A 72089-nucleotide genomic window follows, 5' to 3' on the forward strand; every position below is an offset into this window, starting at 1 on the left:
CTAAGTTACGGTTCTACAGAACAAAGCCACACACACACACACACATCATCATAACAACAGCTACGGTAAGGACGCGGAGTATCACTACTCGACTTGATCCTGCTTTCAGAGTGATCTGTTTTAAAGCTGGCTCGATTTATGCAGCAATGATTCGGTCAAGAAAGGAAATAGAAGGCATGGACTTCCTGTAGAGCAAAAAACTCCATGAGGTCACAAAGTCAACATAAAGCCTTGAAATTAACTCGCCATTGTTTTAGCTGGAGATAAACAATTCACAGAAAACTGTAATATTGCTGGATATTATTATTATTTTCTTTGGACATTTTATTGTTTGTAGTCCATCTTTAATAATGAAGAAAAAACAACAACAACAACAAACAAGGCAAAGGGTAAACACTCACATCGGCATCTGTACAGCTTCCTCTACCCATCCTACATCTGCTGCGGTTAGAGCCGTCTCAGCAGTGGCCCTCGACTCCATGTTTGAAGCCTAGAAATCCAACAGCTCATGCATAGAAGACGAAGAAGAAGACGACGATGCAACGAGAAAGGAACGAAGAGAGAATGATAGTGGACGAACCGACAGATGAGCTCCAGATGCATTTGCAGACCTTCTAATTTTAAATCAAATCAAGAGGAATTGATATCAAGAGGACCGGGCGGGGGAAATCGGTTTAGCGTAGCCCCAGATGTGCGGCCGGTCTGAAATTTCTCCGCTATCTGATACCACAGGGCTGAGAAGAGCAGCTCCAATTTCCTTTGTAAGTGCTTCGTTTTGCCCCCGTGATGGCATTCCGATCGAGTTAGCACTTAGCACTCTGTCCATTTGGCTTATTATAATGGAGAGAGACGTTCTGTATGAACTGAGAGCAGCCATTACGGGACTGGGGGCCATCTTGGTGCAGAGTGATGGGAAATGGTAATTTGGAATGTATTTTAGCTTACATCATCGATCAGAGGCATGTTGAACATATCCAGCGTCAGGGGTTACAGTTATGTCATTGTTTAACAAGAACAATACATACGACCATGTTGGGCAAGGCTTAAATTAGCAAGGACTCGAGAGAGCTGAGTTTATAAGAACAGCAAAGAGAGCTGAACTCCGGCGTTATAATCTGATGGAAATGAAAGACAACATGGCATCATAATAAAAAGACGACGACGAAGAACGACGCAAGAAAACAATTACACTAAGCAATATTTATCAAAGTTGCGTAGAAACAAAGTAGAATGGAGCATGAAGAATGATGTGCAAATGAATGAATCTGACATACAATATAACTTAACTGACAGATTCATGAGCTGACAAGACCTATATCTATGCATACCCCTCTCATTCATATATATATATATATATATATATATATATAAGCATATACACATACAGATATACGGTTGTGCCCAAAAGTTTGTATACCCCTTGCAGAATCTGCTAAACCTTAATACTGTTAACAAAATAAGAGGGATGATAAAAATCCCATGTTGTTGTTTATTTAGTTCTGTCCTGAATAAACTATTTCACATAACGGATGTTCACATATAGTCCACAAGACACAATAATAACTGAATTTATAAAAACATTATACCGTTCAAAAGTTTACACACCCTTGATTATTAATACTGCGTGTCGTTACCTGGATGATCAATGACTGTGTTTATGTTTTGTGAGAGTTGTTCATGAGTCCCTTGTTTGTCCTGAGCAGTTAAACTGCCCCACTGTTCTTCAGAAAAATCCTCCAGGTCCTGCACATTCTTTACCTTTCCAGCATCTTCTGCATATTTGAGCCCTTTTCCAACAGCGACTATATGATGTTCAGATCCATCTTTTCACACTGAGGACGACTGAGGGACTCGTACACGACTATTACAAAAGGTGTAAACATTCACTGATGCTCAAGAAGGCAACACGATACATTAAGAGCCGGGGGGTGTAAACTTTTAAACAGGGTGATCGGTGTAAATTGTTAGTTACATGTCTTCCAGAAGACAAAATACTATCTTATTTAGCTTCCAATTTTTAATTCGAGTTCTAAATAAAATAAAAAAATTAAAAAAAGAAGATATTTAAACAAAATAATATTTAGGATTACCTTCATTTTTGTCTGGAATCATAAAAAATATATTTAAATGAAACGACTCATTTTCTCTAATTAAATTGGTCATTTTTGTATGACTGTCCCTCGTAAATGACCTCTCAGGAGAATTCTCAAGCACAAACATTTCCTATTTCCATAAATATTGTTTTATTTAAATATTGTTTTATTTTGGTGTTTTTTTTTTTTACATTATTATTATTATTATTATTATTATTTGCTACCGAATCAAAAGAAAAGACCTGGATAGTTAGGACATCCATTGCTAAGTAGTAAACAGAACATGGTCAAATCTCAAACCAGTTCATCTTAGTTCGGTGTTTTTGTGTGCCAGGCTTCACACTAGCATCTTGGGCAGATTAGAAGAGCAATCTAACTGTAATAGCCGTGTATACTCGCCAGAGCCGAACGATCTCTTCTAGCTTTATTTTTCTTCACAATGTCATCCTAGGTTTTGATTCCTTTTTTGTGTATTAAACAGTAAATGGGAACTAATCAGTGGAGAACTGTATCAGTGGCAGAACACAAAAAATCGATTTCTTGATTTACATTTTGCATGCTAGGCTTCGTACTAGCTTCTTTGGCAGATTAGCAAAGCAATTTAAAATAAGAAGAAAAAGTAACAGAAACTCAGCGGCGACAGTGACGATCTCTGCTAGCTTTATTCCTCCTCGTAGGGTCATTCAAGCTCAAGTGGTCCAATAATTGCAAAGTTGGTTGTGTAACTGTCTAATTTCTATCTTTGAGTGATTACCTCTATGTATTGGCATTGCAAAACCCCAATTAAAAATGTGCTGATTTTTATTTTACTTGATTTAACAATAACGTCTCTATACACATTTAATGAGAGGTCGTATGTATGTAACAGGATAAGATGAAACCTGGTTACAGGGTTTTCTTCTAGAGCATTACATAGTAACTGGGAAATAATTGGGTTAGCACGTGCGTCTCGCACCATTGGGGTTGGGGGTTTGAATACCAACGCCGCCCTGTGTGAACCGAGTTTGTTCGTTCTCCCTGTGGTTCGGCGGTTTCCTCCTGGTACTCCAGTCTCCTCCTCCAGTCCAAAGACAGAAGCTGTAGGCTGATTGGCGCTTCCAAATTGTCCATGGTGCGTGAATGGAATGCGAAGGTCTATGGAAAAGTGATGGATGGGAACTAATTGCAGACAGGAACTAAAGTTGAGTGGGGAACTCAATTAACGTCAGATCAACATCCATGCGCCATTAAATCGGTCCAAGGAATTGCTTGAGCAAGTTGTTTTGGATTTGTTATCTTGTTATAATGGATTTAGAATTGAGAAAATACCAGTTCAAAGGTCACTTGAAAGTCGCACAGAAATGGCGGCTCCCTGCCACACATATACACTTGTTGCTTTGTCGCTTACTAGTATGAACAAGGGGAGCACTATCCACCACACGCCTCGGCATTGCACCTGACCCCCACCCCTCACCGCACAGGTCGCGAGTACACAAGATGGCTCTGCATCATCATTTCAGGCCGAGCCTTACTACTGAGCGGTGACATGGCAGGATCATCAGGGTTTGACCTGTGGTCTCTACAAGCTAGGCCTACTGTAGGTGAATCCCAATAATCCTATAATCCAGGTGTGTTATACTTCACCTTCATGGGGGTCATTAGGATCACTCTTTGTCTGACCTCTCTCTCTCCTCAGATCCTATTGAGCTCCCCGATGTTCACTGAAACACACAACCTGCTTCACCACAAGGTCTTAATCCACAAAGAGGTTTCAGGATTCTCTTTAAACGGTCTGTTCTGCATATGTTCTATACATACGCTCTACTTCCTCTTGATTTTAAAGCAAGATCTTGAGACGTTCCTCTCGAGAAAAAAAAGCGCAAACAGAACCATGGCTATTCTGCAGTGGTTTATTATACAACGAGGCAAGATACGCACAAACAGAGTGACAAAAAAAAATAATGTCCATTGGACAAATTGTAAAATATACAACCTTTAAAAATAAAACAAAACGAAAAAAAAAAAAAAATTACATTCACTTCAAGTAATGGATTTATTTTAACACCTAGGAACTTAACTGGCATGTGGACTTCCTCTTTGAGAATAACATAACACACAAGACAATATCACATCATATCATGTTATTTATAAAAGGCTCTAATGGGGGCGGTGGGGGGAGAAAAAAAAAAAAAAAAAAAAAAAGAAGTGCTGATCCGGGATCATCTTCCGTCCATGATCATACAACGTAGAGGAGCTGATCCTCGATCGGTGCTCTTACTCTGAGAAGCTTCAGAAAAATAAAGGTAGCGACTTCAGAAAGAACGCAGACCAAAGATTAGATTTTGTGCTTAGGTCTTTAAGAAACGATATACATGGAGTATATGTGCCTAGTTTTCAGGGTAAGATCATATTCCTTCAAAGCATAGCGCAGAATGCCCTAAAGCCAGCCACAGAGGCGCCTGAGCTCTTTCTCTCTGGTCCGTAGATGTAGATCAGATTTTAAATAGACCTACTATTTCGAGGTAACCTAGGCGAAAAAAAAAAAAAAAAAAATCGTAAACATGTCTTTAACAGAATTAATTTTTAGTGATTAAAGTAATTGATAATAACATTACGCAATACAGGCCAATTTAATTTAATTAGACAACCACGAGTCTGTAAAAATGTGATCATGGTGAGCTTATCATTACATTTTGGTTATCGATGTATTTAAACCTACCATCCAAAAATCAGGAGAGTAGCAAATACATTGTTCGTATTGTTAAATAAAAAGCCTAAACCATAAATCTCCGGCTCAAATTGTAACTTTGGGATCTTCTACGCTATAGGAAGTGCTACAGCGTAGAGAGCAATAAAAAAAAAAAAAACGAAAACACCACTTGCCTTTGTGTTCATTAATAACAATCCCAGCTTACAGGAAGGTTTCATAGTTCACACGAGTCCTAATGAAGTCGTTCTTGTTGCTTTAGCGGCAAAGAGAAGGAAAAGCCAGAAGCTGGGAAAGCGACTGCAGTGCAGAGGTCTGGAGAAAGGAAAGTCAAAAAAAGCTTTTTGTTTGAGCGAAAGGAAAAACAGGTCGCGACTCGCATCTACCTATGGAAGCAAGCTGAACTGCGGGATGAAGACGGCCTTTCTGAAGACTCCATGTCCAAAAGAAGAAGGAAAAAAAAATGATAAAAAAAAAAAAAAAAAAAGGTAGAGAGACATACAACGAGGTCCTTTAGAGAGAGGAAGTTAGACAAAGCAAGCACCAAAAAAAAAAGTGAAAGGATCTTGGAAGTCATGAAGGACAAAGGGGAAATGACGCTTTAGTCTCAGCAGATGGGCCTCGGCTGCTTCATACAGTAATGCGCTTCGGTGGCAGATACGTACGCGGACTCGGGAAAGAAGTCCTCGTGGAACTCAGCCAAAAACCTACCGGAGGAAAAAACAAAACAAAAACATCAGTTACTGAACAATTTCTAAAAATGGTCATCAGTAATAACAATGCACAGTAATATACACCAGGATGTGCAAAGACATGACTGTAGAAAGATTCTATTTTAGAAACAAAACAAAACAAAAAAAACCCCTCCTTTAATGTTCACCGCCGGGTGGTGTGTTTTTTAGGTCAGTTGTTATTCTGATTTTTTGGGGACTAAGTTATCATACCATGAAAGACCAATTGATCGATTAATCTGCACCGATAACCGACCGCTGGAACAGTCAGTCATCTGTAAAAATCCACACCGATAGTTTTTCCCGGTTGCGTCCGTTGCGGGAGCGGCAGAGAAAGATCATCCGTCGTTATACAGTACGAGAGACAAATTTTGCTGTGCTATTTGAAGTGCTTTTTAAATTCATATTGACAGCTCTATTTTTATTTGTTATTTTGGAGTGTTACTTTTTTGGCTCAGTTTGGATGTACATCTTTTACTTAATTTAATATTTATTAATAGTTCAAATATATTAATATTTATTTCATTTCTTTGAAACATGAATGGTACGGTCAGTACTGTTTATTTTATTTAATAAAGTTCAGCTAGATTTTACTTTGAGTGTTACGTTTGCATTTGATATCAACTTGAAAAACTATCGCTGATTGATCGGTTATCGGAGGTACCGCCCAACTTACATACGGGTAAATCTGTAAAATCCACAATCATTCGACCTCTAGTAGCCATCTTCATAGTTGAATTTGCCATGAAGAGCAGCCTGTGACAGAATTCTTATTGGGATCGTGTTGTACAATGTGGCAAGTAATAATCGCAAACGAATGCGATGTGTAACACTGGCTTTACACTGATACTTACAGCTCAGGAAATAAAGCTTGAGGGACAATGTTCAATAACATGAGGTGCTACGCAACGCGTTTAAACAATCCTTCGTAAACCGCCTGCTAGTTTGTTTATGATTTGCGACACAAGACCAGTTAAATTTGCCAGAAGATAATTCGGGCAGGTGCAAACAAAAATAACGCCGTGTAGCTGAGGTTGAAGAACCGTCAGATCCAGTGCCATCTTTTCTACATCGTCTCCTGTTTTTAAGCCACACCCACTTCGGCTTTAAATCCAAATACAGATCCAGAAATGGATACTATTCATTTCAATTCATTTGATTTGTACAGCGCTTTTAACAACAGACGTCGTCACAAAGCAGCTTTCTAGAACTATCTAAATTCCAGGTATAATTTTTTTTAAAAATGTATAAATTTAACCTTAATGAGTGAACCAGAGGTGACTGTGGTGAGGAAAAACTCTCGGAGACGACACGAGGAAGAAACCTTGAGAGGAACCAGACTCAAAAGGGAACCCGTCTTCATCCGGGGTGACGATATGCGATTATAAGTGATTTCTCTTCTATAACTGTATACTATATAGTCAAAAAGTGCGACTGTGTAAATATGATCTTAGGAGCAGTTAATGAGTATGAGCAGCATACGATTCATTATAGTTTGAACTTAAAGTCTATTGGATGGAACTGACTTTGAGTTGAGACTTGCGTGCAAACTGCTCGTAGCAATTCCAGTCCTATGGCGATCCAACGAAGAACATCCACAGCCATCTTTACGGTTTCTATGTAATACCATGTACAGTAAACTGACGCTGAGCATTAGGATGTCCTCCTCGGCAGTATACTAAATGAATACGTGCACTAAATACTACGGCTGCAACTAATGATTATTTTCATAATCGATTAGTTGGCCGATTATTTTTCCGATTAATCGGATGGGGGGCAAACTGTCAGTGCCATTTTTTCCCCCCCGCATTTATTTAAAATAAAACCCACAAACTGAGTGTTACAAATATAAACTAAAACCTTACACAACTGTTTGTCCGATTATATAAGAGTGAAAAGAACACAACACACGCACACCAGAATAGATATTATTCATTTAGGACTGTAGTTTAATTCCGTGCTTTTTGTGCATCCATTAAAAAAAAAAAGCATAATTATTAGTTTATAGTAGTTTATATTATATAATAGTATTTATTCATTATTTTTTTTTGCACAAAAAGCACTGAATTAAACTACAATCCAAAATTAATAATAAAACTGACTTTCACAGCACCTTGTGGTTTCTGCTACTCGCTGCCTTTAGACATATTATTTTACTTGTGTTTACTTCTGATCACAATGTTTTAATTAGACATCACAGAGCTTACTCGCGCTACACTCTCTCTGTATCAGCGCGTGTACACCGCGTGTGAGGAGCAACGCGGCCTCGTTACTAACTCGCCACTTCCGTTACAATCAACGACAGAAGTTACACTGCACGCGCGCAGATACAGCATATAATGACGATAAACTTAAATTAAACTAAACCTTTTAAGCAGCTTGGACCAGTTTCCCCTGCCCCTTACACACTGTGGAGCATTTTGGATATGAACATAACTTTGTGCATAAGTACGTGTGTGCTCGTGCATCACTGTCGTGCTTCCCCGCTACACAAACTCTGCTTTATAAAGTTTACAGGTTAAAGTCTTCTCCGTGGTGTTTAATATAAAATGATTCCCCGCCCTAGAGGTCGCACACGTTCTTCCTCGGTCACGTGACGATTTCGGCTCCGTCTGATGGTGACCGAGGTCATGTTGGGAATAAAACGTAACGCTGACAGAAAGTAAACTGAAGAAAGTCATCGTCGGTGACTCTGGGTGTCTACTAAAGCTAGCGGCGTCGCTTTACGTGCGCATGACGTCATGCGCCGTCGACTAGGAAGTGGCTTATACTTCCAGTTAGTAAAAAACCCGCTAGTGTTATATTTCAGATGATATAACCTTTCTAAAATCCACACACTAGACGGTAGAGTACAGAGTGCATAGTGTAAGTGTATAGTACTTCATTTGGGACACAACTTTAGTATTTACTCTCCGAAGCGTGTTTTCGGAACAGAAGTAAAGCGATGAGTAAACGTGTCCTGGGCCACGCGCAGACCGACTAATCTAGAATGAGATTCGTTGACAACGATTTTCACAATCGATTATTATCGACTAGTTGTTGCAGCTCTACCGGACAGACACAGGAAGTGGCATCACGCCATGCCTCTAATACGGATTGTTACATGTACAACAACTTACAAACTTCCACACTCAGCTGTACAACATCCTGATCTAAAACTCTGGCTGCACCACCCACCCCTACGTTAGAAGTGTTCGGTCACTAGCACCAGCTGTCCCGACAGATCCTCGCTTTCAAAAGATGAGAAGGAAATCACAGCAGCTCACATTATGATAATTACCAATTATCTGACAGACACCGCGGCGCGTTTTGTCTCTTTGTGCTGGGGAGAGAGCGGAGACACTTCAGAGCTTAATTAACCACACTGAACATGAGAAGCAGAAACCGCCACAGATCCTGAGAAACCTGTCCAGGCTACAGACATGACCGGAACATCAAACTCTCAATTAAACAACCTAATCCGACAAAGTCTGCGGGCGAAAAGCTCTCGGTTTAATCCGGCGTGTCCGTGGTACCGTCAGCTCAGCCGAACGTATATAAAGAAACGGCAAACGATATAAGAATTATACACTCATGTCCAATCGCGTTTTATTGCTGAAATTTAACTCCCTACTATCTAAAACACGACAACGATAATATGTCGAAACAGTAAGATAATTCGTGAAGATGAAATAGTGAAAAATAACAGCATCTAGGTGTAAATGTAAATCTGTAAATGTAGCTAAATATCATTGACTAGCATTAATAAACAGAACTAAATGGAAATACTAATAGTTGTGGTAAACTGTAAAACGGCATTGGCACCTTGTAATTTAACCTTCACTTTTTCTTTCTTTCTTTTTTCTTTTTTAAAAGCACACAATAAAACACTGCTGAAATGTTTTGCTTCTGCAGCATCAAATCATGGACTCAATAATATTCAAATGTATTACAATACTAAGACACTACATCTTTTCAGCAATTACAGTTTAAATGCAAATTCGACAGTCCTAACTGATATACAAAACAACTTGCACACAGTTTCTCACACACACACACACACACACACACACACACACACACACACAATCAGCCTCACACGTAACAGATGGGATTAAGTTCAATCACTCTTGCTGAGATCTATTTAACTGCATCCCATCATGCACAGCTTCCCACTGTTACAGCACGGTTTAAAACAATGACCTAATTCGTGGTTTTTCATTACAAGACAAATGTATTAGAACACTGATGGGGCGGGGAGGGGGGTGGGGGGGTGGGGTGGGGATAAACGCAGAGAGATAAGCTAACTTGTTAGAATACAGAAATTAAAATCAAAAACAAAACGCTCTCATCTACTGTGGTTTCCCCACACGGTGCTCCACAGCGCCGCGTACTGGCGGGAGGCGACGCTGCAGCGCTTTTAATTAGAGCAGGGAATAATAAATCCTGTGGATTTGAGGCCAGATACAGATCGCTGCACCGGATTTAGAGATTAGTTCAGAGGCTTGTGTAATGCCCAGTGATATCTCTCTAACTTTTAATGTGAAGTCTAACACACTCAGGCGCAGACACACACAGACACACACAGACACACACACGCGCACAGAGACACAAACAGACAGACACACACACAGACAGACAGACAGACACAGACAGACACACACACACACACAGACAGACACACAAACAGACACACACACACACAAACAGACACACACACACACAAACAGACACACACACACACACACACACACAGACACACACACACACACACAAACAGACACACACACACACAGACACACACACACACACACAAACAGACACACACACACACACACAAACAGACACACACACACACACACACAAACAGACACACACACACACACACAGACACACACACACACACACAGACACACACACACACACACACACAGACACACACACACACACAAACAGACACACACACACACACACACACACACACACAAACAGACACACACACACACACACAAACAGACACACACACACACACAAACAGACACACACACACACACAAACAGACACACACACACACACAAACAGACACACACACACACACAAACAGACACACACACACACAAACAGACACACACACAAACAGACACACACACAAACAGACACACACACAAACAGACACACACACAAACAGACACACACACACACACAAACAGACACACACACACACACAAACAGACACACACACACAGTTCTCCCGACAGGAAATGAGCACTGACTCCACATAACACCTCACAAATGTACCACCTGATCATTTCACTTTAAAAATAAAACAGCAGCAGCTCTCCATCGCTATTTCCGAATCGATAAAACCGTCGAGACGCAAATCAGACAGTTTAACATGCTGTGTGCACCGAGACATACCCACCGACTGAGAAACCGATCGAGATATCGTGATCATCGTGATCATAGCAGCAACTGATTAATCAGCTGAAGCTTCGGATGAAATAGAACGGATGAAAATTATTATTTGACCTTGTTCTCTAGTGCTTTTCCAAGACTAGAAAGTAAAACGAAACTGTGGGGAAAAGCTTTTCCCATCGCGTTACTCTACTGACTTCCTTCTTTAGGGCGAGTCTAATGATCACTCCCCCGGTACAATAAATTACAAACAAAGGAATTTATGATGCTGACAACGGTGGACTCGAATGCATGCTTTCTTTCTAGCTCTTGATCTATAAACCGTACTTCTCTCAGATACACCTTTAATCAACATTCAATTTTACCGGACAAAAAGTAAACAGGATAAACTGAACCAGCTTCTTGAAGCTACGAGATCGCTACACATCTTGTACTATATGATAAAAAATAAAAAAAGAAAGTAATATGACGCTATAACATCAACCATTCTTTCGGCAGATTTTGTTTTGAACGCTCGTACATCATTATCAGTGTGAAAGGAACCTCCGCGTTGCACAGAAGTGCATTGTAACATGCTTTTACTTGTTTTCTGACTGAATTTACCAGCGTTTCTGCTTTTGTTTTGCTTCCGTTGCTGCCATAAATCAAAGTTCGCTGTCTGAGTGTACAAGAGAGAGAGAGAGTGAGAGCGAGAGCACACGAGAGCAGCTCTCACATGCTTGGTATGGTCACGTTCACATCAACACGTTTGTTCTTTTCGCTCTGACCGCTCTGTTCGGCTTCTTAAACGTACACGTTACACGTATATATTTTCACGTCTTCATCCTTTGGTTACTTTCACAATTGCCGCTCTATATCGAATCTTATTAATAGTAACTATATGTGTAAGGGAAGATCCACGGCTAGGTGTGCATTACACGACTGTAATGCACGCCGTGGAGGAAAAGATCCACCAGACACGAAGTGGAGCGCATTAAAATGGTGTAACGCACACCTGTCGGGATTATCCCGATTATACCGTGGACACTTACCAGCATTGACGAGTTCAAGCCGTCGTTCAGTACGTATACATGGACGACAATAATCCGATATTAACCCCATTAAGACGATACTCGGATTAAGAAACTAGCATGCAAACAGCGATTACTGAGGACCTTAATCCGGCTAAATGGAATTAAGACGTGTGGAGTATTCCTGTTTTAGTCGCATTATAGACGTGTATTACATACATGTACACACCTTAATCACACTATTAACATCGTGTGAGAGTTTTCACTGCATTTTGCGACAGGACACGTACACACACGGCAGCGCTCAACCGTTTGACGGGAAACAAGAGAGCACGGCTGCGTCCCAAACCGCATACTTACCTACTATATAGTAGGATAAATACATGTATCTCGGCTGCTATATAGTAGGTAAGTGCGCGGTTTGGGACGCAGCCCACGGCTTCAAGCAGTCGCCTATTAGCACTTGAAGCTTTAGTAAAATTAAAAATGAAACACCCAAACCTGTATACGGTCCCATAACGAAGACCAACTGCATGTCGAGACGTGAAATCCTGGAGGGACGTCGGACGGCGCGGCGCGGTGACGTAATGACGTGTGCCGTTAATCGATCTACGTTCTAGAACATGTAAAACGGGAGCATGAAAGGAATATTCTAAAAGCGACTCATGTAAACACCTCAATCACAATATTGTGTCATTCAGATGATAATTAGATTACTGCAGTCCATGAAAATGCGGTCACCGATGTTTGTAGTGAAAATTTAACTGAAAGGATAAAAATAGCGGTTCATTTTTCGATCTGGATTTCTGCCTGCTCGAAATCACACACGGAGATAAAGTAAAGCGATAAAGATTCCATTTATTTGAATGACTTCGAAAAAATAGAGTTATTAGAGCGATAGAGAAGGAGAGAGCGAGAGAGAGATTGTACGTGTGTGACTTAGCTGCGTCTGTGCTGCGTCTCTACTAATAATGAAGCTGAGAGTTTAACTGATGTATGCGATGGTAACTATGTTACTATGGTTACAAATGTTTATAGGCGACGCATCCAACGAACGATTAGAAAATAATACACATAATGCTGTGATAATGCCCTTGCACCTCGGGCGTGCGTTTATTTTCTAATAATTCAATAGACCGGAGTCAATTATTCCGCTTATACCACAGTTACCACGCCTCAAGACTGCGTTCAAGATGTTTTACATCAAGACATTTGTCAGGTTCTTGTCCTTAAACCCTCTCTCGTGTGTGGAATTAATTTATTACTCATCCCATCTCAAGCCACCGGTGCTTGATACAGGCTTGAGCACTGATGTGCAGTTATCAAGGGGAGAGGGAGGGAGGGAGGGAGGGAGAGAGAGGGAGAGAGAGAGAGAGAGAGAGAGAGAGAGAGAGAGAGAACGAACAGGTTTTTTTTCCTAGTTTCATGCTGATAATATAACAGACGAAATAAACAAACCAACCTCAATAGTCCTACTTGTTCACAGGGTTTTCATTTTTTTTTATTACTGAAGAAAATACAACAAATAAACTTCGCCGGCTTTTCTGTCTCATTACTGCAATCACACATGCGCTCTCATGCTCTTTCTTTCTTTTTTCTTGCTCTCTCTCTCTCTCTCTCTCTCTCTCTAGTAACTGCATATCAATGGCTCAAGCCTCCGCTTCGCCTCGTGGCCGCATTACCACCTCAGACGTGCGTTATTTATCTGATAATTCAACGACCTGTCGCCAATTATTACTTACGTATTTTCTGGAAAATCTAAATTGTTTGTCGTTTTGTTTGTTGTTCGATCTGTGTGCTGTGGCGGATTGTAAACTAACTTTTACTGTTATTCCGGATAACTTGGCGAAATGATATGGAACTGTAATGCGGTCACGACCTGACTGGAACTACTTTAGCCGATCATTTACGGAAAAATAACTGCACATCTCCGAACTTCTGTCAGCCAATCAGAATCGAGAATTATCATAAACAATATCAACTATTTTTATCTAAAATTTCCCCTAGTTAAACGACTACTTCTTTGAATGTTGTTAGTCTGTGCACTTGTCTGGTCTGTTTAGTAGGTCATACATGTGTCTGTACACTACGAGAAATTCCTCGTATGTGAAACATACTTGGCCAAATAAAGAGCTCCTGCTTCTGATTGTTCTCTCAGCACGAAGCCTGCATGTTGCACATGAAATCCATCAGACTGTTTTTGTGTTCTTTAAAACTGCCCTAGTGTTGGGCCTGAAAACAGTTTTGCGCACAGTGCTGTGTGCTGCAGGAGTGTCAGCACTGCTGCCCCCAGTGGCCACACTATCGTATTACATTCCACACAGGAATAGACGATTTACTGTTAGGGCTGGGTAAAAAATAAATAAATAAAGTAACAAGTAAATAAATAATCGATTCTTGATTTTAATCGATCTTCAATTTAATGAAAAGATATCGATTCGGGGGTTTCCCTATTATGGTTTTTCAAATACTACCTTTCGTGTAGTGTGTTATACGGCTGTTTGTGAATGCAAAACCGTCTGCGAAGTTTCAAAAATCAAAGCGCATGACAAGTTATCGACTCCCAAAAGAATGAAGCGATTCTGAACAGCTGAAACAGGTCGTTAGTAATTCCAGACGTACTAACCTACTGTACTAACCTACGTAATTCCAGACTTGCTTCCTGTACTAACCTACGTAATTCCAGACTTACTTCCTGCACTAACCTACGTAATTCCAGACTTACTTCCTGTTCTAACCTACATAATTCCAGACTTACTTCCTGTACTAACCTACGTAATTCCAGACTTACTTCCTGTACTAACCTACGTAATTCCAGACTTACTTCCTGTACTAACCTACATAATTCCAGACTTACTTCCTGTACTAACCTACATAATTCCAGACTTACTTCCTGTACTAACCTACGTAATTCCAGACTTACTTCCTGTACTAACCTACATAGGTTTATAACAAAAAGCCCCGCCTCTGGTCTTCGTCGGCTGCTCGCGAACAGACGGAGCAGAAACTCGTTATGGTAGTGGGCGTTTCCTTTTTGAAACACGCTGACAGCGGTAGACCAATCACAACAGACTGGGACATCTGACCAATGAGAGCAGAGTATGCTCTCTGAAAGGAGGAGTTTAGAATGAATCCTTTAGAACGAATCATTTAACGAGTCGCTTGTGACACTGGGCGGAAAGTAATGCTGCAATTTAAATTATGAGCACATTAAAGTGTTTTTTGACCTTGGATGCACGTAAATCGATCATTTGAAACCTTTAAAACAAAATTAGGCACGCTTCAAAACCACTCGAGAGGACGTGAATATGAACTGTTGTTCGCCTCTCGTCCTGAACATGTCGCCACCTTTCACGTTTTGAATTTCGAAAACGGTTTTATTTCTTAAACATGTTTTAAGTTGTTAATTTATTTCACTGTTGCACGTTTTTATTTTTACAGTAACCTGCATTGTGCCGTTTGTGCTTACCTTGTGTGCATTTTATGCACATATTTATGATTTCTTGCTACAGCGTTTGTTACTCAAAGTAAAAGTAATTAAACATAACTGTATGGGCCCTATTATTAACGTAAATGTGTATTTCAGTAATATAGCTAAGTAGGAGGGTTTCAGTTACCAGCATTTCTATTAAAATATGGATTCCATGTGTGCAAATCTAACATTTGAAATGAAATACTGATCACTAAAATCGATATTGAACTGAAATCGAATCAAACCCATATAAATAAGAATCGACTCGCCAAATTGGTCGCATTAGCCAGCCGTAATTTCTGTTACTGGTTAAGTAAATGACTAGTCAAATATACAAATCACCGGAGATAGCTCTTCCTAATTGGTTTTATAGAACACGTATAATAGGTTTCGAGAATTGATCAACAGTGTTACGGTGCAGGTTCTCTCTCCTCTCTCGTCGTTCGCGAGACAAAAAACTAAAGATTTAAAACGATTAAAGGCCCTGAAGACTTTCCCGAAGTGGAAAACTTAAACAGCTGTACCTCGGACTGTTCCAAAGCGCCGACACGGCAGACTCCTTTCGTAAACACTTCTTTCATTCGTTAACCTACCATTAGTCTTAAATCATGTCGAGCATTTGCCATTCAAGTCCCGGTGAAAGAGCGCTTACTATCGAAATGATAACATATTAAAACGAGCACAAAACGATAGGAACTCCTTGAAGCCGAATTACTGTCTGCTGTTCTGACCAATCAGAATGGAGAATTCAGCATCATTGAGGTAAGGGACTTAACAGCCAGAACCTCTTAAATGGGATTCGAAATATATCTATTAAAGTCATGTGCACATGGTTGATAAACTGATCAACCCTGTGAACAAGACTCATAGGTAGTGCTAGTATTAAACAAATACTCATCGTGCTATGTTCGCTTAATTAGAAAGACCTCCGCCTTTTCCAGAGCTAAATGAATTTAGGTGATTTCCAATGAAACATCAAGTCAAAACCATTCGTTTAAACTTTCTAACACCGTCCAAGTAATTATGAGTTACATAAACAGAGCCCATTGTTTGAAAAAAAAAAAAAAAAAAAGGGTGCATCGCTCTGAAAAGCTCCGAGTGACAAGTTTTCCGAGAGTCTCGGCAGATCGATAGTCGCTCTGAACACTCCAGGAAACGCAGGATTGTAAGATCAACGCTGTATATGTTCTGGTTCCTCATACGCTTGCGACGTTTCTGCGCCATTCTGCAGCTCAATTAGAAACAGCGTAGCACGGTTTCTTTTTAGCAACACTTACTTTTCCAGCCTTCTGTTACCCCCGTCCCAACTTATTTGAGACGTGTTGTGGCCATCAAATTCATAATCACCTTATATTTTTTTCTTAAAATGGTACATTTACTCAGTTTAAACATTTGATGTTTTCCATGTTCTATTGTGAATAGCATGTGGGTTTATGAGATTTGCAAATCACTGCATTCTGTTTTTATTTATATTCACATTTTACACAGCGTCCCAACCTTTCTGGAACACGGCCCTTAAATGGAATTTGACGTGCATGAAAACGTAAACTACGGCAAAGACACCAGAGCCGTTATATTTTTGGTAAACGCTTCAAGCTTGTAGTAGCAGCATATGCATCATGAGTACGAGTGAACATGTGGTACCAAAACCCCTCCCCCAACTTCCTTCTGGTAGTCACCAAATCGCTTCAAGTCTAGTGCACCAGATGACCACTGGTCCAGAATTTTAACCTGTTGTGTTTTGAGACCGGATTCAACCTTTCGGTACCTGAGAAAAAGCTCCAGGTGCTTCACCAAGGCCCTCAGGTTCTTCTCAGGCATATGCATCTTCCCAAGGATCTCCGGAAGCTTCACTGCAGAACAACGCAAATGTTTCAACGTTAAGAACGGCAAGGAAATCGCTTTCTAATAACGAGCGACACTTGATTTGAAATGTACGGCATTTTACGCTTTAATTCTTCACTTCAAATGACGATGCTGGTCTTGTTCTCGTCTAGACGATGAAATTCGAGTGCGTGACACCGGACGCGCTAGCTTTAACACTTTAGAACTTCTAATGCACGCTATATATCCCGAGTGTTGCACTTATAAAGGCTTGGACTCTTATCTTACGGATACGCCAGACACAAGGTGAAGTACATTAAGCAAAGTGCACGGAAGAGTCCAAGTTGACGGAAGAGCTGATGCTAATTTTATATACATACAGGTATATTTCCTATAGTGCTGATAACGATGGTAACCAAGTCCGACCAGCTGCTTCCCTCTGGGAATAAAAACGCTCCGGCATTACATTTCGATAACAGACGGCAGCCTCTTAAGAGTGATTTCATATATACTTTTGGACTGAGGAGCAAACGGACAAAGATAAAACTAGCGATTTATAGAAATGATCGAATCATTTATTCCATAGAGCAAGCCGACTAAAAGAATCCTCTGTGCTCCGATTCGAAATACTCACCGAACAGGCGGAGGAGATGCTGTGAGCCGTACAGGTAGGACGGAGGTGGAGGCTGGTCGCTCAGGGGGTAGTTATCGGGCGTCAGACGCCAACTCAGCACCTGCAGTGGGAACAGGACGACGTTCGGTCTCTCAGATAACGGACAGATTAAGACGCGTCGTACAAATACGCGCCGGCTGATCACGTACCCTAAATACAGCCCTGTTTTAAAAATAAATAATCATCATCATCGTAATCATCAACCGGACAAAATACACATGATTCACATGCTTCTCAGTGAGTACGTTTACATGGACAGCAGTAATCTAATTACTGACCTTATTCTGAATAAGACAATATTGTGATTAAGGTGTTTACATGAGTCGCTTTTAGAATGTTCCTGTTTTACATGTTAGAGAACATAGTTCGATTAACAGCACACGTCATTACGTCACCGCGCCACGCCGTCCCCTCCAGAATTTCACGTATCAACATACAGTTGGTCCTCGTTATGGTACCGTATAAAGTTTTGGGTGTTTTTATTTTTAATTTTTATGAAAGCTTCAAGTGCAGTTAATTATTAGTCACGCTGTACGTGCAAATAGACGACTGCTTGAAGCCGTGGGCTGCGTCCCAAACCACATACTTAACGAAATTCAGGTATTTCACCTACTATACAGCAGGTAAGTATGCGGTTCGGGACGCAGCCGTGCTCTCTTGTTTGCCGTCAAATGGTTGAGCGCTGCCGTGTGTGTATACGTGTCCTGTCGTACAATGCGGTGAAAACTCTCACACGACGTTGATAGTGTGATTACGGTGTGTACCTGTCTATAATACCCGTCGATAATGCGTCTAAAACAGGAATACGCCACAGGCCTTAATTCCATTTAGCCGGATTAAGGTCATCAATAATCGCCGTTTACATGCTAGTTTCTTAATCCGAGTATCGTTTTAATATCGGATTATTGTTATCCATGTAAACGTACTGACTGAGGCATACTGCAACTGCTTGTTTTCTGTGAGGAGACGGTTCTTCAGCATGCTTCAGAGTCTCCAGTGTCTGGAACGGTCAGACGTTCCTTTAATTTCCTTTCCGTTTGTGTTTTCAGACACTGGGAAAGTCTGCAGGACGGAAAGGGCTGAGATTTCTCGAGAACAAATATATTGTGCTGTATTGTTTTGCTGGTGAGGGAAGATATTTTTACTAATTATAATGTAAATAATAACTTGTTTTGCAGATATTCACAACGTGACCATACAATTAAATTCGACTATAAAAAAAAAAAAAAAAGTTACACAACTTTTAAAAAATTGCTGCAAATTTATGCGGTATCTCAGTCCATACAGGATTTCACTCAGGTTTGTGTTTTTTTTTTTTTTTTTGCGATTGTTGCTGATAAAAACGCTTGCTTGATCTTGCTGCGGCTTTGTTCTATATTTTCGCGACGCATCTTGGAGGTTTTTTTTTTGCCAGAAAACTTGAAAATCGGCAAAACTGCAGTTGAAGGAAATCGTATCGCAGCAGTGTTTGTCGGTAAACGAGACCTTTTAGCCGTACTCATGTGTGAAGCACAGGAATCGACGAGGGCTTTAGCAGTGTGCGCGTTGAGATGACGTCACGTCCTGGTCCAAATCTGCGGAAAGTTGGAAAATTCTACGCTCCTCTGAAGTTTGCGGCCTTTCCTTGAAATCATGTTCTTATTAAAATTATTATTATGTTAATCCCTACATAATAAATTAGATATCAAACAATGGCACTTTTTTCCCCTCAGTGCATGTATTAATTACCTTCATGCTCTCAGTACCCATTATTCAACCCCACGGTTCTTTTCAAAACTTAACTTTTTTTTTGTTTGTTCCAGTCACGATCAACGCGTATCCTGATTAAAATGTTTACACGTTTGCAAATATCGGTGTCGAATTGATTTATATTGTACTACAAAAAACAACATAAGTCGACCAAAGTGCTTTACAACAAATACCAAACCTAAACTAATAAATAGACATAACAAATCAATCTAACCAATATAAAACTACCCATAGGGCATCAGTGCTTGATCACATGACCTGAGAGTTCTACAGGGATTGCAGTGTAGAGTTGCAATAATCCAGACGAGAAGAGATAAAAGCGCGACTCACTTTCTGAACATCATTAAAAGTTAGAAAAGGACTTGACCTTGGTTAAAAGCCCAAGATGAGAAAGAAAGCTTGATCTTGAACAAACGCATTAATCTGCTGCCATGTTTGAGATCTCCATCCAGTAAAAAGCCCCGATTTTCAAATGCACAGTTTAATACTGAACCAGGTTAAGTACTGAATTTGGTGCAGTGGATGCAGGTCTTATTACAGTAATCTCAATCATCCTCTCATTTAAACGTAGGACATTTGAAGACAACCATGATCCGAAGTCCAAAGTGGTCCAATAGCTTTCGAGTCTCCAAGTTTCCGTGGCATGAAGCTTCAAATTTATATGCATGTGAACTATTTTAAAATTCCGTTTATACTCTGAGTGTGTGACTGCATGTCTGTAAAGGGAGTGCTGTTGAAATGAGTCCTACAACCTGCACACGGGATTTTAGTGCTTCTGGTTGCATCATCCTGAAGTTAATGGGTTTTTGCTGAAACGCCTGGAATAAGGTCTGATTGTGTTTCAGGGGTGTGGGGGCGGTGATGGTGGTTCTTCAGGGGTGTGGGGGCAGTGGTGGTGGTTCAGGGGTGTGGGGGCGGTGGTGGTGTTTCATGGGTGTGGTGGTGGTAGTTCAGGGGTGTGGGGGCAGTGGTGGTGGTTCATGGGTGTGGTGGTGGTAGTTCAGGGGTGTGGGGGCGGTGGTGGTGGTTCATGGGTGTGGTGGTGGTAGTTCAGGGGTGTGGGGGCGGTGGTGGTGGTTCAGGGGTGTGGGGGGGGGGCGGTGCTGGTGGTGGTTCAGGGGTGTGGGGGCGGTGGTGCTGGTTCATGGGTGTGGTGGTGGTAGTTCAGGGGTGTGGGGGCAGTGGTGGTGGTAGTTCAGGGGTGTGGGGGCGGTGGTGGTGGTTCATGGGTGTGATGGTGGTAGTTCAGGGGTGTGGGGGCAGTGGTGGTGGTGGTTCATGGGTGTGGTGGTGGTAGTTCAGGGGTGTGGGGGCGGTGGTTCGGGGGTGTGGGGGCGGTGATGGTGGTGGTTCGGGGGTGTGGTGGTTGTAGTTCAGGGGTGTGGGGGCAGTGGTGGTGGTTCATGGGTGTGGTGGTGGTAGTTCAGGGGTGTGGGGGCGGTGGTGGTGGTTCAGGGGTGTGGTGGTGGTAGTTCGGGGGTGTGGGGGCGGTGGTGGTGGTGGTTCGGGGGTGTGGGGGCGGTGGTGGTGGTGGTTCGGGGGTGTGGGGGCGGTGGTGGTGTTTCATGGGTGTGGTGGTGGTAGTTCAGGGGTGTGGGGGCAGTGGTGGTGGTTCATGGGTGTGGTGGTGGTAGTTCAGGGGTGTGGGGGCGGTGGTGGTGGTTCAGGGGTGTGGGGGGGGCGGTGCTGGTGGTGGTTCAGGGGTGTGGGGGCAGTGGTGGTGGTTCATGGGTGTGGTGGTGGTAGTTCAGGGGTGTGGGGGCGGTGGTGGTGGTTCATGGGTGTGGTGGTGGTAGTTCAGGGGTGTGGGGGCAGTGGTGGTGGTTCATGGGTGTAGTGGTGGTAGTTCAGGGGTGTGGGGGCGGTGGTGGTGGTTCATGGGTGTGGTGGTGGTAGTTCAGGGGTGTGGGGGCGGTGGTGGTGGTTCAGGGGTGTGGTGGTGGTAGTGGTTCATGGGTGTGGTGGTGGTAGTTCAGGGGTGTGGGGGCAGTGGTGGTTGTGGTTCATGGGTGTGGTGGTGGTAGTTCAGGGGTGTGGGGGCGGTGGTGGTGGTTCAGGGGTGTGGTGGTGGTAGTTCAGGGGTGTGGGGGCAGTGGTGGTGGTTCAGGGGTGTGGTGGTGGTAGTTCAGGGGTGTGGGGGCGGTTCAGTGGTTAAAGGCTCTGGATTACTGATCAAAAGGTCAGGAGTTCAAGCCCCAGCACTGCCAAGCTGCCACTGTTGGGCCCTTGAGCAAGGCCCTTAACCCAATGAGATAATCATAAGTCGCTCTGGATAAGGGCATCTGCCAAATGCTGTAATGCAATATAATGTAATGTCTTGAAAAAGACGGTTGTTAAAAGTGGCTAAATGGGACTGCAGAGGTTAAACATCATCACGCCGAACAGGAAACCTCATCTACTACAGCCTTGTTGTGTTTACACTCGCACGCTTGCAAACTATTCTAACTCAAACTTTACAACAATTTATAGTATTTTCCTAATGATAGTGCTATAAAGCGTAGCGGCAGTGATGTTCGACCGTGGCGTAGTTCGTTTATACCCTAACTTTAGCTCTTCACTTCTGGCGAATGTCTTCAGGCTTCAAAATCCATCAAATGTGTTCATGTGTGAAGATCATCTTGATGAACAAAACGTGTAAGAATAATAAAGTTTTCTTGGTCACAGAGCCTGTTGGCTTTTTGTCGAGGGAACTGGGGTGACACTAACTTCCTGGTTGGCCTACATCAAAAAATACGTCAATTCTGCAGCGCTCTATAGAGCATCTGATACTTATGGGACACTTTGCTGGCCACAAGCTTCAGAACCTTCAAGGTTGCAATTTGATTTGCTCGCCACGCGTATACGTGCTTCGGCTCACGACGAGTACTTTTAAAACATCATGACTCAGCGTTTTTTTGGAGCCAGAACAAGTCACTGGATTGAAAAATATCCACAATATCCTGTCTAGTGAGCAGTGAGTAAGCATGACATCACGTGTTTGACGTCAGGGCTTGGATGGTGGGGGTGGGGTTGTTGGCAGGCACTCTCTTCCTGTTGAAGTGGGAGGATCTTAGCCATGTTTAGTGATGAACCGGTCTCTGTAATGAAAGCTAGACGTCTGGACTGCCGTACGTAAACACGGCTCTAATCATCCGTAAACTTAAACGGACGCGCTGTTCCGCGGAACGCCTACTCGATGCAGATGTTTTCCGCAGATTTCCCCACAGCTTGCAGGATACAGGATATCTGGCACGCCATAGTGAGTGATCACATAGCAGATGTGATTCATCTCAGAACATTCTCTGATTCATCTCTACAGGCCCATACCTTTAGAGGTGACGGACTTTTGAGTGCAAAAGTTTACACCCCCCAACCCATGGTTGCCAAGTATAATGGTTTCCCACGTGCGAGTGATTTCAAGAAATTGAGGACCAGTGCCATCTAGTGGCTGCGTGATGCCAGTTTGCTTGGAATTCTTCAACATCAGAACATCTTTAACATGAAATCATAATCTAATGTTAAAACGTAATACCAGCAGGCGCCTAGTGTTTGCAGCAGATATATATATATATATATATATATATATATATATATATATATATATATATATATATATATATAAAAATGTCTCTGAAGTGCAAAACCTCCTTAAATTACATTCGCTTTGGCTCTTGCTTGCTCCTACTGAAAAGCCTCTGTATCTTTATCGAGACTTGTTTAAATGAAGCGCGACAGGAAAATGTGAACATTATACGAGACAGAGATCCACAGTGCCTAACGTCGGGGTTACTCTTACAGAGTTTTACAGAAATGTATTTTGTGATTAATCTAGAAAGAAATAATAAGGTGTATCCTGCAACACCACCACAAGACATACCATAGTTCTGACTGCGTAGTATTTCTTATAGCACATCCAACTAATAGCATTTTCAAAACTGTGTAGCTGTTGCTGTGTGTGTGTGTGTGTGTGTGTGTGTGTAGAGCACTATCGATCAGTACCCAGAATACATTCAGAGCTCCTTGGGGAATTTCTTCATTGCCCCTTGGGGAATTATTTTTTTTCCCTCCAACAAACAAATTGCTTACTGTAGGTACTCTAGGCATTCTGTCCCAATATCAGGCTTTTCCTCAACTTTATAATTAACGTGACCAGCTGAACCAGTCACTGGAACGCCTCACTTTCACACATGCTGCAGTTTGCACTGGGGTTCACTCACCCCAGATCACTTTTTTCCCCCCAGCTGGCACACAATGCCGGTTCTCGGATGGCTCTAAGGCTTGAAAATAGCTTTTACACTTGACCAAACAGACCGATTTCTCTGCACAAACAGCCTTGGATCCGGTGTTCGAGTTACATTCTGCTACAGAATAAACATCAGTGTATGGTTTCGCAGAATTAAAATAAGGATCGTGATGAGGAAATAAATCGTTACGCGCTCGTGTTATGGCAACCATGAAGAACTAAGCCGTATTCAAAAGCTGGAATACACAAGACAAACAAACCACGGCTACGTCCACATTAATTCGGATAAACCTGAAAACCCTTCTTCCCTGTGTTTTGGCATTCGGTCCACACCGAGACTGCGTTTCTGTCCAGAGGAAAATGGAGCTTTTTGAAAACACTCACCTGAGCGGATCAATCTGAAAACGCGGTTTTCCTGTTGCGGTGTGGACCGAGAAAAACGCTCCAAACACCATGACGTGTTTTTTTAGTCACGTGACGCGTTCAACTCGAAACAAACAAGACGGTGGATGATGTTGTACTGCAGTTGTTGTGCCTGCTATCCAGTTTGATAGTGTTGTTAAAGCTTAAAGATGCATCCGAACATAAGTAAGTAAATAAATGCCTGACGGAGATGACACGGGACAAAGCTTCTAGCGCGGTTATGTATGGGCAGTATAACGAGTCTTTATTCATCACATACACGTACGCACAGTGAAATTCTTTTCTGCACATATACGGATGTAAGCGTTTTCAGACGTTTCAGTCGGTCCCTCCTGGACTTTCCACTCGCAGAAATTAACGCAAAGTCAAGCAAACGCCGCAACGTTCGGAGGAGCTTGCGATTTTTCAAAAATGACCGCGGAAATTTGGGCCAAGACGCGTCATGTGACGTCATCACGACGTGCATTCGGCCAAAGTCCTCTTCGATTCACGGGCGTCGAACATGAGTACAGCTAAAAAGTCGCGTTTACCAACAAACATCACTGTGAAAGACCCCGCAAAACTATTTAGTGTAATTCGAGTAGTTTACCGCGCAAAATAAATAAATAAATAAATAACACAATAAACTCGGCAAGCAGCAGGAAAATCAAGCATCTTTGGCTGCAACAATCGCTTATAAATAAATAAATAAATAAATAAATAAATAAGACACCGTGAAATCCAGTACGGACTGATTTTAGCGTGGACGAGCGGTTTTTGGGAAACGTTTGAAGACTCCGGCGTAGACAGAGAGAGCGTTTTAAAATGAAAAATGGTGTTTTCCTATCCGGATTAACGTGGACGTAGCCTAAAACAATATGTACAAAATCCAAACAAATAAAAATAAACCTGAATTTTCACGTCGGGCTCGTGTCTCAAAACAGAAACTTCGGCACGGCAGTTCGATTTAAAACCTCACCTCGTTCAGTTCGTTGTTCCGGCGACTCTCGAGCCCCGAAAACACGCCACTGCCATCTTTACTTGGTGTGAGGGGTAGCGGCGAGGACGAGCCACTGTGGACTGGTGTTCCTGTAAATAAAAGTAGAAAAATAAAAAAAATATCACAAACACGAAAAGCCTCTCGATGTTTTCCTACAAACAAGCAATTTAAGATCTAGATATCTGGTGACAAACAGCACCATCTGGTGGATAGATCAAAGCCGTCATGGAATTATTTATATGTAAAGAGTGGATACTTGAAGGGAACGTTGTCATAAAACCATAACCTAATGTACTGTAATGAAAGGTTAGGTAATTATTGATATATAAGAACGGAGTAACAGCACATGGACAGCGTTCGCACTGGATTCGAATATCTCTGACGTGCAAAATCTCCAGAATTTCATTCCCTTCACAGAGCTCTTGTACTTCTCGAGTGAAAAGATTCGACACCTCTTTTTTTTTTTAAACCAGATTTTTGTTTCTTAACTATATTTTAAATAATGCATCAGACACAATGGGGCATTCTTTTATAGGAAAATAATCAATGAGCTGAAGTTGATTATTTGTATTCACGACAATTTGTGCATTTTTTTTTTTTACTGAGTAAAGAACGTCGTGTAGTTTTTATCTAGTTATTGTTACATTTAACAACTATGAGACAAGCGAGACATTCCATATCGCTATGGTTTAAACGTCCAAATATGGCTTTAGATGGAAGGATGACGGTTCACTCACTCTTCTCCAGGTTGAGGAAGAATTTGGGAAGCGGAGTCGGGACTTCAGCGAGCCTGCGTTTGGGTTGAGGTGAGGTGTTACTGCTGCCTCCTCCCCCCTCGGCGCTCTTCTCTCCCCCGGAGGTGTTGCGCGTGGAGCGTCTCAGAGAGTGCGTGCTGTCTGAATCGGGATTGGTGCAGCGGCGGCGTTTCGGCGTTGTTGCTGTGATAACGGGTGAGATGGAGGTCTCGTTGTGAGCAGAGTGTCCGTCTGTAGACTGAGGAGTGGACGGATTCAGGCCTGGACTCGGGGAGCGCTCACCGAGAGACCTGACACATGACCACCAATTACAACCAATTAGAATATCGATATGTACTCGTTTCCTGTACTCAAATGATCAAATATGAACATTTCGAAAAGCTTTGGAAGAGTTTTCAGTGTCACAGAGGCTTTCGCCTGGTATGTAAAACAGGGGTTCACAAACTTATCAGCACTTCTAGGATTTACAAGACACTGAGAACTAGAGCTCTGTGTCATGACTGGGATTTCGCAGGAACCAACAAAGAACTTGCAGTAGGTGGTTTATATGCTGCGTTCGACTTGCCTTGGAGCTTGGAATTACATCTTTTCGAGCTACAAAGAGGGGGGAAGAAAAAAGAAAAAAAAAAACAAAACACGGACGTCTCCACGTTTGTCTTTTGTTAGTGAAAATCTAGCCGGCTAACCGTGACGAGCAACGTATACGGTCCCTCCTCCAAACAAACCGTATAGTCTCGTTTCAGATTTCCACACCACCTAGAAGTAGGGTTGTCAAAAGTACCAGTACCGAGTAAAAAGAAAAAGGTGACGGTACCAGATTTTCATAAATATCGGGTCAACCCGGTACTGACGCGCTGCCGGACAAGTAATCGGCCGGGAACTTTTCACGGGTGCAACAAGAAGACATTGGAGCCAAAGCAGCAGCAGCTCCGCCAGTCGCCATGGCTACGTCCAAAATCGCATATTTACCTACTATATAGCATGCGAAATACATGTATTTCTTTAGGATGCTCGTGGTGCTATTACCGCCAAGTGTCTAAAAGCCTCGCCCGTAATATTTCAGTGTGGATAGATTAACCGGGCTTTCAGAAGAGCAGCTGCTTACCCGCGGTATTTACTCAAGCAGGTGAGTTTAAAATGATGGAAGCGGCTGCATTATGAATGTTGTAGTATAGTTTAATTGGAGTGCATCATTGCAGGAAAACATCCTCGTTTTTGCTTACTTAATGGTTAGCACACACGCGTTTAACGCTAATACGGTCAGGAGTCCTTATTAACCATTTGATGCTTTAACTTTTATTGGGGTAAAATAAATGGGAGGACATGATGGGGTTGAATAATTTTACACACCAGACGCTTTTTGATGACCGATACATCTGAAATTTATGTGTTAGAAAATAACGTGTGGCTAGCACTGTTTATGTCTTTAATATCAGTCAGTCAGAAACATTTCTCCTCTTGTCTGGAGAACTCTAGTAGCTTTAATAATGGTATACTTCAAGTATACAGAATGGCATTTTTTTATTTAAATTAAAAAAAATAATGTGTTGTTCAAATAGCATTTTTTTGTGTTTTGCACTGGTACCGAGTACCGTGGAATCGTACTGGTACTGAAATTTTGTTACCGTGACAACCCTACCTAGTAGAGCATCCTGCACCGTCTCCGATCGGCTGGAAGAACTTGGATGAGCTGACCTTCTTGAACTGGGCCTGCTCGTTGGGATACAGGAGGATCATGGGTAAGGTGAAGTCGAAGGTGATCCTCAAGCCGTCCACCATTTCCTTACAGAGCTCCTCGCTGTGGGCGCAGAACGCACGAGAAACTTTTAGAAACGTATAGAGATCGCTTCCTCCTCCTTAAAAACCCTTAAACCGCTAAAGCTGCGTTTTAAACCTGAAACATTAAACAAACTGGATAAAACTATTTTAAATAATAGCTACAGCTTAAAGGAGACCTATTACGCCCCTTTTTACTAGATGTAATAAGTCTCAGGTGTTCCCAGAATGTGTCTGATCATTTAATATACCGCGCTGAAAACGCCCCTTTTTGGGTGGAAGCAAAAACACTTTAAATGCAAATGAGCTGCTGGTCTCCGCCCCCTTTCCAGAAGAGGGCTGTGCCTTTGCTTCAGATACAACAACAACAAAGGCGGGGTCAAAGTACACGTTGTTCACGAGCAGCCGATGAAGACCGGAGGCGGGGTTTTTTGTTATAAACCTACGTGGGTTAGTACAGGAAGTAAAGTGTGGAATTACTGACGACTCGTTTCAGCTGTTCAGAATCGATTCCTTCTTTTGGGAGTCAATAACTCCGTTTGTCATGCGCTTTGATTTTTGAACCTTTGCAGATGTTTTTACATTCACAAACAGCTATGTATGTAACATGGCACATGAAAAGTAATGTCTGAAAAATCATAATAGGTGCACTTTTAAAAAAGAAAACGAAAGCCACAATAAGCTGGCGGAGCTGCTGCATATCCATCTTGATGGATGACCGCTATGCTGAACCCCGGAACATAAACAGGTGCGCTCCGACTGATGAGAGGACAGTTTACTCTGTGAAAGCGAACCAAGCCGAGGAGAAAATACAACATTGCGACAGTTTAAGTCCCCGTTTCGGAACAAAGCTCAGATCTACAGGTCTGAAAATACCCTTACTGTGGTGTTCTCTGATTCGGCCTCTTCTTTTATGCGTTATGTTTTTAGCTTTAGTGTTTTCATGTTTTTAGCTTTATTGGTTTTTTTTTTTATAAACCTGTTTTTGGTTTTACTGTTGTTTTTTTTAAAAATGTATTGTAATGTCTGTACCTGATCCCTAATATACAATCCATATAATCTGTACTATTACAATATCTACGCGATGAGAAAAGTCAAGGATACTTCTGGAAACTTCAGACTAAACGATCAGTGCATTTACACACAGCGCGTTGTCCTCTGTTCAAGAATCCATTTCAGTGTAAACAGTCTGTGGGCTAAAGCGAAACAGTGCACTAGTTTTACTTACTTTTTCTCAGGTGGTACATAGTGTGGGCTCATGTTGGACTGCGTGGAGCTCTGAGGATGCCGGAAGCGCTCGTTGGCAGAAAAAGCGGCGTTGATAGTGAAGTGTTTCACGTACGACTCGAGGATGTTCACGATGTTCATCTGGCACGGCAGCTTCACCAGCTACAGACAAACATGAGAAGAGTCACATGTTCAAACGTGACTCACCAGCAGCACTTCCTTGCCTGGGTTTAATCACGTTAACAGACCCATGACGTCTTCCCATCACCCTGTGAATACTCCGCAAAGCCATTTTAAATGGTGTTAAATACTAATACAGTATCAGAGGCCAGCGAGATCATTTACAGCTTGATAAAACACAAACGTGTTTGGTGCGATGAGCCACTCGGCCAGCACGCCGCGCTAACGTTTGCTATTTGCTCTGACTGGACTCGCACGCTTTGTCACTATGGTAACAGTGACACTAAATGCTGTTCTGTCTAGAAGATCTAAATGTGCGACATAACGTATGCTGGGAATAACCTTTTTTCTCTTGTTGATGTAGTAGCAGTCATCCTCCAGCTTCTTCTTCAGCACATCAGGGATGTCGATGTTGATCGTGATGTTCTTCTCCTCAGTCTCCCTTTTTGTGTGGGCCTCCTGCTCTTCTTTCTGTAAACAAAAAAAACCGACAGACAATCTCATCAAATGAGCCATGAATGTGCTGTGCTGGTAGGAATATTGAAAAAATGTTTTATTAATTAATAAAAATAAATAAATAAATAAATAAAAACCAGCCACAATACAGCTGCCTATAATGCTTTAAATTCATTGCTTTAATAACCTTATTGAAAGTTGCTTTAACTCTATGATTCCTTCCTTTATTATTTGTTATACCACGGCACTCTCGAATGATCGATTCTGATTGGTCAGAAGGTTTTCCTGTAACAGCAGCTCGGCTGTAATTCAAATCACAGAATTATATTAATGCACTCATTCTTCCGTCTTATTGTTTCTACGGCAACACCTCATTTTCTGCGGTGAAGCCGTCCATAACTAACTTTTAACATTTATTTACCATTTCGGTAAGGGATCTCATTTTCTGTGCTTTGTAACACTCAAAAGTAAAGCTGCAACGGTACATTTTCCACCATGGGAACATCTAAGGACAGAAGACTATCTCAGCTCTATAGTTTGTTGTACTGTGAGACAGATGAAAAAGAAAACGCATAGTTTAATGAGTTTTATAGCTGTTGTAATGCAACATTTCCATTCTTTATTACAATAGGAATGTACAGTTGCTGGTGAATTGCCATGGTATAAGCTTCTTTGGGGAATAAAAATAAACCGAAATCATCACCTTTGGGGTGGGAGTGTCATCACATTTGGTCAGCTTGTTGTGGATACTTTTCAGCAAAAGTTGTGTTTTATTCCATACTTACTCAGTTCATGTTGAAACTGATTATTAAAGCTCATTATATGTGCAAAAGGTGAAGTAACATTAGCTAGCTAATTTGTTAGGCTTTAAAAATAAGGAAAAGCAAAACGTTTGATTTGACCGCTACTTAACAATTGACCGAAGAGAGCACAGCTCCGCCCTCGTTTTCGATTGGCTCACAAAACAGAGTCTCACAATGTCACGGGTCAAATGGGTCATTTTCTTGCTACTTTCTTTCCACTTAAGTGAAATGACTTTTCCACTGGGTGTGTCTGCTTTAGTCAAAATAAATAAATAAATGAATAAATAAATAAGTAAGTAAAATAAAAAGGCAAAAAGTTTGTACTTTGTACGGTGTCTCCTGTATCGCTGTGGCAAGGGGTCAAAAATTGTACAGCAGATATAAAAAGTCTACACACCCCTGTTAAAACTGCAGGTTTGTGTCATGTAAAAGAATGAAACCAAGATAAACCACACCAGATCTTTTTGCCACCTTTGATGGGATATAGCAACAATCAAATTTCAAATCAAAAACAAATAAAATGCTTTAGGCAATGGGTGAAATCGTTCATCTTCAACAGAGGCCTGCAGGTTTTGTAAAAAATCTGATTAGTATTTGGAGCCATCTATGCTGACTATGAGCATCTTGAATAAAGCCCCAGTCCCAGCTGAAGACAAGCAGCCCCAGAGCATGGTGCTGCCACCACCATGCTTCACAGTGAGTATGGCGCTCTTGTCTTGTTTTTGTACCAAACTAATCTTTTAGAATTATGCCCAAAATTTTCTACCATTGTATCATCAGACCACAACACATTCGGTCACACGCTTTGGCAAAACGTAGTTTTTTTTTTTTATGAGAAAGGGCTTCCATCTAGCCATCTTCTCCCATAGCCCAGATATTTGAAGAACACGAGAGCTTGCTTTCACATGCAGGGAGCGACAAGTACTTGCCTGACATTCCTGCAGCTCCTTTAATGTTGCGGTAGGTCTCTCAGAAGCCTCCCTGGTAAGTTTTTCTCTTGCCCTTTCATCTAATTTGGAGGGACGTCCTGTTCTTGGTAACGTCATTGTGGTGCCCCATTTTCTCCACTTTTTGATGATGGCCTTCACAGTGTTCCATGGTACATCTAATGTTTTGGAAATTCTTTTGTACCCCTCTCCTGATCGATACCTTTCGACAATGAGGTCCCGTACATCTTTGCGGACCATGGCTTCAGCAGTCAGGTGAAACCAAGATGAGGTCAAGAAACTCCTACAGAAACAGCTGGTCTTTATTTTGGTGTTAATCAGAGTCACTTCAGTGATGACAGGTGTAAGATAATTACTTTTGAACAGGATTGGTAAATTCTGAGCACAGTCACATGGCCCATTATAAAAGGGTGTGCATGATTATGCAATCAGGTTGTCACCCCCCCCATTCCTTTCTCTTTTATTAACAATTTTCTAAAAGTTTGCTCTTTTTCTTTTATTTCCCTAAAAGGTTCATGGAAAAAAAAACTGCCGTGGTTCATCTTGGATTCATCTGAAGGTCAGGAGTTCAATCCCCAGCACTGCCAAGCTACCACTGTTGGGCCCTTGGGCAAGGCCCTTAACCCTCAATAGCTCAGTTGTATAAATGAGATAAATGTAAGTTTCTCTGGATAAAGGACAGTTGCTAAATGCCATAAATGTAATGTAGACTTTTTATATCCACTGTACATAACTTTTTTTTGGGAGGGGGTGTAATGCAACGTTACGCCCTCTAACAAAGATGACAACTTGCAAACAGCTATATATACACACACATGAAAATAATTCAATAACAACTATGTACCATTTCATCTAAATCCTCAGACGACTCGCTCTCGCTTTTTATAGTCTCCGGGTCTGAATTGTCTTCGTCACCGTCTTCAGATGATGAAATCAAAGCTGTTCAGGTAAAAAAAAACAAAAAAAAAAACATACATAAAGAATTATCACAAAGTTCAGCTGGGAACAGAAACTGATAAGTCACCAGGAAAGACTTCACAAGACAAGGACTTCTCAGTGACGGACATGTTTGTGGCGAATAACTCCAAAGCTGAATGTTTTGCATGAAAACAGCGTTAATAAGAGCCATTATGTCATTATGAACCACGTTTAGAATAGTCTGTAAAACTTACGATCATCGCTCTCCTCCTTTTCGTCTTCAGGTAAGCTTTTTAACACGGAGTTAACACCTGGCAAACGACAACGTCGCTTCCTCCATCCTTTTCTCCTCCTGTGAGGAACAAGGTATTTAGCTCGACACGAACAATTCGATGAAATTTACACGTGTGCTGCTTTGGATCAAGTGTCAACGTAAACATTTAAATAAATAGAAACACTACTAAGAATACATTATTTATTTATGGTCCATTTTGTGCTTCCGTGTACACTGAAACGGACTTCATGTCCATTGAGCGTTTTGAAAACGCTCTGTAACACAGAACGCCATAGACAGGTTTCTTGTGACACGCCCCGGAGTGCCACGTGATCCGGCGCAAACCAATCAAAATCAGCGGACAGGTCACTTAAACTCGTCGGCGCCATTTTGGTTTTGTTTTGTGCAGGTGAACAGATTTGTGTACAATGTCAACAGCGTGTCTGTACTTTATGCTCATGGCTTATAACGGGTTTTTAAATACTTGGCCATCACGTCAAACCAAACCACAGGAACAGCATATACATGTCACTTGGGAGAAAAATAAAACAACAACAACATAAAAACACCGGCTTTAATTCAAACGTACATGCGAGCCAAAGCTTTCCGAGCCAGTTTACGCTGCAACTTGCGGTTGTCCTCGGAATCTCGGAGAACATGATCCTCTGCAGCCCAGCGATCCCAGCTGTGGGATAAACAAACAATATTGACACGGTGAGTCAGGAACTGTGTGGAGAAAGGAAGCAGAGCTAGTCCCGGTGTGTGAGAGCAGGAGGAGCTGGTGCGTTTCTGAACTCCGGGTCATAGACAACAGGAAGAGCTAACAAGTTAACTAGCTGAATGCTTTAGCTAGCAACCTGCCTCCATGGAGTAAAGCTTGGCCTTGATTAGCACCAGCGAGTTTTTTTTTTTTTTAAAGCCGGCCTGATTGCTAACACGCTAACGGCTAACTCAGCTGGTATGCAGTGTTTGTGTTTCTCACCTTCGGTTCCAGCCGTTGAAGTGAATCAGATATTTAGGGATCCGCTTTCCCTTCTCATCCTTTCCCACTACAATATCCACCACCTACAAAACACAATCGGTTTATGCGTTAGAACTGCGATGTAATCCGGGTAAATCGCACACCGTTTCCCAACACAGCTTCCCTTGTCCCGCTGCTGCTATACAAACCGCACCGCTCCAGCCGAGGCGCTTCCGGGGTGACGTCATCGGATTCCCTTTAGCCAAACGGCTTCTGATGCTTCCTTCACTAGCTCCGCGGATTTACTGTTTCCCAATTACACATGCGCTGAAGTTACGGATTGTTCCGCAATCGAGCGAGCAGCTCACTTTAGCTTGCTGGCGATCGATATTTCTAGGTGTACTCCTAACACATTCCTAGTGTCCAGTGTGTATAATGCTGTTAGAAAGACGTGTCAATGTCTGTATTTAGAGAGAGGAAAAGAAATTTTATATATATATATATATATATATATATATATATATATATATAAAGAATCATTAACACGGGCCACCATAATAAATATCCCCACCTCTCAAATCATGGAAAAATGACGGTCATAACAAGTGAAAAACTTGTGTATCAAAAATTTCCCGCTGTATTTACGACGCGAATTTGTAACGTTTGGCTCGGAAACTCGTTTTAACCACAATTGTGAGAGCACGTGAAGGAAACATGGTTTGTTTGGAGTACAACTTGTTTATCCAACATCACAACACATTCAGTAAGTAGTGCACTATTTTGAGATATAATATTATATATATTATATATCCAGCGTATTATGAATTCCCACAATGCACTGCAATACTTCAACGTTCGTATGATATACCCATAAAGCACGGTGGTCTGTAAGGAATAGGAAGTAGAGCACTAATTAGGACACAAGCAAACATACAAACATAAACAAACACATCTATGCTAACTGATCTTTGTGAGTATAATGCTAGTTATTAAAATAGAATAGAAAATAGTATATATTCTTTGAACTCTATTGAGTCATTGAGTGTATTTGTTATTATCCCTCAATGGGTGCGTGTGCGATGCTGAGTTGAAGAAGTGCACTACTGTCTCGCGCACACACGGAAAAGGCCTTGCGGTAGCTAGATAAGGAAACTAATTCATGCTAGCTGAGTTAGTTAGCTACATTCCACCGCCAATAAAACATGCAAACAAACAAGTAAATAAATAACTGCACTGCTTGTTTAAGTGTATAACTTTCTGATTAACATCACAACTTTCTGAAGTCACTACATCGTGCATGTCAGACACATGTAAACACGCCGTGCAGCAGTAAGCACGCGCTGAAAGCGCCTCCCAAATTCACTTAAACTACTGAAATCAACTAGAACGCACTTGCTATTGCACCACACTAACCAGGAAGCAAGATTCACAAGCTCTCAATGCTGACTAAAAAAAATACTGCGCTCTTTCATGTTTCCGGCATAAAGTTACCTTTGCATCATACAGCACTTTGGCCTTGGACGGGTCTGGTTCGAAGCAGAGAACTTTTTCTCCTTTATGGAATTTAAATTTCATTCCCCGAGAGTTCATTTGTTCGTCATGGCGATCAGGAGAGGAGGAATCCAGACCCTCCGCTCCTTAACCCATTCTGTGCCGCTCTGCTATCCAAAGGAAAATCTACGGAGACCAGCCTGCGCAGTGCTGCCTGAGGTAAACGAAGCAATACACAACGATTGTCCCTCCGGGGATCCGTAGAAAGCCGTGACGTCAAACGACCAGGAAGTCGCTGGAATGTAAACAAGAGTAATGAGAACTAAACATTGCTATGCATTTGTTTTGTACTTTTTTGCACTGTATCCCACTGTTACTGAATAAATAATAATAATAAAATAATAAATAAGAGTAATGAAATCTGCTAATTATATTTCTGAGCTATTGTATGTGTTCCTGTGCCATTCAACAGTGTCGTCATTTTCCGTTGCAGTTTTTCTGTGCGTGTTTTGTGAAGAATTAAAAACAAACAAACAAACAAATAAATAAATAAACGTATCAATATTTTTTATTTCGTAAATGTAATATTTTGTATCAATCGTATTTTTTTTAAATACATAGATAAATAAATAGAATAAGCATTCATTTATACAGTTTAGTTGAATTTAAATATTAATTTCACGGTAGTATTTCCATGTTATGGATCCTGGGAGGACATGATTAGCTACTTTAATGTAGTTATAATGTAGTTGTAATAACCTTGCAAAGCTATAAATAAAAAAAATTGCGATTAAAAAATCCTAATACATTTGTATATATTCTATGTTGTTTAAATATGCTATGATCTAAATATGAATTATTTAATAATAATAATAATAATGAAAAAAAAACTAACAAATAATGGCGTATTCATATTGTGGCTATTTATATAAGCCTGCTGTTTCTATCAGACTCGGTTTGTGTTATTCATAACCAAAGTAACATTAATTGAGTTTTTTTTTTCTTTTCTTTTTAGTCGTTTACTTGTTTAACCTGTCCACGTTAGGCCTGTCAGAAATGCGCCACACTACATGCATGTATGGTGTACTTCTATGATGGGGTTTGTGTGCTGTTATACTTGTGAGCGTGAATCTATAAGGGTATATAGACTATATGACTATATGCTTTTTATCCACAAGAGGTCGCTATGTACCTTCATTCTTTCTCACCCACGTTTGTCTTAATGCAGGGGTTCCCAAACTTTTCCAGGGCAAGGCCCCCCCAGATGGCATTAACATTTGACCGAGGCCCCCCCCTTTTGCAAGATGTCCTTAATAAACACATTTAAAATACAGACTTCTGAATATATCCCCCCTTTTTTTTTTATTAATGATTACATCTTTCATCTTTACATTACATTACATTATGAATTGATTGTGTGTGTGTGTGTGTGTGTGTGGTTGTCTGAGAGTGAGAATTTGAAAACCACTGTCTTAATGAAATCATAACGCTTAAACCCTCCAGTGACTAGGTTCACATGCACATCAGTATTCCGATATGAATCGAAATTTGGCAATATTTTAATTGGTATTGAGTCATATATATACGCCACAATCCGACTGCCCGATTCAGATTGAGACAATATTCCAGTCCTTCCAGGATTTTGCCGTTTTGCGATCGCAGAGATAATCGCAAAATCAAGCAAACGCTGCAACATTCAGAGGAGCTTGCAATGTTTCTAAATTACAGCAGGTTGTCTGCAGATTTGGGCCAAGACACGCCATGTGACTTCATCACAACAAGCATTCAGCCTAAACCCTGTTCGATTCACATACGTCGAACATGAGTATATTCTTATCAGACAACTAAACTCAAAAAATAAAGTTAAAGGAAAAAGAGTAGTATCCTTAATGTTCAGATTGTCATTTATGAACGATATACAGTTTTGTTTTGTATACATGTTTAATAACCTACAAGTAAAAATACCCATATGCATATTTATATATATTAATGAGTGTTTATTGGTCACATATACATTACATCACAGTGAAATTCTTTTCTTCACATACTCCAGCATGTCAGGAGGTTGGGGTCAGAGCGCAGGGACAGCTATGATACAGTGCCCCTGGAGCAGAGAGGGTTAAGGGCCTTGCTCAAGGGCCCAACAGTGGCAGCTTGGCAGTGCTGGGGCTTGAACCCCCGACTTTCCGATCAGTCACCCAGAGCCTTAACCGCTAAGCCACCCCTGCTTCCTCGTCCATGTCCCCCTGTGTGTGCTACTGTGTCTTATCTTAAAAACTGTTTTTAAAAATGATATTTATATTATAATATGTTATATTAAAAAATGTTTATCATATGATTTGCGTAATATGATTTGGTTAAAGGGGTGGTTTCTATCAATTATTATTATTTTATTTTTACTGATTTGAAAAGTCGATCCAATGCCAGTGCCAACATGTGGTCAGAGTTTAGATTTGGTCTCATCTCATCAGATTAGCTTCCAAACAAAGTTGTAATGGTGTTTGGCTTCTAGTCTTTCAGGTTGTTCCTGCCAATGAACGACTGCTTTTGAAGACTCTGAGTGTGTGTGTGTGTGTGTGTGTGTGTGTGTGTGTTGTAGACTCAGAGAACTGGTAACCACCAACATGCAAATAAACCCTGCTGTTTTTTAACTTCATGAATGAATGAATACACAAAATAAATAAACACAATGTCGCTATATGCTGTATATACAGTATAATAAGACTAACTGTCAAAGAATACAAGCCATAAGTTTGCTCTTATGTAAACCTCATGTAGCATTAGGATAGTTTTGAGCTTGTGGGGACGTTTTCTTTAACAGTTCTAGAAAGCTAGAACTGTTTTATTCCCCAGAGGAGAAATTTGGGTGTGCATGCTTGTGTGTTATATCTTGAATTTCACATCTTTTTATATCTCTTATACCTTATATCCCCACAAGGATAGGAATATCTAAAAATTATTTTTTAACAAAAACACCAGCTTTTATTTAAAAACAAATGAACAAATCAACACACAAACAAGAACCAAAAGCTTTCCCTTTGATTACTGAGGTTATGGTTAGAGTTAAGTTTAGGTGCATCGTAGCATTAATTAGCTGCATGAATTATTATATCAATAGAAGGTCCTCACAAGGATAGGAAGACAAAGGGAGACAAATATACTCTGAGACTATACACATGTAAAATGTGTTTCACTGCTTGCCTAGTCCATACATCTTCTATGGGATTCAGGTCAGGGCTTTGATGGCCACTTCAGTACTTTCGCTTTGTTGTCTTTAACACTGGAGGTACGCTTAGGATCACTGTCCTGCTGGAAGACAACCAAGTTTTCACTTTCTTGAGGTTTTGCGTTAGTATTCCAACATAAACCTCCATCCTCGTGATATCTACTATTATCTGTATTTGAAGTGCACCAGTCCCTTTTCCAGCAACACCACATGATGCTGCCATCCTCATGCTTCACATTTGGGATGGTGTTCTTTGGATTGTGGCAAGGGTGTCCTTACCCTTTTCCCTCCATATATAGTGCTGATCTTTAAGGCAAAACAGTTCCATTTTTGTTTCATCTGACCGGAGAACACGCCTCCAGAAGGCTGGTCATCACCTGTAAACTTCAGTCTGTCTTTTTCAATGTTGGTCTGGGAATAGAGGCTTCTTCTATGCGTGACAGCCTTTTCAGGTCAGGGCGATGTAGGACTCTCCGTGGAAGATGTACATACTTTGGAACCTGATGCCTCCAACTCCTTCACCAGTTCCTTCGTTGTTGTCTTAGGGTTAAGTTTAACCTTTCGGACCAAAGTTCACTCATGCCAGGGAGTTCATTTGGGCCTCTTTCCTGAATGATGCAGGGTCTGTGTGGTCTCAAGGAATTTTAAATTTGCATACAATTGTTTGTACAGATGCTTGTGGTACTTTCAGTTGATTGGAAAATGATTCTACGGAGGAACTGGACTGGTGGGGGATTTTTCTTCCCCCATAGTATGAAGAGCAAAAAGTAGAGGATGATTAATCAGCACAGATAACTGAGTGCTGGAACTATCGGTTATCGGCAAATATCCACACCAATGGTCTTTCCAATCGTGTTTTTTAAATTCATTTTGGACATTTCTATTTTTATTTATTATTTGGACTGTTACTTTTTTGGTTCAGTTTGAATGTATATCTTTTATTTACTTTAATGTTTTTTCATATGTATTCATATTTTTATATTGATTTCATTTAAAAAGTACAGTACATTTTCATGGTAGAGTCAGTACTGTTTATTTTATTAAAAAAAAAAAAGTTCAGCAATATTTTACTGTGAGTGTTACGTTTCAATTTTAAAAACTATCGCTTGATTAATCGGTTATCGGCAGGTACCGCCCAGCTTAGTTACCGGTATCGGTAAATCCACTATGGGTTGACCTCAAGCAAAACGGCACTGGATCTAACGGTAGGCCCTTTTACAGCCTCAGGCGCACTCCCAGTTACGTAATTATGACAGCTGGTCTATCAGAAGCTTCTAAAAGTGGTTCAATCGATTTCTGGAATCTTCCAGACTGTTTAAAGAAGCAACATGGTGAACGTAAACGTTTGACCCACAGGAATTCTGATATAGTTCATTAAAGCTGAAATAAATGTCATTCATTGACTGTTTTAAAATGACCCCTGATGTGAACAAAGTAGATGCTGTAATTAACGTCCCAGAGGAAATGTGTGGAGCTGTGAAAAACTGAGTTGGAATGTCTTTAGCCTCGAGGTACGTAAACTTTTGCCTTCAACTGTATATTCATTTAATGATAATCATCCATATGTCTGAATGATAATTATCCCCCGATTAAACCTAGTAAGTGCCACATCTTGAACGCTTCATCCCTTACACACTGTTTACATCTGAATTTTTTTTTAAAAAAAAAAGAAGAAGAAGAAAAAAAAGATGGCCGAATGTGTTTCTGATTAAATATGTTCAGTCAGCTTAAAGCTGCACATTCCTTTCTAAATTTAGAAGCTCTTGGCGTAGCTTCAACCTCAAACTGAGTTTACACACAGAAAGACAGATAGCTCTTTTGGGAAAGGGCGAAAGAGACGATTTCATTTTGTCCTTTTACCACATCTGTTTATTAATACAACTCTAAGTACAGTGAGTGCAAAATGTTTTCCACCGATCATGGTTTTTAAATGCAAAAATACAAAAATGTACCTATGGTTTGTGATATATGTAAGGAATAAGTTGATCCGGTCTGCTGACTTATTAGACAATAATGCACAATCCGAGGTGGTAATGCGGTGGTAACGACGCGAAGCGGAACCTGGAACTACTTTATCTGTGCGTTAACTGAAAAATAATTGCACAGTCCTCAGAACGTCTGTCTGCCAATCAGAATCGAGAATTCAACAGCGCTGTAGTATAAGTACAAATAAACTGAATTCCAAGACATTCCAAATGAAATGTTGGTGTATCCTGCAACAAGATAAAAAAAAAAAAGTAAGGCAAAAAAAAAACAAACATTTGGAATATTTAGAAAAAGAAGATTTGCCATGACTTCTTGGACTGAATATTACAACTGATAATAACAAAATAGCTACTCAGTGGACACAAAAAGAAGTTAAATGCAGTAATAAAGAGCTATAAAGGATGGACAAACAAGTTATTAGATAATATTTACATATATCACATTCAAAAAGAGGGGTACAAACTTTTGAACTGGCATCATTTTAGTTATAGTAATACTCTGACCATTTGTATAACCTGTGATAATGAAGAAACATCTGCAAAACCTAAGACACTAAATGTCTTGATGTTGTCTCCGTTATTTTGTCCTTTAGTGCTATCCATAATTATTGTCCCCTTTTAAAAACATCCAAAACATAATCTATAAGATAAATAACATGCAAAAAAAAAAAAAAAAAAGTGATATACAAACAAGAAGATTTTTAACCCTTACAATGACTTTATTTGTGGATAGAATAACAACACTGACTCGCTTGCTGTAATTCCTTGTAGAGCGAGGACTCTGTCGACGTCGACGTCTAATTCTGAGCGTGTTTTGATTTTCAGGTTGATGTTTGGAATTGTTTGGGTACTCAAGGACTGTCTTCTTTCCAGGTTTGGTTGGTTGCATACAGTCTGCATCTAATCAGTCCATGCAGAACATTGTATGCTCTTTTTTTGTGTGTGATTTTACGTTTCTTCAACTGGTTTTGAGTTGATTTGGAAGTATATTTAGCTCCACGTGTTGCTGAAAATATATGGCCAAGTCTGAATCTCCTGGGCTTAGCAACCAGGTTTTGAGTTAAAATATCCTGTTACTTAGCAGAATTCATAAGTTCGGTGTTATTTGTATAGAGCTTTTAACAACAGGCACTGACACAAAGGAGCTTTACAGAAATCCAGCTGTCATAAATGCCATCAATCTTCACGAGAGCCTCCGAGCCACCAGCCACAAAGCATCACTGATCCACCGGTATAATTTACAGTGTGTGTCAGATTCATTTTTATATGCAGTCCCCTTTAATTACCAAACATGCTCAGGAGAAAACCATTCGATCTCAATTCGGTCTCAACTGAATACAATACATGTTGCCAGTTGTGGTTCTAATGACGGTTGGTGAAATTCAGCACCGCATTTTGAGAAATTCTCTCAGGAAAGGCTTGTTTCTTGCAACACTACCAAGCAGCTTGTTGTTATGAAAGCGCTGCAATAGATGATTTTGAAACTTGACAACCTTGACAACTATAACTGTGCAGTTCTAAACCTGGATGACAATCCTTCTTACTGTGTGGGGGTACATGTGCTCATGGGTCCAAATCTTTTTGCTATGGCCCTAATTGTTCTTAATGATGCTTTCGTTTGAGGTCAACAATCATTTTTGTTGAAAGTTCTTCGTTTTTTTTTCTTCATGGTAATGGATGACAAAGGGACATGTGTGCAACCTCATATTTATACGACAGGGAAACATGACCTTAGGTGGTTTAGTGGTTAGCATGTTTGCCTTGCACCTCCGGGGGTGGGGGTTCGAATCACGCCTTGGCCCTGTGTACAGGGAGTTTGCATGCTCTCCCCGTGCCTTGCGGGTTTCCTCCAGGTTTCCTTCCATGCGTTGTTGGAATTACCCGTACTGTGTGAACGGATGTGTGATTGTGCCCTGTCATGGGTTGGCACCCTGCCCCCTTGCCTTGTGCCCCAAGGTTCCTGGGATAGGTCCCTGTGACCCTGTGCAGGATAAGCAGTACGGAAAATGGATGCGTGCCACTCTTCTTGGCATCAGCGACGCTCCCGGGGTTGTTTATAATTTATAGTGCATCACTCTGTTGTCTGAAGATCGCAAGTCCAAATCCCGATGATGTCACAGCCATCCCATGGCTGTTAGTCCAAGACAGCAAAATTGTCTATGCTGGGTGGAAGGAATGGCATACTCTCTCTCCCATGTCAGTCATAGTAATACTCGCCAATTACAAGCTTCTTTGAACTCGTGTATGCAGACTAGGGCAGATAGCACTTGTGTTAACCAGTGATCTACCAATGCTTTTGGCCAATTCCCACCCACCAGTTAGGTCTCCCCTATCATACAACATCTACCAAGGAAGGAGGGGGAAGACTATCATGTGCTTACTCTGAGACCCATGAACTGCTGCTCACGTTGCATCACAGGGTAGTGCAACACACTCTGAGGAAAGCGCTATCTGCCCTCTTCTGCATGCATGAGCTCACAGGCACCCATGATTGGCTAGTGTCGTGTGACTGACAGGGGAGAGAGAATACGCCATCTCTAACAGACGGCACAGACAATTTTGCTCACTCAGAGTCCCAGGAGGATACGGCGTCATCAGGATTCAAACTCGTGATCTCCAGACGATAGGGCGAATGCTTTTCTGGGTGCCAATAATTCTAGAGAGCACTGTAAGACTACACATACATTTTTACTCGACTGTATTTTACTGTAAGTGCAATTCCACAAACCACTTTTTCACATCACTGTTTATACTCAACCTGTATAGAATCTGTTAATATTAGTTATATAACAGTCATATTACATCATCCCTAAACACAAGAACATAGTAACCATTTGCTCTCCTTGGAAGATCCCATATGATGCGTTACGATATTTACTTTTTTATTACACAAACATCTTTAGGCAACGATGCAAGAAAGGCCGCTCTTTCTCAGGCCAACAGCCTGTGAGTAAAGCTTTGTGATTTATTGCCGTGGTTGTAAATAGTTCCTCATGGTGTTCCTCACTTCAGGGGTGGAACATAATAAAACATTTACGATGCAATAATTGTCCAACCCAATATCATGAGTTTTGGCAAATCAAGATATCTCCTTACAATGTAACAATGTTTTGAAAACATTGAAGCATATTTCAGGAGTTACACTGCACTTAGAAACATCTTCGTTGCTATCATGTACGTCATGATTACATTCATATCAATATACGTATATAAAATCACAATTTTATTTATATATGTCCTATGTCCCATCACACATCCTTGTCCTGCAGTGTTCTATTGAAACAATGTGTCTCTTGGTACAGTATTTGTTTGAGTGTGTTGTGTGCCGTGTGGGCTCAAGCGTGCAGTGATGTCATCCTTCGTTCTGACCCATGGGTCAATGCTGAATTCTGTTCAACTGATTTCACCACTGGCTGCTTTCTCCATGTCCCACCCAGTGTGTATGTGTGCGTGTGTGTGATTGTGTGTGTGTGTGTGTGTGCATGTGTGTAGAGAGAGCAAAAGAGGAAGGGGCCTCTTTCCCTCAATCTATAAAAATTGCTTCTTACACTGAAGCTACATGCGCAGTAACGTATGGTCATACTGGATGTAAATCCACTCTCATCCTGATTTCAGTACTCAATTACTTTGCTGTCTAGAATAATATTCAGAATAGTCTTCACCGTACGAGGCATACAGGAACAATTTGAGTAATTCTTGTAATACCAAAGGTTAAATATAAAGATTTGGGATTTTTTGACTCGATGACGCAGAGTGCAGTGTCGTTGTCCACCTTGTGAGCAGGGCTGAAAAAAGTACTGAGAAATTATACTTAAGTGAAATCATATAATAACAATTCAAAATCTTACTCAATTTAAACCCTGCTGAAAAAAAACAATAGAAACCATCACAGACATTTTAATGGTTTCCACTACAAATACCATTACAAACCATCAGCTAACTATTAAAACTATTACCATTACCATTATTGGTCCTTAATGGTATCCACTAGACCTAATATGCCACCAGTGAAGGCAACAAATTACCAGTAGAGACCCACAGGGATTATTACAGTTTCCATTAAAAATTCCCATTATAACCATTACAAATTCTATGAGGGTTTCTATTGTTTGTTTGTGTTTTTTAACTGGAAATACCAAGCCTGAAATGTACAGTAAAGTAAAAAAGGTTGCTAATTTTAAATGTATTCACTAACTAAAAAGCACATATTTTAACTAATGAATTTAAGTTAATGCCATGTTTTGATGTGAAAACTAACTTTTGTTACTTAAAATGTTATTATTATTTGATGTCTGTAAGTTTGCTGCTCATATGCATGACTATTGCTACATACTAACCCATATATACAGTTAGCTAGAATTTGACTAGCTGCCTAGCCAATTGTGTTAGCTACTGAAATTGATGCTAGTCTAACCTGGCATTAGCAAAAAACATGCTAATTTGCTAAATACAGGCAGGTAATTAGCTAAACTTACCTCAACATGCTTTTTCAAGTTAAATGGAGTCCAAGCTTTCTACAGAAGCAAAGGAGACTCTTCATTTTATACGAGTATTCGCTTAACCCAGCATGTTGAAATATTTTTCTGAGGTAAATGTTTATATTTTCTTAGTAATTTAACTTCCTATGCTCTTTTACATCTTATAAACCCCAAGACTGCTGTGTATAGGGGGGGCAGGGATTTAAAATGGCTTTTTGTTCATGTTGGAACAACTTTTGTGTACAACTTGATTTACCACTCTCACTCTCTCTCTCTCTCTCTCACACACACACGCATTTCAAAGCTGTTAGTTGTCTTGAGTTAAACAGACTAACTAACACCTCATCAACTTGTGTATCACCTACAACATGTCACATGAGAGGATTTTCTTTGGAGATCTACTTACTCAATATTCTTATGTGCTAAGTCACAGGCTCATCAACTAACTAGCATGCTAACTAGACTACCTTCATAGACTATGTGCTAAATAAAACTAGCTTGCTAACTAGCTACCCTGCTGGAAAATTAGCATACAGCTCCATAATGCATGCTGGTTGACTAGCTGAGGCGGACTATTCAATAGGGTAGGAGAGTAAAGTAATAAAGCGAAACCAGTTTCTACAGATGAAAAGATTGGCTGCATAAAACCCAGTTTGACTTTAGAAAATCAAGCAATATCTTTGAAATGAACCCCCAAAAGAGACCTTTGGCAAAAATGTGAATAACTACTACTAGTAGACTAGGGTGGATATTTGAAGATTTTTTTTTATAAAGGGGCTGTTTGAATTTTTTGCTAGCTGTCTGAAACGCTTTACAAATGATACCGTTACATGCAGACCCTAGGTCTGCGATTGGTGGCCAAAATGCAAAATCTCGCTAAAGTCAGCTAGTAAGATAATGTTAGGTGGCTCAATACAGTCATTTTTAGCTTATGTTACCTTCAGGTTTTTTGTTTGTTTTTTGTTTTTTTTTTAGTTGAAAGTACAAGAAACTTGTCTCTGGTGTATATATAATCCAATCTTCTATAGAATGATCTTTAGATTCTTTAGAGTATCCAAATGAAATTATATTTCTGCTTTCAAATTTCTTTCATAGACCTGGAATCCAAAGTGCTGGCCATTTACTCATGAGACTCATACATGTCAATTTTCCCTTGCGTATTAACCTTATTTTCTAGGGAACTTTGAAAAACACCACTTTTAACTGTCATTTTGTCAACGTTTCAAAAAAAACAAAAAACACGTTAGGCATTCCCCAGCAAAAGGTTCCGATAAAAAAGCAAAAACCATTTCTTGTACCAGAACCGTAGAATTGAGGTAGTGCTGGTGGTATAAATGGTATCAGATGCTCACATTCTCCAATAATTATATGATATATTGTAACCTGATCAGATGAAACCACATCACAAAAGTGAACGAGACAGGGCAATATGTTTGGATTGTGCTTGATTTCATGTTAATGAGGTCATAAGAAAAGGTATAAAACTCTAATATCATGACCAGCTGAAACTACTGGGTATTATATTGTATAAACCCAAGTATATTTATATATTGTATTATATTGTATAAACACAAGTACAAAACTGTACATTTTTGACGAAATGCTAATGCAATACTGCACTACTGATAACTATGCAGTAATGTGATTAGATTCGATTCGATTAAACTTTGTCATCTCACAAAGTACAAGTACTTGTACCATGAAATGCAATTTAGCATCTAACTAGGTGCAACAGTACTAAAGTGATTTAGAATCAAAATATATATTCCAATAGGATAATGAGCCAAAGCACAGGGCACAAATTACAAAGGAATGCCTTGAAAAAAAGAAGGTTTGTGTTTTGGAAAGGTCGAGTCGAAGCCCAGACTTAAATCCAATTGAAAATCTGTGGCATGACCTGAAAATTGCTGTCTGCCAACATTCTCCATCTAATTTGGCAGAGTTGGAGAAAATCTGTGATGAGGATTAGGAGAAAACGGCAAAATCGAAATGTCCAAAGGTCACCGAGACACATCCGAGACAGCTCAGATTTGTAAATCCCGCAAAAAGGACAGTTCACACTGAGAGCGAGGTTAGATACTGAATATGCACTCACCGTCCACTTTAATAGGAACACCTGTATACCTGCTCATTTATGCAGCCATTCATGTGGCAGCAACACAATGCATACAATCATGCTGATGCAGGTCAAGATCTTCAGTTCGTGTTAGCATTAAACATCAGAATGGGGAAAGTGTGTGATCTCTGTGACTTTAACCATGGCATGGTTGTTGGTGCCAGATGGTCTGCTTTGAGTATTTCAGATAGTGATAGAGTTTACACAGAATGTCCTTCATCCAACTGTTCACCTCCGTCTTGGATTCTGCACTTAGTTGTTGCTTCGGATAGAAGGATTTACATCTGAAGACTAGAATAATAGTGGTTGTTCGGTCAGACTTTCAGCTAATAAAGTATCTGAACAGTCCTTAATATGGTGATAGAATTGTTAAGTCGATGAGAGAGACCATGATTTTCCTGACCCTTGTCTATATCTTTATGACCTCACTCTGGGGTTACAAAGAAAAGCCGGTCAGCCATCGGCATGTTGCCTGTATTCATGTCCTGTCTCATGCCCTCTTTATCTCTCCCTGCCTCTTTCCTCTCTCTGTTTTTAGACTGCTAGAATCTGACTGAACTCTTATCACTATCAGGCAGTTTCTCTTTATAAGCAGCTTTATCAGGACACTCCCTCCCCCGGTGGCCTGTGGTTCAGTCGCCCTTTTTCATACTCACAAACACATGGTGTCAGACACAAATTATGACACATCTCCCTTCATGCACAGCCAAAGAAAATGTTTCCGGGGCACGCACAACCATATTTATATATTTTCATACTCTGTCATATTTCTTGCTAGCTACATTTTGAAATTGACATGTTTTACATGTGTTTGTAATTATCACATTACAAACTCAGTGTAATTTGTGTGTACAGGTGATATTATCTTACTTGAGTAATATTCTGTGGCTCAGTATAGCTTGGATTATTATAACAGGAACTAAAAAGTCACACACACACACACACACTTGCATTACTATTTTATTACTATTTTAAGCATTCTCATTGACTTGTGTAGTGTAGCGCTGTACACTACTGGAAAAAGTCTGAGTTTCTTTGGTTAATGAACAGTTCTAGCTTTTTAAACAGGTTCTATTTGGAACTATTTATATTAAAGGACACCTTTGTTGTAGGGTTCTATATAGCACTCTAAAGGTTCCTTCAGAGGTGCTCGGGTGTAGCAAAATAATTCTATGCGTTAATCTAACTCCATCCCTTGAGGTAACTTGCTGTAACCTCATTCTCTGGTAACAAATTGTACTTTTCAGTGTACGAATTTTGCGTGTGGTGGCCTCAAGTGTACATCTTTAACTAATTTCCTTGAATTAGGGTGTAGTGCACAATGTAACACAATGTAACTTTCTTTAAAAAAAATAAAATAAATAAAATCTAGAACCCTTATGGGATCTTTGGCTTGTACCTCAAAGCAGAACCCTGGGGTGGGGTGATGAAAAGTTAACTATCCAATGAACACTTGAGTAGCCGTTTTTTTTTTTGTTTGTTTTCTTTTCATAAATCCCTGACAAGCATGTTTCCTACACGCTGTGTGACAATTTATGTGTCATTATAATTTCAATTACAAGTCCTATAAAGCACACTTTACTGTGGAAACACATAAAATCACATTTTTAAAAACCGCTTTTCACACATATTCAGAAACAAGCAAAAACAAAACACAGTGATCTGCATTCATGAAATGTTGTGTTCATTCCTATACCTATTTAGAAGGATATTGCAGAAGTTTTTCTCCGTATGTTAATAACTGTTGGATTTATATTAGATTAAGTGTTCACCAGAAGAGACAAATTGAAGATTTAATCTTTCTAAAAGTGTTGTTTATGCCATGGAGAAGAAAACTTGTTCTTTTGACCGCATACCCACAAGGAAATATTTGGCTCTTTTATGTTTATGCCTTGTTTAATGTTTCTGCCTCACTGCTCCACGGTCCAGAATTACTGTCTGTGTAGAGTTTTACAGGTTCTCCTCCGAGTTCTCCTCACAACTCCACAAAAAACATGGCTGTAATTGGACTGGCTATGCTAAACTCGCCCATGTGTGTGAATGAGCATGAATACATTTGTGTGCGTTCCCACCTCACGCCCAGTGTTCTCCCAGGATAGGCTCTGGATAAACTGTGACCCTGAACATGAACGAATGTCACCTAGAAATACAAACCCAAGAAGTCTTTAGGATGTGAGATTTAACCTGTTTTTTATATCCTATATGGCCAAACACCTGAGCATTACACTCATATGTGCTTGTCGAACATCCCATTCCAGACTCGGTCACCCATTTGCTGCTAAAACAGCCTAAACTCTTCTGGAAGGCTTTCCACTATAGATTTTAGAACTTGGCTGTGTGGATTTGTTCATTCAGCCACAAGACCATTAGTGAGGTCGCAGTCGGAGTTCCAGTTCATCCCAAAGGTGTTCAGTGGGGTTGAGGTCAGGGCTCTGTGCAGGCTACTCGAGTTCTTCCACTCTAGCCTTGGCAAACCATGTCTTCATGGAGCTCCCTTTGTGCACAGAGGTAATGCTAGAACCGTTTTGGGCTCGACCCCTTAGTTCAGGGATGCCCAATTCCAGTCCTGGTGACTTTTAGCTCCATCCTTAATCAAACATATCTGCCTGTAATTTTCAAGTAATCCTGAATAATTCGGTTAGATTTTTTCAGGTGTTTTTGATTCAGCATGAAGCTAAACGCCGCAGTAGAGTGGCCCTCCAGGATCAGAATTACCCATCTATACCTTAGATCCAGGGAAGGGAAATCTTAATCCTACATGCTACACTATACAAAGTGGAAAACCCTCTGGTGGTCAGACATCCACATACATTCGGGCATTTAGAGAACACAACTGGACATTTCAAGTTCTTGTTGTTTTTTTTATTCTGACAAAAGCTTGTTGCTAGTTCAAAAACTAGTTTTTCAAATAAGAGATCACATTTATTTATTTATTTATTTTTTGCTTTAGCAGACAAACAAAACGTCACAGCGTGGTCAAAATGATTGATAGATATCATGATGTGATTCCCACAAGCAATAAACACATAGCCGTAAACAAATACCTAAAAGCAGCCATCTTTAGACATATTCTTGAGTACTCAGGACTCGTGCAAACATAGACAAACTGAAAGGTTTGTCCTGTGGTTAGTTGAATGAAAGTGAGATTGTGGAGGGAGGGGGAGAAGACGACAGGAGTTTCCAGACCACTTTATCCCTCCCAAACTCGACCACCAGTTCTCCCTGGAGGAAGGAACAGGAAGCCTCCACTGACAGCGCGCGCGTCTCCGCCTTAGAATAAACACGCAGCCTAAGTCTATTAGGGTCGGATTTGAATTAAAGAAGTGATGCAGCGCGGATTAACGGATTTTAATCTAGTCCACGCCATGGGGAACGCGTGATATTTTGGAAGTGAAAAACCGCCCGACCATGGCGTCGGCGCAAGGGCTTCTCCACAGCGTCTTCTCGTGCTCGTCCCCGGCTTCGAGGAGCATCACCAAGCGGCGACTGCGCCAAACCCGGAGTTTAGACCCGGCTATAATCCGCAACTGCGACGCTGACTCTGAGTACGAGAGCGCCAAGCTGTCCGAGCGAAGGCACGAAGAGCCGGACGCGTCCCCAGGCGACGCGCAGACGCACTCCAAGCTCACGACGCAGACGCTCAAGTGGACGCACCCGTCGCTGTCGCCATCCCTCTCCAGTCCCGCGACTCCTCTGGACACGTCGCCGTCGTCCAGCTTTCACTTCGACTTTGAATTTAAAAGTGGGAAGAGGAACACGGCTTGGGATTTGCCCTTCCTCGCCAATTCTGGCACCTCGGGCACCATCTTCTCCCCTAGAAGGTGGCTTCAGAGGAAAGCGCAGCACACCACTGCTCACGAGTACGTCGTCTGGAGGTCGGAGGTAAATTCATTAGTTTAGAATTAGGTCAGGAAAAATGATAATCCACTTAAAAAAAAAAAAAAAATTCTGACCAGTTCTAGCTTCTACAATCCTTTGGAAATTCTATAATCTCAAGAAAACAAATTTTTCCTTTCTTTTTTTTTTCTTTTTCTTTTGTGAATATGTTGTATCAATAGCATACCTATCATACATATTGTATCCTTTAGATCCACAATCTCAATCCATCCTTCTATACAGTTCATTTAGTCATTTCTGACAGCATCCTAAAAGAACACATTCCTTTGTCAAGTAAAGCCATTGCTCAATGCTGACCTGTGACTCATTAGACACTTAATTGTTACCAGGTATGACATGCAGAAAACCAGTTTTCCAGTTATCCAGATTATCCTGGGTTTATGTCCCAACCCCTCCCCCCATTGTGCGAATCCTCGTGGATTTTGTAAATTAGCCCAGGATTATGTCTGATGTGCGTGTAGATAATTATATGACTGCTTTATATGCTGTCGGTTTTCAAACACAGTCCTGGATTTAACGCACCCCATTCCTGACAGTGATTCTGATTTTGCAGCCTTTTAACCCATTTAGTATATATATAAGTGGAAATGTGAATAACACCAAACATGCCAAAAATTCCAAGTTAGTGTCTATTCGGGAAGTATTATTCACTGGTATGTGACTATACTGCCAGACCAGACATATGGAGTTGGAATGAATCAAGTTTCTGCAGATAATGAACTCCTGCAAAAACATACTTTCAGACAAGGAAAGGCTTTAATGGCTAAATATTTGGCTGCTGTCCACACACATGCTGTGGTTGGGACATGTCAGACCTTTCCTTTCTCATTTAAACACCAGCTAAACTACACGTGTGCGGTTGAAGCAATCACAATTCCTCAGTGCGTCTGTTCAGCCGCGCACATCGGCTCGGGTGGAATCCAAACTTTTGTCAGTTTGGAAATTTAATCTGGTTTTTTTTTTTTTTTTTGGTGGGAGCCATGTCGGTCATAGAAAAGGTCTGAATTTCTTGTTTTGTGGTCAGATTTTATCCTGTTTTTAATGTCAGATCTTTTGGTATGCATATAAATAACCATTAATGAGAAATGATTTATAGATATAGATATAGACAGCTCCACAGTCCCCGGTTTGATTCTGAGCTCATGTTACGGTCTATGTGGAGTTTCTCTGCATGTTCTCCACATTTTTGCGTGAACTTTCTCTAGGTTCTCCAGTTTCTGCTCACCTCCCAAGTGGATAGGATCTGGCATCAAATTCAGACTGTATTCCCACCTTACACCCAGTATTCACAGGATAGGCTCCAGATTCACCACAACACTGACCAGGATCAAGCAGTTATTCAACATGAAAGAATGAATGAAAAAATTATATTTTGCTTATTACAGCAACCAAAACACATGGATGAGAGCATAACATACATTATTATGTATTACTATTGGTCGTATTAGCAAACAGGAATAGGTGCTACTTAAAGGTGGTAAAATATATACTTCCATTCTATATTATAATTTAATTGCAATTGTATACAGAGTTACCATTGTCGCATATAACCCATATATGAGGCCTTTAAGTCACTGAGGTGTACATACTGTTTAAATAGGGACACATATAGTTTAAATAATTAAAACATATCGGTTAAATAGGGACACAAATAGATTAAATAGGGACACAAATAGGTTAAATAGGGACACAAATAGGTTAAATAGGGACACAAATAGATTAAATAGGGACACAAATAGGTTAAATGGGGACACAAATAGGTTAAATAGGGACACATATAGATTAAATAGGGACACAAGTTAAATAGGGACACATGTAAGTTAAACAGGGACACATATAGGTTAAATAATTATATATATCGGTTAAATAGTTATACATATCGGTTAAATAGTTATACATATAAGTTAAATAGTTATACATATCGGTTAAATAGTTATATATATCGATTAAATAGTTATACATATCGATTAAATAGTTATACATATCGGTTAAATAGTTATACATATAGGTTAAATAGTTATACATATCGATTAAATAGTTATACATATCGATTAAATAGTTATACATATAGGTTAAACAGGGACACATAGGTTAAATAGTTATACATATCGATTAAATAGGGACATATATAGGTTAAATAGTTATACATATCGATTAAATAGTTATACATATCGGTTAAATAGTTATACATATAGGTTAAATAGTTATATATATATCGGTTAAATAGTTATACATATAGGTTAAATAGTTATACATATTGATTAAATAGTTATACATATCGATTAAATAGTTATACATTTCGGTTAAACAGGGACACATAGGTTAAATAGTTATACATATCGATTAAATAGGGACATATATAGGTTGAATAGTTATACATATTGGTTAAATAGTTATACATATCGATTAAATAGGGACATATATAGGTTGAATAGTTATACATATTGGTTAAATAGTTATACATATCGGTTAAATAGTTATACATATAAGTTAAATAGTTATACATATCGGTTAAATAGTTACACATATAGATTAAACAGGGACACATAGGTTAAATAGTTATACATATCGGTTAAATAGTTACACATATAGGTTAAATAGGGACACATGTAAGTTAAATAAGGAAACATATAGATTAAATAGTTACTCACATCGGTTAAATAGGGACACATGTAAGTTACATAGGGACACATATAGGTCACATCCATGTAGGTATACAGTTACTGACTGTTGCTATGCTAATATTTTCAGCAACACACCATTCAGACCATCAGAAGCACAAATGATATTATTTAGGTAGATCATTCTCAGCATAGCAGTGACACGGAGAAGTGTGTGTACCACACACAATGAATATAAGTACCCAGGACAGTCAGTGTGTTATGCTTATAATGTACAGGAAACGAACACCAGTTGCTCATTAGACATACGGGTATAGACGAATAATCCACACAGTGTGTAATTAAAACAAAAAACGTCTAGAATGGAAAAAAAAAAGGCTAACGTCAATAGTGATATATAATTTCCAGGCATCCATGTGGCAATCAGTGGCAGTGATTTGTGCATCACTGCCGATGCTGTAACCTACTGCTATTTCTACTCTTCTCTCAAAACTGTCCTGCAAAAAAAAGCTGCAGCAGAAAGAAGTCACACAAACACTGATAAAACAAAATAAAAAAAAATCAAGCCAATAATAATGTCAGTAATTCACAATATATTAATAGCGTAAAGCAATATAAAAGTAAACATCAAGTAGATGAAACAAACCCAAATTTGACTTTCTGCTTGGGTGCTGTGGGTCTGTGCCACACAGTTGATCAAAGTGAAGTGCATGACTGTTGCTTTCACACTGCGCTTTTACAGCTGTGACTGCACACACCACTGGCTGCCTGCCTGAGTGACATTCAGAATAAGCAAACAAACTTTTGACAAATGACCAAACTCAAATATTTTTATAAGCACAAAAGAAAAAGATTTGCTTTCTGTGCTTTTGGAGGATTGTGCTGAACTTGTCCAACTGGATTACTAGCTGATCATTTGTTGACAATATGATTCAAAAGAAGCCTAAATTGTGATGATCCATGTGATTTCTGTTTGGATTATTTATCGTTTTTTTTCTTTTTTCTTTCTTCAAATTATATGCTAAGAAGGGATGATCTAGGTTTTGATGCAAAAACAAACTATTCTTGTTGTGTATATTATTTTGATAATAGTTTATTCTATTGACCCCAGACATGCTAAATAAATTTTTTACACTTATCAGTGTGATTTCTGTAAGTGTGTGGAACTTTAACATCGCCTATATTGTTCAAGCCGTCCTCATCAAACTTCATATTTACCATCTCTAGAAATGAAACGTTAAAACCTGAATATCAATTATCGGGACGCTTGAGCATACACAATAGTGTATTCGTAATCCAGGTACTTCACAAATTGCTCCAGTACCTGAGCATCCTTTCTATTCTAAAGATAATTTCAGAGCAGACCTACTCCATGCAAATATATTCACAGACGAACGCTGTATATTCATGTTTCTGTCGAGTATCTTAATGATGCATTTACATAGAAGATGGGAAATATGACTCATTGAACAGGCACTATGTGATCAAGTGCACAGATGCGCCCTTTGTGTACAGAGATCAATCGTTATTCAATGTCGCAGTCCGTTTTTATCATCTCGTACGGTCTCATTAGTGGATTAAGCAGATAGAGGATTTAGAGACGAGACATAATCTGCATTTCATAAGCACAAGGCCATAACTCTGACCCCATGCCCTCCTTCCTCAAACATGCCTGCGTCAATAAGATTACTTTTCCTTTATCCAACATAGACTAGTTATCATTTGCAGGGGGGAAAAAAAACAGACTTTAGTTCTGAACGAAGGACTGATCTTTAACCAACGTTCGGTTGTGAAACATTTTTCTGCCTAAGGTAGAAATGTGCCTTTCTTATCATGAGAATTGCCCAAGAGTTTATCAAGGTTATGCTGTTTTATTAAAACAAATATTACATGTTTAGCTATACACTCTCAGGTACCAGACTGTATTTTTCCCTGTTGCTGGAGTCGTACCATCAAGGGTGCATGTTTTACAGCTTTATCATGTAGCTTTCACCTGGAAAAAAAAAAAAAAGTGAATATATTGTGTTACCTTTAAAAATGATTTAAAAGTACATAATTGGACCTTAAGGACCACTGGTGTACCTTTTTAAAGCCTTACACCAAAAGCTAATTAAAGATACAGCGCATGCACCTTCCCAGGTAAAAGATACATACTAAATGTACAAAAGATGAACCTTTGATGGTACCACCACAACAACAAGGAAAAGTAACGTTTGGTACCTTTATATTTTAGAGCAGTGGTCACCAACCGTCTTCCTTCAGATCTACCTTCCTGCAGGTTTCATCTCCAACCATAATCTAACACACCTAGGGACACACCTAAGAACTTCTTAAGGCAATGATTAGATGGTCAGGTGGACATGATTATGGTTGGAGCTAAAGTCTTCAGGAAGATAGATCTCCAGAAACAGGGTTGGTGACCACTGTCTTGGAGCATACCTGTTCTCGTTAGTAAATGAAATTAGAAAAACGAAAATGCAAGCTATGCATGTGGATGTGTGAGGTTTTTTTTTTTTTTTTCTTGAAATCACTCATCTTTTTAAACAGAGATAATACTTGTAATGAAGAACTAGAAATAGCTAATGAATTACAAGTCATTGCCATAAATTACTTCCTGTTTATTCCTACCTGGAAGTTGTGACAGTGTTTTTTTTTGACCACAAAATTGACTAATAATAAACAACACAAACAATACTGCGCACTTTGATTTGTGGTTTATCACATATCTGATTATGGACACTTTCTTAATCTCAGCTATAGTTTTTTCCATGGGTTTCTCCTTTATATGTCTCCTTTATATTGGAAAGCGAGACAGAGAAGAGAGTGGGACAGTTTACATTACAGCGAACATTCCCATTGCGAGTGAGTTTATAAAGAAGAAGTGCTCATCGTTAACCACATGCCTCTTTCCAGTCAATGCTTGCCATATGCTTTTATTCAAACTTTGCTTTACGCACATCAGCGATCACACCAAGGTCATTAGTTGGCTGTTTTTCTTACGTTCCATTGAGCCATTAATATATTAAACAAACAAAAGATTTACAGGTGATACATAATTCTGTCTGTATTTGTCATGCACAAGGCCAGAATTTTGTCCTGGTGCCCTGTTTCCTCAAAACATGCATATCTCGATTCAGTTTGTTCTCTCATCTCCAACATAGACACAACACTGAGGATTTCTGAAATCTTGAAAATTGTTTAGCTGACTGGTATCAGAAACCAGGGTCGAGGATGAGGGGCCAATTTCAGCATTAAGCTACAATGTAAAGAATCAAACGAACCAAAATGACACAAATGGATAACGCCTTAAATTGCTATATTATTTACTATATTACATGATATACGTATAATGCTATGCTGTCAAACTCCTACATACTTTTCTATCGTGATACCATACATCACTATATTACCGACACACTGTATTACTACTAATATGTTTGTTTCAATGATAGATTCTGTATAGAGTCATATTTGGAATCATGTGCAGGTGTCAGCACCATACAGATGGGTGACATATTAAAAGAAAACCTGTACTGAAGGGATAAACACTATTCTTCCGAGCGATATTCTGTCAATTGGTGTTTCAATAACGGTGGTACGGAGCCCTATCTTAAATGTTGGTCCAAAATCTCCCAGAGGTGTTTAACTGGGTTCAAATCTGGTGACTCCCTCCTGAGTGGTGCAAACAGAAAAGCGTTAGCCCTATTGTCGAGAGATGGGAGTCAAGAGAGTAAAACCGGCCAAGCTGTCTGGGTGGGAAGGATGGTATTACTCTCTCTTGCCTGTCAATCAGAGTGATGTTAGTCAATCATGGGCATCTGTGAGCTCGTGAATGGGGAAGAGGGTAGATAGTGCTTTCCTTTGTCATGCTCTAACACTGCCCTTTGAAGCAGCATGAGCAGCAGTTTGAAATGTGAAGAGTGTGCAGGTTTACAAGTGTTCCTAATAAAGTGGCCAGTGCCTGTACATGCAACCATTTTCCTTAATTAATCTCATCTCGTACACACGATAGACCACGTGCACCTCATGGAGCTATCCGCTTAGCCTCTTGTAAACATGGTCAAGAAAAAAAACAAAAAACGGGATTCTCTCATGACAATCCAGCAGCTAAGTTAGGTGTCATTGGGTTTTCTTCTACTCCTCTATTTCTCTCTGCCAGGTCTGGTTATCCTGCAGCATGATCCTTTCAGGGCATTGAACTGACTAGTGGTTTTCTCTTGCCGTACTACGTGCATTGCTGAGTCTGCTGGATTCCACATCACTTGTCGTCTAAAAAACCAGTGGGCCTGCACTTTCAACCCCATACACTCTGCCCAAGGGATACAAAGTGTCTTATATCTTTTACATACTTAACTGGCGCCAACCTACAGAATCTTGAAGGTTGCAATCTGATTGGCTCTCTACAATTCTATGTGCTGGTTGTCAGCAGGAAAACAAACTTTTGAACCCTGTGACAATTAGCATTTGACACTGACACTATATCGTGGAGCACAATATAGTCACTGGACTGAAAAGGTTGTTAAAAAGTTTTGTGTGAAGCACCTAGTGATGAGTAAACAAGATAATCATAGATTTTTGCAGACAGGGTAAGAGAGAAGGTCTGATCATCTGCCATGTCCGTCACATAAAGACTCGCAAGTGTTTTTTTTGTTGTTGTTTTTTTTTTTTTTACTGGTTCTGAGACGTTACTGTGTGCTTGTTTCCACAGATAATGTTGTTACAGTCAGGTACACCAACCCTCAGGCACAAAGCCACGTGACTCTTTACACTTGCCTGCATTGAGTCTCCTCAGATGCATCTATCTATGATTAGCCTCACTGAGGACAGCTTATCTGATTGGGGTTATAATGGCAGTCTGCTGGGACAGGATACATTGGCCCGTGACTATCTTACCAATTACTATATGTTTTTCCTTTTCTGCCACTTTATCTTCCCATACTGACAAGAATTCAGCAACTAGTCCTGCATGTGGTACCAAGATGGCAGGCAAGACCTTGGTTCCACTAATTGTTGGTGGTTGGAATACCCTGGCAGATTCCTCCCTGTGCAGACCTCCTGTCCCAGATTGACGGAAAGATTTGGCATGCTCAACTGTGCCTGTCAGGGCAATTGAAGGACTGTGATCCAACAGCCCAGGAAACACTCTTGAATGCAAGAGCCCCTTGTATGCAGATCTGAATGGTGTGCACCGCATAGACTGGATACATTACATCACCTGATTCCCAAAAGACTAACTTTTCTCTAGGGACTGCTTGACAGAAACAAGTCTGCAATGGTGCTCAACACAGCACCGAGGATGGCATATCTTTAGGGTCTTATTATGGCCTTTCTGAAAGGGGCATGGCGCTTCTATATTTCCCTAAGAGCCCAGCATCGGATCTCCCTCTCTTGTGCTGGAATCTCTTAAGGCTCAACTTACCAGCTTAGGGAAGATGCAATTTTACTAGCAATGATATCAGCAAAAACAGTCTGAAAAATAATTTTTGGGGTAAGTTTACCTTGCATGTGTTGGTGGCCAGGTGACTCTTGGGTGACCTTCTGGTTGGAAGAGCATTCCTTGTTGTACCCAGTACTTTTGAACCCGGACAGTGGTTGCCTGATCATCATGCCAAATCTTAATCTGTCTTCTAGAAAAGACACCAGAGGCTCCCTTATTGAAGTTCAGACTGGCTCAGTGGATGGTGGACATCATCATCCTCCTGCCTGGGTGTCACCATGTCCCTTTTCCAGGTTCTACATTGTTAATATTTCCTCTCCCTGTCTTGTGAGTGCAGCCATCATCCCTGAACACCTTTCCAGTTAGTCCTAAGGTGTGTATTGGTTCTTCATGGCATATACCCTGGCAGGTATCTGTGGTTAAAAGAACCATAGATACAAATGTAACTAGCAGTTTCTTACAAGAATGGTGCTTGAGCTTGAGTGATTAAAAATGAACGTGAGACTTTTCAAAGGCGATGTACCTGGTGTGCACACCTGTTTTAAAGAAACAGACGCGAAAACGTCTAATGGGAAAATATTATGCTGGCTATGATGGTTGAACTCCTGCAGTCTTCTGTTGTCTATTTAGCGAGTCACTCAAGTTTAATAATGTCCTTGTGAATAATCAGACTTTCATTATGTAATATCAGATTTGAAACTTGGGCCAAAGTTACTTTTTAGGCTAATCTGGCCAGCAAAAATAATCACCAAAACATAAATCATCAGATCCTGTTAATCGGGAAATGTTGCTTTCTAATTTCAAAGTGAAGGAAGTGTTAGCATACCTAAATGTGTGTCTGAGCGTGCCTGAATGTCTCGTGAAAATAGGAACCTGCTGTCATGAAACACTTTTTGTTGATGATTTTAAACACAATATGGTAGTAATAATACCCAGCTGGTTTGGCTAGTCCAGATATTCACCAGGAAAAGCAAGAACAGAGGGGCAATGTGAGGACTAAAGGCGAAAAAATTTAACTATGAAGCTTGGGCTGCAACTAGCATCATGTGGTGCAGCAGGGCACTAAGTTAACCAAGTTAGCAGTTAGTTTTGTAATACAATAAGCATGTAATATGTATGTTGATGCTGACATTAAATCTTTCAGAAGAAGTACTCTATAAATCTTGCTGTTCTCTAAGGAAAGTTAGCCGGCTCAGATATTTGGGATCTAATGAGTAAAGTGTCAAAACTGAACTCCATAAATCCACACAATCCAGTGTAAGGATTTCAGCATGACCACTGAAGCCATGGCGAAACATTCACTATGGTGGTCCACTTGTCTTCGTATTAGTCTATATCATTCAAATCTATTGACTGTAAATAATCTTTCAATCAATCAAGCTCTGGGTTAAATTTTCATTTGGTTGACTAGTCTAGTAGTTGTAGTAGCCTTTGCTTAATAATAATCTGTGAGGCATATATGTGAGGTAATTTCCTAATAAAATGACTATTAGGTGCAACGGTTTGTACTTTCAGGATTTTTACAACTGACTTACAAATAAATTCCAAGAAATGTATATTGTGCAACAAACCTACAGTACATTACATAAGGCAAAAAGCAACAGAAAAATAGTCTGAAAAGAGCCAAAACCGAATGTCTTTATTCTCTCAGTCTGAAGACCAGAGTTATGTCAAAATGAATGAAAGGCTGGTTAATTATTCTAGGATTGCAAAGAAGAAATATTTAAGGAAAAGTGTACTTTGGGTGAATATTACAGAGGTTCCAGAAGCTGCTTGGAGGAAAAGGCTGCAGTCAGTTATCAAGGAAAGTGGTCAGCGTACCATTTCTTTTTTCACTGTGCTTATTTTACATGAGCATACATTATATGAGCACTTCTGAACTTGTGATTAAGACACCAAGGGTCTAATTTATTAAAGGTTTGCTTGGGGAAAAACATGCAAATCTGAAAACACCCATTAAAAAGGTGCAAGCTGGATTTATGAAGGATGGCATCTTTCAAATGAGTGAAATAGCTTGTCTAAAGAATCTTGTCTGCAGTAAGAGTGATTTAACCCTTCCATCAGGCATGTGCAAAGTGCCCCCTGAGAGGAAGTGGAACTGACAACTTGTTAAATAGCTTGCTCAAGGGCACAGGAAGGGTAGAGGAAGGGCATAGAACAGTAACATCTGGAAATTTATGATGAGCCATGCTCAGTGTCATAGCCACAGGTTGCTGAAACAAGTTTACAGTGGTGCAATTATGAATGCAGTTACATTGCCATTCACATATTTGGGTGTATTCAGTATACCCACTCATGTTACTGACCTGTTGCCAATTAACATAATTAGTTGCAAAATGTTCCTCCAGCTGTTTCTTTAAGGTAACACTTACTTTTCCAGCCTTTCGTTGTCCCCCGTCCAACTTGGTCATATACTTGGTCATGAATAAATGACCAAGTATAATATTGACCCAGTATAATAAATGACCAGGTATAATATTTTTGTCGCCGTTGTTTAATTGAGTTCTCTTTATCTACTTTTAGGACCTGTGTGAAAATCTGATGATATTTTAGATCATATTTATGCAGAAATATAAATTAAAAAAAAAAAAAGCACCACTGTAGATGCACAGCAAGTGTCACTATTAAATTATGTCTTAATTACCAGGTAAACATACTGTACATGTTGATGTGAGATGAGTGGAGCACGATGCTACTGTTCCCGCACTGAGCACTGGCACTACATCTCAGAAGCGTAGGTGGAAAAATCAGCTGTGTAGAGAAGCATAAAGCCCACACACCATGATGTTAGCAAACACATTGTTACAGACAAACTGCTAGTTGCTGACTCGCTGATGAGGAGTTTGAATGTAGCGCTGGTGGTCTGGACCAGCTCACATCTGTTTAAGGCCCAGTTTCAGATTAGATCATTGGATACTGTTTATACGACCAAAACGTGTAGGACCTGTGTATCACTGTGAGATAGTGATAATGATCAGCCCTTTACGACCACATAATGAACAGCATGTGCGCACTTTAACTAATGATTCAACAAGGCAAAAGACTTTTTTTTTTTTTTAAATATCTGTACCAGAAACCCAAAAGGGGAAACAAATTTTAAAGCTAAAGGTTTGGAGCAATTCAAACTAGATTTTGACTTCATATCTTATTAAACGTACCTTCCTTTGAGTCAGGTCATCCACACATCCAGACATTTCCTGTGCAAATTCTGCACTCTGCCCTTCCTTGCTCACAATACCTCAGATAACCTTAAAAATGCCATTGTGATGTAAGCTGGTGTCTAGAGAGTGAAGAGCTAAGGAATGAAAAATGCTGTGAAATGTGTACGGATTTTGAAATATCTTAATTTTAAAATTCAACCACTATATCGTATAATTATAATTAAATCATAACTCAATGGAAGCTGACCCAGTTATGCACAGTTTTCCAGGAATGGACTCTAAGAAAACTCCATGGAATATTGCTACAGTCAGAGTAGTACTGACAAAGTACTGACATATAATACTTAAGTGAAAGGCAAAAAGTTGCTAGTTTTAAAAGTATTAAAAAGCAACTACGCCATTTTGCCTGAAAATATCATTCCGTCTCTTTACGTTACGTTTGCTGCTCATATGCATGACTAATGCCACATAGATTCACATAGACAAGAATGAATTAATCAGGAGTTAAAATATCATGTAAATAACCAATTTACAGAATTCGACTTGCTCTCTAACAGGTCTCAATCAGCTCCCGAGTTCAGTAGTCAGGGCACTGATCAGGGAGTCGGTCATTTTAAGGGCTGTCTCAATCGTAAAATCCTTCCAGTGCACTGGAACGTTGGCTCCCTAAAAAAATCCCACAATGCACTGCAAAAACCAGGGTCGCATCGATGCTCACCATGTTCCCTTACTGGAAATGACATCACGTTTTCTGAAGCCTCTCCTCTTGATATGAAATGATTACTTACGCTAGCGATTTTGAATTTTATTTGTTGTTCTATGCACGTTTTGTTTGAGTCTAACGATTCCTAAGTGTTGAATGATTTAAAAACCTCCACTAGCTAGCCTACAATCCTGCTTGAAGTAGCATGACAGAAACGCGCGCGATTAAGCTAACAAATTTATCTGACATGTGATATCAAAAAGATATCAGTCCTGTCTGGTGTTGATAAACACCAGTGGTGACGTTTTACAACAAACTTGTGCACACGATATACTGATTCACCGCCTACGGAGATAGGGAGCTGATTGATTGAGGTGGCACCTTATGTTGGCTACTGGAGTCAATGCTAGTCTAACCTGGCTAGCAAAGAAAACAGGCTAATGTATTTCAATATAGCCAGTTAATGTTAGCAAATTAGCAAAACTTACCTCAACATGCTTTTTTTTTTTAAAATCAGATGACATTCATTCCTTCTAGGGAGGCAAAGGAGACACCTCTTTGCTTACTCCAGCATACTGAAGCATTTTAATGAGGTTGGGCCAGGGGCGCTCATCCTCAAGGTCAACACTGCAGTCTTGTGGCTTATCCATCTTCAACCATGTGAGAAGATCACTGCAGATGATGAACTGACACAATTCTTGATAGTTTTGTTCTAACCCTCTATGACCTTGATTGGATGCTAAATATAAAAGATCGGATGGTAAACTGAGCTCGTTCGATTGATGTATAGTGTACAGTCATTGGCTGGATGGGAGAAGAAGAGACTTCATGATTTGTAATGAGTATTTTGAAGGTCTAAATAAAAAAATGTAAGGAGTAATATATATTTTTTTCTTGGAAAAGTAAGAGCACAAGTATTTCATTTCAATAATACGCAAGTAAAGTATAAAAACGGGCAAAATAATACTTAAGTATAGTAGAGTACATTTACTATACTTAGTACAAATGGTACAATTACGTCACTGACTACAGTTAAAGCAACGTCAGATACGTAGAATTCTTTGAGACCATTTGGACACATGAAACCATGGTGACTGTGTATTAAGAACACTAACAAAGACTTCCCGGCTTATATTAAACAGAAATGGAGCGCGTGAAGTAGTAGGCAATATAAATTCCCATTTTTCACTTTTTTTTTTTTTAATGATACACCCACCACCTTCACGTCTCCTCCATGCTAATCAATGACTCCTACATGTGACTCCTCAGTGGGGGTTCCTGGTTGTCAAGCAGAAGATCTCCAGCCCGAGTTCCTCACCTGTTACATTCATAATCACTCTCAATGCCACACTATTAGTTAAAGATGTGCTTGCAGTCACAAATTCAACTATACACAGTTACACAGACCATAACAATTAGTTATTAGCCATTATCTGTTGTTTTCAGAATTGAGAGCGTTATAATTTTTTGTCATAGAATATAAAGTGAACTTGCTGGGAGCATTGGTATCTCAGAGGTTAAAATTCTGTGATCAGACAGTTCAAATCCCAGGACTTCCAGAGAGAGAGAGATACAACAAGCCACTTAACCATCAACTGTTAAGCCATAATACATAATATACCATACATACATACATAAGAACATACATTAAATATATATATACACATAATGAGAATAAAAGTAAAAGATAGTAATAATCAAACTCCAAATAAAAGATAAATAAAAAAAAAACCTAAATAAATAATTACCCAAAACAAGGTTAAGTCATATTCTTACATCAGTTTTGGATAAAAAGTGTCTAACAAATGAATAAATATGAAATACATCTGACAAAGTACTGATGCCTCTTGCACAAATAACGTTTATGACCTTTCATTGCACACAACATCTCATATAACCTCGAAAAAGGTTCCGGCAGCTCCCATTTTCATTTCCTGACCTAAATCTTAAAGCTAAGACAAGTTTGTGTCTCAAATTTCTCTGAGATTACTGCTGTTCTGTTTGAAGACACTTTGTTTTCTTCATCAATTCCGGCGACCTCTGTAATGGCTTTGTAAATGAAATCAGCTAAAACATTTCCGCTAAAGTCTCAGATATACAACAGATCAACGAAACTAACCAAATTCTACTGAGATTATACTGAGACTCTGATAACCCCACGCCATCCTGCCCTGCCCTGCCCATTACACTCTACGCAGGAATGCTTTTTTTATTCATTTATTCATCTTCAGTAACTGTTTTATCCTGTTCGGGGGTCACAGTTGATCCAGAGCCTATCCTATAAACGCTGTAGTCCATCGCACATTCTCAAATTTATACACACTTATGGGAAATTTTGAGCAGCCAGTCGACTGGCATGTTTTGGAAGGTGGGAGGAAACTGGAGGACCTGGAGGAAACCCACAAGGTCATGGAGAGAACGTGCAAAATTCCACACAGACGTATGAGTCAAGAAGGAACTGAGGACCACTAAGCCAGTGATACTAGGCCAAAAAATATAATTTGGCTAAATTCATTGATTTTTAATAACTCTCAACCAAAACAGTGTATCACAGTGGACTTTTTAGACCATAAACTTTTTAAAAAGTTTTGTTAACAGTTAACTGAGGGGCGCATGTTCGCCTCACACCTCCAGGGTCGGGGGTTCGATTCTCACCGTGGCCCTGTGTATGCGGTGTTTGCGTGTTCTCCCCGTGCTGCGGGGGTTTCCTCCGGGTACTCCGGTTTCCTCCCCGAGTCCAAAGACATGCATGGTAGGCTGATTGGCGTGTCTAAAGTGTCCGGGTGTGTGATTGTGCCCTGCGATGGATTGGCACCCTGTCCAGGGTGTACCCCGCCTTGTGCCCCATGCTCACTGGGATAGGATCCAGCTTCCCCCGTGACCCTGAAGGAAGGACAAGCGGTATAGAAGATGGATGGATAGATGGTTAACAGTTAACTGTTAACAGTTAAGGATTATTTACGTCCAAAAGGTTCAACCTGGAAGGCTCCATACTGTAGGGTTTGATATAGAACCTTTAATCACTCAGAATGGATCCCCCAAAGGGACAAACTGAAAAAAAAAAAAAAAAACGCTTTTCTAAGTGTGCACATTTTTCGAAAAGGATTCTTCAGCGGGTCTTTTGATAGTTGAGGGTTCTTAGCTTCCCTAAGGGGATCAACTTGAAATCCTCAGTTACTGGGAGTCCCCATGTGGTAGTATTTTTCGTTTTCATAGAGCCTTTCTATATTGATTTGTTAGGGTTCTTAGGGTGTTAACGGAGTTCTACATGGAACTATATCTAATGAAAATTCCCTGTTGTAGGGTTCTACATAGAATCTTTAAGCCTTCACCCAGAGAGACAAACCAAAGAACCCCTTCAAAGATCTAAACTAGACTGTTTATACAAGATCTTTTATAGTGCAATCTTAGTCATTAATAACCTTTTATACTAGTTGGCCCGTGAGCATTGTTATGAATTTGTGACTGTGTTGCCTTGGCAAATCCACGGCAAACGCTAACAGGACTCCTGTTACCTGAACTATTGCAGTAAAACATGATCTTGTAACTACAGTAAATATTGACTTCATCCAATAGTTTCAAAACGAAAGCCAAATTTGTTCTCAAGTCGCCATTTGCAAGAGCATGATTTGTAGTTGTTTGGCCAGAACAGAGAGTTTTGACAGTGAGTTTCCGTTCACATGCTGTTCCCCCCTGATGTGATATCAACTGTGAGAAAAAAGAAAAAAAAAAAAAAGCAACAGCCTGGAAAGGATTCATCTCACTCCCTAAATATTTGTGATATTATCATGGTTCCAGCTAAAATTCTTACTGTTACGCCTCTATTTGCGGATGCAGTAGTAGACACTCAGAATAGGCTCTCTGTCTTTGTTTTTCTTTCTCTTTGGTATTTTTTTTTATCCTCTAATACAAGAGGGTCTGGTCAAATTGTCTGGAATTCCAGGCGTTTAGTGCCCTGAAGGGAAAGGAACCAAGATTTTTTTTCTTCTTCCCTTTATCATTATTACTTACTATCTTCCTTTGACACACCCTCAAAGTCAGGTCATCCATGTATCCAGACATTTCCTGTGCAAATTCTGCACTTCTATGACCTTTTCATGCCCACAGAACTTCAGAGAACTTTAAAAAAAAAAAAAAAAAAAAAAGGGCATTGTGAATTGAGTCAAACACAGAGTGAGTTGTTTGCCTTAACGAAACGTTGAGTGAAAAATGTTGTGAAATCTGCAAGGATTTTGGAATGATTCAACTCCATAATATCTATAATACCTATAATATCTCCAAGAGCTAAATTGAAGCTGACTCAGTTATAGAGTGAAGTGATTCAGTACTTAAACACATTGTCCTTTAGATTTTTGACCATTAAATGCAGTTTACAAAAAAACAACACACACACACACACACACACAAAAACTTTTTCCAAGAATGAGGTCTCCATGGAGTATTGCTATAGTTTATACTTAATGTTGACTCAAGCTTGGAATTCCTTGAGAATATTTGGACACACAAAAACAAACAAACAGCGCAACAATAACATTGCAGACTAACACTGAGAGCCATCCAGTTAAGTTCCTTGTCTTTTTTTTTTTTGTTTTTATTTTTTTTAACTTCAACAGTTTTCTTCTTCTGATAATTTGTTACTCTGGGCTCACATTGCACATTTTGAGAAGGAAATATGATTGTGCTCTTTTACACATGAGGTTTGACAGCACTATGCCAGCTGGTGTGGCTTATAATGATAAACATTATAAAGCATCTAAGACGCAGTGCTAGTCAGCTATGTATTAATCATTATATTAAGGTAGCAATAGTTACATCAGCTCCAGATTTAATGACATGTTTGTCCATATGCACTGTTCACACAGATATCAAGCTTTTGACTAAGTCAACCCAGTCCCCTGACTTAAACCCCATTGAAAACCTGTAGGGTAAGCTGATGAAGTGAGTCCACAAGAGAGGTCTTAGGACCTTGAAGGATCTGGAGAGATTCTGTATTGAGGAGTGCTTTTAGATTCCTTGCTTTGTATTCTCTCTCTGTATCCCATCCAGTTGAATTGGAGACTCTACTGCTGAAAGAGGGAGGTCGCACAGGGATGTCAATAATTGTGACACATGCGGTTTTTGACAATGGTGCTTTTTTTCTAGAATAAAGTTACATCAATTGTTGGTTATATTTTTATCATATTTTAAGTTGGGGATTATTTATCTATATATTTTGTTACTTATTATATATATATATATATATATATATATATGTTTACTTATTATATATCTTAACTTCTGGCCACAGATGGCTGAAGCATTGTCGAGATTCAAACTCACAAGCTCCAGCTGATAGAATGAAACTTTTAAGCTGACACAAGCCTAATTACCCCCCCCCCCCCCAAGGGTCCCAATAATTCTGGAGCTGATTAGAATTTATCCAGCAGATGCCCATCCAATATCTTCTGTGTCGTCAGTTTGCCATGACAGGAAGTTCATAATAAAAGTATTAAACCATTAATACTTGGAATAGTTGGAATAATAATTCCTAGTCAAATTCTACTGAAAATGTCTTGGTGTCTGTCAAACACAAATGCTGTAAGCTAGGGTAGAGCTTATCCAAAAACCCGTATTGAGATCTGTAATAAATATAAGATCAAAAAAAAAAATGTGTTAATATCTCCAGTCTATGATCACTGATATCAAATAGGAATGTTATTTATTTATGCAAAATATGACCAAAAGTATGTGGACACCTGGCCATCACACCATATGTGGTTCTTCCCCAAACTGTTGTCACAAACTTTGATGCACACAATTGATAAGAATGTCTTTGTATGATGTAGCATTACAATTTCCCTTCGCTGTGTCATGATGGAGAGGCGGAGACGGATGCAAGTGCCGTTAAGACAGTTTAATAACACAATGTCCAGCAAACGTATTGATTACCATAGGCAGAATCAAGGTTAAGGCAGGCAAAAAGGGTCAGGCGATCAGGACATCAGAGGAGAACCAGAGAAAAGTCAATAAACCAGAACAGCAAGATATACAACGGCTTGGTACGTCAGAGTGAGAACAACTGAGCATTACTTCGCTATGTCTATGTGAATGAAGTTCCTTTTTAAAGGGTGGTGTGTGTGATTGGTAACGGCTGATAGTCATTAGTACTCTGGAGACTGACAGCATGCCGGAGCGAGTTGGGAGTTGTAGTCCATTTCCACCATGTTGGTAGGCGATGGTGCATTCTGGGGATTGGAGTTCCAAGACTGCGTAGACCTGACACACTGGAACTAAGAGGCCCAAACCTGTTCCAGCATGACAATGCCCTTGTGCACAAAGCGAGCTCCACAAAGACATGGTTTGGCAAGGTTGGAGTGGAAGAACTTGAGTGTCTTGCACAGAGCCCTGACCTCAACCCCACTGAACACCTTTGAGATGAACTAGAACTCTGCACCCCAGACCTCCTCACCAGACATCAGTGCCTAATCTCACTAATGCTCTTGTGGCTGAATGAGCAAATCCCCACAGCTATGCTCCAAAATCTATTGGAAAGCCTTCCCAGAAGAGTGGAGGTTATTATAACAACAAAGGGGGGGGTGTGTGTGGGTGTGTGTGGGGGGGTGACGACTTTGGAATGGCATGTTCATCATGCACAGAAGTACTACTAAAAGAACTACAGAAGTAGTCACACATCTGGAATGATGAATTATACAGATTTATAACTTCATTTACAGATAACTTTAGCTGAAGAATGAATGAAATCATTCTACAAAATACTGTATGTTTTGCATAAACATTTATTAACTGCCCACTGCCTTTAGACTTACACTCTTAAAAATAAGGTTCCAGTTAGAACCAAAAAGGGTTTTTTTTTTTCAGCTTGATGCCATAGGAGAACCCTTTTAAGTTGCACAGAGAACCTTTTACTTTCAGGTCCTATTTACCAATGCTTTAAAGAACCCACAAATGGTTCTTCACAGCAGTGCCACAAGGAACCATGTTATCCTAAGATCTCTAAAAAACACTTAGTGCTTCAAGGAACCCAAGTTCTTAAGAGTGATGCCAGGAGAACCTTTTCCAGTCCTACAAAGAACCTTACAGGTTTTACTTTAACCTGTTAAAGGATACCTTGAAGAACCAATACACTGCTCTGAAGAACCTATAATGAAACATAAAGAACTTCTGTAATCTCCAACGTACCATATAGCTCAACTCAAGTCCCCTATGCAATGAAAAATGCTTCTTGACAAGAAGAAGATTCTTTGAAGAACCTATGGTGCTGTAAAGAACCCCTGAAGAAGCATGTACTATCAGTGAGTTTATCTTCTCCATACAGGGAAAACATTGAGATCGTTGTCTGTGGTAATCACTGGTAATCACGCTAAAAATGCAGTATGTAGGTTGAAAGTATGTTGGCTGTTCTCTATATGGACAGACACTCAAACATGGTCACAGTACTGTAATAACGTGGTCTGAAAAGAAAAAAAACCCCTGATTTCTGAGTGTCTACTCTTTGTGCAAGTTTTTATTTGTATGGAAATGTATTTATCGTTCATCCATTCATTATAACCCCTTGTTATTTTTCTAGCATCGCCTATGGTTATAATGAAAAATGTCAGCAGCTTAAGTTTTGCCTTGAGAGTTGTGGTCTATCTCCGCTGAGTGCAGTGACCTGACCTCGCATGTCCTCCTCCACTGTTTTCCACCCTTCCTACTCATTCACAATCACACTGACACTTATCTCACTCTGACAAAAACAAGCTCGTGTCAAATAAGGCTTTGATGTTTCAAGAGAAACTATCAGCCTGGATATTAAACGGCTTTCTTTTGTGTCAAGTGACAGACGAGGCATTGCATAGAGCACTGTGTATTTTCTTACAGAAAGGTGTTCGCCCTGACTTGGAGGTTGGTGTTACATTAAAAATATCCATTTATGGTCATGCAAGCTTTTATGGGTTGTGCTGTTGTAGCTAATAGTAACCACAAAACTCGCAAATCCTTACTGGAGAACCAGGTCTTCCAGTCACACACATTTATCAACTCTCAAGCTCACTCTCTTACAATAGCTGGCTCATGTTAAAGAAGGTTTAGAACTTTTAAAACATGTTTTTAAGGGAAACCTATGGCAAATGACTATGTTTAATGGCACAATTCACTCATACGCCAGTGATTGACCGCTTGTCAGATTTAGATTAATCACATACAGTACGAATATTTTCACATTCTGTTGGTGGTACTTAAATTAAAATTAAAAAAAAAGGAGTGACTGGCAAACCTAGCTACTTAAATGTTCAAAATTTGGGTAATTGTAATATCCAACCTGAGTTAATATTATGACATCTAGCTAGCAAGCTAATTTTTCAGTTTCCGTTCAAGTTGGTTCAGTTTGCTAATGTTATCTAGCAACTAGCTAGCTAGTTAGCAAGCTAGCTTAGGCATCAAACCGAGCCACATGCCAGAAAAACTGCAAAGAACTCCCCGCTGATGGTCTGTCAGAACAGTTTACGCTCTGCTACATTGCCACCACTGTAAATCTTTGTCCAAAACTTGAACAGTGTCAAATGAATTTAGCTGGGCCGTAATCTTAGTAACAGCTCCATGTGCTTGTTGGAACGTGCGCCATTTCATCATTTAGTTATCATGAAGACATTCCTATAGAATTGCACTTATTGTAAGGAAAAGTAATGGTGGAGATATGACGTTCAACTGAACTGATAAACATGACACTATTCCCACAAAATCATTAGTGGAGATGTAACTTAGCATGTACGTTTGGCTTGTTTTCCATTCTCTTATGGGCGTGGTTAAAAATTGTACTGTAGCGACTCACTAAAGGGCCTCAGGGACATTATGACTTTACTGTTCAGTCCATACAGGAGTTCACAGGAGTTTTTTTGTGATTGTTGTGGCAAAGATGTTTGATTTTGCTGCGTCATTTTTTAAAAATTTGAGTTTTTTGTGTTTTTTTTTTTTTTTGCGGAAAACTACTCGAATTGGCGAAATCGCAATTGCACGAAATAGTTTTGTACGGTCTTTCGCAGTTGTGATGTTAGTTGGTAAATGAGACTTTTTAGATGTACTCATGTTCGACGCACGTGAATCAAAGAAGCCTTTGACCGAATGCGCATTGTGATGACGTCACACGGCGTGTTGTGATGACGTCACGCGCGTCTTGGCCCAAATCTGCAGAAAATCTGAGGTCCTTTTGAAAAATCGTAAGCTCCTCCGAATATTGTGGGGTTTACGTGATGTCACGTTCATTTCTGCGAACACAAAATCCTGGCAGGACTGACTTTTTTGTACCTCTGTTACAATGTCCACCCATATGCAGTCTTTGAGAATTAGTCTTCTTGACTGTGCACACGTCAGAGCACACGTACAAGATATGGAGCTGTCTGCGTAACAGTTATACTTAGATGGGTCAAGCCCAAAATGGCAAACT

At 40.0% G+C, this 72089-nt stretch overlaps 2 protein-coding genes across 3 annotated transcripts in view; one reads left to right on the forward strand and one right to left on the reverse strand.

The window, feature by feature from the left end:
* Positions 1–3968: 3968 nt before the first annotated feature.
* Positions 3969–36355, reverse strand: LOC128602014 (male-specific lethal 3 homolog). Of its 2 annotated transcripts, XM_053615519.1 has the most exons (14): positions 36068–36355; positions 35045–35339; positions 33575–33657; positions 33182–33277; positions 32573–32670; positions 32245–32339; positions 29537–29665; positions 29016–29176; positions 27651–27809; positions 25994–26301; positions 25236–25345; positions 17845–17944; positions 17155–17239; positions 3969–5486 (listed from the first exon to the last, which is right to left on the reverse strand). In XM_053615519.1, the coding sequence occupies exons 2-14, from the start codon at positions 35141–35143 to the stop codon at positions 5387–5389; spliced, it is 1623 nt and encodes a 540-aa protein (XP_053471494.1). In that variant the 5' UTR covers positions 35144–35339; positions 36068–36355; the 3' UTR covers positions 3969–5386. The 2 variants fall into 2 exon arrangements, with proteins under 2 accessions (XP_053471494.1, XP_053471495.1); XM_053615520.1 differs by lacking the exons at positions 33182–33277; positions 33575–33657; positions 35045–35339; positions 36068–36355 and adding an exon at positions 31383–31683 and having other exon boundaries at positions 32573–32593.
* A 13694-nt stretch (positions 36356–50049) lies between these two features.
* LOC128602246 (rho GTPase-activating protein 6) overlaps positions 50050–72089 on the forward strand; it is a 132341-nt gene continuing 110301 nt past the window's right edge. Inside the window, exon 1 of the mRNA XM_053615932.1 lies at positions 50050–50731. Coding sequence (XP_053471907.1) covers positions 50258–50731 — 474 coding nt within the window. The 5' untranslated portion in view covers positions 50050–50257. The remainder of the gene's footprint in view (positions 50732–72089) is intronic.

The sequence above is a fragment of the Ictalurus furcatus genome, chromosome 26 (genome assembly GCF_023375685.1).
Source record: "Ictalurus furcatus strain D&B chromosome 26, Billie_1.0, whole genome shotgun sequence".
In the NCBI taxonomy this organism is placed as follows: Eukaryota; Metazoa; Chordata; class Actinopteri; order Siluriformes; family Ictaluridae; genus Ictalurus; species Ictalurus furcatus.

Bases quoted from the DNA above. Each gene is read 5' to 3' on its own strand.
- LOC128602014 (XM_053615519.1), bottom strand. From the start codon at position 35,143: ATGAACTCTCGGGGAATGAAATTTAAATTCCATAAAGGAGAAAAAGTT. The intron at 33,278-33,574 runs GTGAGAAACACA...TTTATCCCACAG, and splicing joins TTCAACGGCTGGAACCGAAG to CTGGGATCGCTGGGCTGCAG. The intron at 32,671-33,181 runs GTACGTTTGAAT...TGTTCCTCACAG, and splicing joins CGGAAAGCTTTGGCTCGCAT to GAGGAGAAAAGGATGGAGGA.